Source organism: Callithrix jacchus, chromosome 10 (assembly GCF_049354715.1).
Source record: "Callithrix jacchus isolate 240 chromosome 10, calJac240_pri, whole genome shotgun sequence".
In the NCBI taxonomy this organism is placed as follows: domain Eukaryota; kingdom Metazoa; phylum Chordata; class Mammalia; order Primates; family Cebidae; genus Callithrix; species Callithrix jacchus.
This window is the reverse complement of record NC_133511.1, coordinates 15,399,568-15,461,380: the sequence shown is the minus strand read 5'-3', so window position 1 is coordinate 15,461,380 and position 61,813 is coordinate 15,399,568. Positions and strand designations below refer to the sequence as shown.

At 45.9% G+C, this 61,813-nt stretch overlaps 1 protein-coding gene and 2 long non-coding RNA genes across 3 annotated transcripts; all 3 read left to right on the top strand.

Annotated features, from left to right (window-relative positions):
- The first annotated feature begins 1,275 nt into the window (after nt 1-1,275).
- Nucleotides 1,276-26,491, top strand: LOC108593728 (uncharacterized). Its single transcript, XM_078339340.1, has 9 exons — nt 1,276-1,297; nt 2,079-2,137; nt 6,961-7,041; nt 7,700-7,780; nt 8,774-8,857; nt 23,724-24,151; nt 24,327-24,561; nt 25,279-25,369; nt 25,943-26,491. The coding sequence occupies exons 1-8, from the start codon at nt 1,276-1,278 to the stop codon at nt 25,303-25,305; spliced, it is 1,017 nt and encodes a 338-aa protein (XP_078195466.1). The 3' UTR covers nt 25,306-25,369; nt 25,943-26,491.
- A 22,205-nt stretch (nt 26,492-48,696) lies between these two features.
- On the top strand, nt 48,697-51,432 carry LOC144577934 (uncharacterized). Its single transcript, XR_013522768.1, has 2 exons — nt 48,697-48,875; nt 50,302-51,432. It is a non-coding gene; the product is annotated as an uncharacterized LOC144577934 (long non-coding RNA).
- Nucleotides 51,433-53,603: 2,171 nt separating this feature from the next.
- LOC118145712 (uncharacterized) lies at nt 53,604-58,681 on the top strand. Its single transcript, XR_004731026.3, has 3 exons — nt 53,604-53,894; nt 55,663-55,856; nt 58,513-58,681. It is a non-coding gene; the product is annotated as an uncharacterized LOC118145712 (long non-coding RNA).
- Nucleotides 58,682-61,813: the final 3,132 nt, after the last annotated feature.

Below are 61,813 nucleotides of genomic sequence, written 5' to 3'. Positions count from 1 at the left end.
AGGTTTTATTAGAAGGATCACTGGACATCTCATGGTATAGAGGAAAGAATAGGAAAACCAAAACCTAGGAAGGAAAAGCCAAAGGAATTGATGAAACCTCTGTATGAAATGCGGGCACTAATATGGCTTGTTTCTGATTTCCAATCAACTCTGTTTCTCTCCTTTGCAAAATAAAACTTCAAAAAGAGAAATAATTGAAATGGCTTGAGCTATCATTAGGGCAAGAACAACAGAAATCTACCCCTGTGGCTAATGGGAGGGAGGAGATTTTTCTCCCTTTCCACATTGCTCAGGTTGTAAGAACTGCATCCTTCACAGAAACATTACCTGTATTTACTCCATTTACTCCTGCCCCTTCTCACCTGTCTCCAGAAGGACAGTATTAGTTTTCTATTGTTGCATAACTAAGTATCAGAAACTTAGCTACCTAAAACCACACGCCTCTGTTATCATACAAGTTTCTGTGGTCAGGAGTCCAGAAACATCTTAACTGACTCCTTTGCTCCACGTCTTACAAGGCTGTAGTCAAGGTGTTGTCAGGGCTGGTTCTCATCTGGAGGCTCAACTGAGGAAGAATCCACTTTCAAGTTTATTTCAGTTGTTGGCAAAATTTATTTTCCTGTGGCTATATCCTGAGGACCCTGACTTTTCAATGGTGCCACCTGAAGGTAGCCCACATTTCATAAAGGCTGCAGCAATTCCTTGCCACGTGGGCTTCCTCAACATGGTGGCTTACTCCAGCAAGCCAGTGAGGGGAATCTTTCAGTGGATAACCTAGCCCTTCTTCTAAGATATTTTACTTGATGAAGTCAGGCCCATCAAGGATAATTTCCCTTTGGATTAACTCTAAACCAACTGATTTCTAACCATTAGGTCTGCAAAATCTCTTTTCCTTTGTCTTATTCTGTTGAAAAGAAGCCAGTCACAGGCCTGCTCACACTTACTTACATAGGGTGTGAATCCAGGAATGTGAATCACTTTGACTCTCCCCACTTATTCCCATAGGACAAGGTATTAAACTGATAATTTGTGTCCCCAGAAAAGGCTTGAGAGAGTCAGAATAATGACAAAGACCCAGGTGTGAAAAAGCAGGTAGGCTGGCACGTGGCAGAGCATGTCCATGGCCAAACCTATCCCAGTCTTACCCCTTTGTAAGAAAACTTTGGGGAGTTTCCAGTTGCACACAGAATGCAAAAAAGGGTCTCTTACATCAATGCGCACTCCAGATGTCTGCCATAGAAGCTCTACCCTTTCCAAAATCATGACAAAGGCGAGATGGCCTCTTCCAGCTTCCAAGGTAAGTGATGTGCTATGTCCTTTTCCCTCCCTTATACTAACCTGTATGTATCAGGCCCTAGCAGCCTGCAACTACCAACTAGTTTTCAGTTCTCTTCTACACCCAATTGTTAAGCATGGAGGAAACACCTTAGGGTGGCTGCCCAAATAAGAATTTTTCTCACTCCTTTGGCACTTGGCCTCCAAACACCAAGTGGTTTTTGAGGCTCCACATCATCACAACTCTCTCCTCTGAGGTCTGAAGAAATTAGAAAATAGAGGAATCAGATAGGGATCAAAGTACCAGTTTTGTGAGTAGTAAAGCTGTATAGAAAAACAAGGTTTGGATCTGGCCAACATGCGTTTTCTTCCCTTCTCTCCTGAACTGAAATTCCCTACTTGGACATAGTCAGAGAAGTTAAATGACTGCTGGGCTGCCCTGGAGAATTTGCTTGAAGGAGGAGATAAGAGTATTTGTGGTATGAGTGCAGGCAGATGAGAAAGAGTGAGAAATGGTGAGAGAGAATGAGAGTGCACATGTCCAGATGGAGACCAAAGGCTAACTGGCTCTACATCTCATTGGTTGTGAGTCTTTTTGGTAGGGACGTGACCAGAGGAGAGGCAACTTCACAAGTGCCATGACTTCTGACCAGAAGAGAATCTGAGACAGAGTGGCTGAGTGACCAGCTCAAGAACACACTGGATTCGGGAGCCAAATGGAGAGTTAGACTCCTCTTTGTGGCCCCTGGCTACACTGTCCCCTTAATATAGAGCAGAGGTGAATTAACCCCTCACATCCCTAGGATCTCCCCAGAAACGAGCTGTTGATGTCAATAAGCCAGAAAACCAGGGGCCCGTGGGGGTCAGTTCCTGGGGCACCTCAGTTAAGATGGTTAATAACCACAGCAACATGATTTATTACTTAGCACTCTCAGGGAGTCCGCTGTCACTGCAGGCGCCTCCTTCCCCAGCCCAGTTCCCTTCATTTGCATAGTTAATGATTGTGTTATTAACATCTCATTAGTGTCAGGCCCAGGTGACCAGAAAGAAAAGTGCCTCTTGCCTCTTGTATTTCAGAGAAAACCCCAACCAGACTGTGAACTCCAGGGTCTGGTGAGCCAGAAACAGGTGGTTCCTAAAACAGGAGTCACAACTCTTTTTTAACAACAAAGGACAACCCTAAAATCACATCAATACATATAATAAAATCTCTTAAGTGATGTACCCTGAATACCATGTCATGAACTTGCACTTTACTTAGGTAGTCTTCCTCCCAAAGCCCATAATCCCATCTAATGATGAGAAATACAGACAAAAATACTACTTTTGAGGGTCATTCTCAAGATGCCTAACCAGTAACCCTCAGAACTGAAAAGTCATCAAAAGCAGAGAAGGTTTGAGAAGCAGTCACAGGAGAGGCCTCAGGGGATATATCTCCCCATGCAAAGTGGGTGGGGTTTGGAACAGAAGAAATGTATGAGGCAAAACTAAGGAAATCTAAATAAACCATGGCTATAATAGCAGATTCTGGCAATGGCCTATAAATTGCAGCAAATGCACCATGTTCACGTAAGATATTACTAATAGAACTAACTAGGTACTAGACATATGAGAACTCTGAACTATCTTCACAGGTTTTCTGGAACTCTAAAATAAATAATGTTCCAGACTGGGCAACACAGGGGACTCCATCTCTGGACACAAAACATCATAATAATAAAAATGCGCCAGACTCAGTGGCTCATGCCTATAATCCTAGTGCTTTAGGAGGCTTAAGTGGCAGATCACTTGAGCATAGGAGTTTGACACCAGCCTGGGCAACACAGTGAGACCCTGTCTCTACAGAAATTAATCAGGCATGGTGGTGTGCACTTGTAGTCCCAGCTACTCAGGAGGTGAGAGATGAGAGGATCGCTTGAGCCCAGGAGTTCAACGCTACAGTGAGCCACAATTGTACCATCACTCTCCAGCCTGGGTGATAGAGCAAGACTCTGTCTCAAAAATAATAATAATAAAATAAATAGTTTGATTTTGCTTTTAAAAGAAGTCTCTTTCATGACCGTGGCACATTCCAATATATGTTATGCTATTATTCAAACCATCAGTGGTGATCCTCAGAGGAATGTGGGGTGATAGGAGAAAGTATCATTACATCTGTTTTACAAATAAAATAACCAATACTTCAAGAAATTAAGAGTCTTGCCCAAAAACACATAGCTACCAAGCCCAAGAGATTAGTTTCTAATTCAAGGCTTATGACTCAGAGGCTCGTGTCTTTCATTGAAGCAAATGTTACCATCTCAGGGAAGAAAGAGATAAAGAAGACAGTGTGAGTCTCTGGCTGATGGCCAGAGTGACTGGCAGTGGGGGTGCTGAAGGAAGCAGAGAAGAGGTCAAGGTCAAGATCAGCCAGTGGATCACGGTCATCTTTGTGGGTCCCCTTGCTCTCATGTTACCTCAAGCCTACGCATGAAAAAAACAGTTCCCCTTTCTCTTTTTTTATCCGTTTCCAAATCTCCCCCACATCCTAGATGTGGAAATGCAATCCAGAATTCATTTGAAGTATTTTTGCCCAGCCAAAAAGCACAATGACATAAAGATCTTTCTTTCTCTTTTTGCCTGACCTCAAAACCTCACACCACAGAATGTCAGCACCAGCCCTGGCCTAGAAGATTGTGGTCCAGGCCTACACAGAATGAGTCAATGGTTGACAAGGAAACTAATTCTAGCTCCATTTCTGTCTCTTGTGCTTTCTTCAAGCCCCTGCAGCTTTCAGATCCCACTAGAATTAAATAGGAGCGAGGAGAAAGAACTTTCTGTAATTCAGCTTGGCAAGTATTGGGGAAGGGCTGAGAGTATGTGTGGGAGACATAGGTGATCAAGCCCTGCTGCTGTCCATGGAAGAAAGTGAAACAGAGGAAAACATTTTACCTTTGGGAAAGGGCGCTGAAGTGCTCCTGGTTTTAACCCAAACCAATTGTTGACCAAAATCGGGCAAGTCATTTTTTAATCTTGCTGGGACTCAGTTTCCTCTTCTGGAAAATAAAAGGTTTGGGTGAGGCAATCTCTGCTTCCTCTGAACGTGGGTATTCTGTGATCTAGTTTATGATCAATAATTATGAAAAACAGAGTCTGGGGATTCTTATCAATCAGAATAGAAATGAATAGAAGTGTAGTCATTGAATCAGATACTCACAGTGCACCTGTTTTAATGACTAGAAATATCTCTGGTCACATCTCCATAATGAGAGAGATGCTGAGATGATCATTTAACTCACCAAGAGTTATTGAGCAAATGCCCACTGGTTTCATCATGCCACACTACACAGTGAATTAAAGATAAAGGGGATATTGGGGGCATTAAAACTTATAATCATTTTTTTAAGAGCTTACAAGTTACTAGCTCATCCCATGGAATCTAGTCCCACAATTAACACATCAAGTTACTTGCTGTATCCTAAGTATAAACATTCTGTAATGAAGATATACTATGTGGGCACACTCTTGAATGTATGTATATGTATGTATGTGTGTTACTCATTCCACCTTTCCTAATCCAGCTGGAATCTCCACTTGCCTTATCAGGAAAGAACTCCTATAAGAAGTAGGATCTGAAGGATAAAAGTATGTCCTCAGGCATGTACCAACATCCAGGGGGCTACAAAGCAGTGGGAAATCTAACTCTCTGAAGGAGTCTTCGTCAGACCTCGGCCCCAGGGAGGGGGGGTTTCAATCAGGGTCAGCCTGGGTGGAGAGGTCCTCACCAAGCTCCTCCTGCTTGGCTCGATGCTCTCCCTTGAGTCATGCCTTCCTCCTGTCTCCTGTCCACCTCTCTCCCCCACATTCTGTTCTCTGCATGCATTTCCCTCCCCCTCTAGCCACATACCGTCTTGTCCCAGACTCTCCTAAGGACAGCAAATTACTCCTCTCATTTTTAAAAATGTAATCAACTGCATTTGATGCCGCAGGTGCTTTTGTCAGGATGGGGTTTTTAAAAAAATAGGTTGAAAAAAGTGGATAAAATATAAATTAAAAAAGAAGAATAGGTCTTCTTACAATCAATAACCCCAGAATTATTGACTCCTCTCCCCATTACACTGTGATGCTGCTGTAATCTTGCTGGCAGATTCTATAAAGGACGCATCTGTGCAAGATGAGATGTCCATTGTCAAAAGTTATAATTCTCTCCAACAGAACTCCCAAAACAACAGCCAGGCAGTTTCTGAGAACCACATGACATCACTCTCTAAAACCCATTTTGTGTCTCTGCCCCGGGGCCATTTCTGTCCTTAGCAAGTTGGCAGGAGAAAAGGAAGTAGAACCAGAAGCCGAACTTGGTCCCAGCCTGGTGACCTGTGTTCAGGCATTTCAGGCTTTCCTTTGTCCTTCCAAATTCCCTCCTAGAGAGTTATACCCCAGAGCTAAGGTCCTCCTAGAAACAAAGGGATTACTCATCCCAAGGAAAAGCTAGAGCTAATCTCCGTTTCCTTGCACAAATTCTCCAGCTGAGATTGCTGCTCGTCCGAATGTTTTGGCTGGCGGCAGAGTTCAGAGTTGGTTTCCAGAGATTTCCCCAGGAAAGACCAGGGCAGACCGTAGGCTTACATCAGCAGGAAAAAGCAACCTATCTGGACAAGACCCCTGGAAGCCAGGCCTGTTGGCAGTAGGGCTCCAGACCCACCAGCAGTCAAGGAAAATATCCAACCTGGAGCCGCTGACGCTTGCAGCCAGTAGCCAGCTCACTGTTCAGTCCCCAGAAGATAGCGTGGCCAGACATGAAGGCTTGGGAGCTACATGACCTTGACAAAACCCTTCTTCTCCGAGCCTTGCCTTCCTCATTTGTGGAGTGAGAAGGCTGGAAGGGACAACCTTAAGTGGCCTTTCCAAATGTATGATGAGTGACCAGTGACTGGCTCTCTCTCAGTCCTGGGTTGGATTCGGGCTGTGACTTCTGTCATTTCTCAGCGTTCCCATCCTTGTTGGCTGATACCCTACCCCGATCCCAGAAAGAGCTTCTGCCTGGACAGAGAGTATTTGGGAGTCTCCCACCAAAGCAAGAAAACCAGAAAGTCTGGGTGGGCCCTGCCCTCTGGGGCACTCTGTCCAAACTGAAAGCAAAGCTCTGCTGGTTTTGATTATGAAGATTTACAGCCAGGAGTGAGTTTCCTTGGCAATATTGTCGGCCACCTTTATGAGCAGCAATTACATAGCATTTGGTACCTGGGAAGGCAACAGGCGAGAGCTGAAATGGTGAAATGCTCTATCACTTCAAGAAGCACAACGCCTTTGGTAATAAATATTGACGTTCATTAAGACAAAGCCAGAATTCAATCTGTGCTGGGGAATTCTCTGCTTCCGGCCTCAAGAATGGTGCTTATTTACAAGATGTCCCTAAGGGAATGAGACAGGCAGGCTCACCTTGCTCCCCAAGATACATTTTATTCAACCAACTTGTCCTGGGCAAATGTGTGTCTGACAAGCCAATTTGAAAATGAATTTGGTACAGTTTCTGAGTTGATTATTTATTCTGAAAATGAATGCCTATTCTGGTGAGCTGACAGCTCAAGGGATGAGAGCTCTGTGCTCCTTGCTCACCTCCTCCCCCAACGAAGCACAAAGTGTGTGGAGTTTTTACAGGCACTGGGCTGTGGGGGTGCGGGAGGTGCCTCTATCCACATTCCCCAGTGCTCAGTCCGGCGTATGTTCATCCTGCTGACCAAGCCAGAGTGTGAGGCCTGTGGCGGGGATGGGGAGAAGACGGGTGGGGTGAGAGCCTAGGGGACTTCATCTGCATAGTTCTGCCAGGCCAGCATTTGGCTCTCATAGCCCAGAGTCATCATGAGGTCCTAAGATAGGGAGATGGAACCCTGGGGCAGGTTGTGGGCTAGGAAGAAAGTTTCTTACCTCCATTTGAATTCTCGACTTCTTGTACCTTGCTTTCTTTTTTTTTTTTTTTTTTTTTTGAGACAGGGTCTCACTCTGTCACCCAGGCTGGAGTACAGTGGCACCATCTCATCTCATTGCAACCTCCAATCTTGGCTCGCTTAAACCTCCACCTTCTGAGCTTAAAAAAGTGATTCTCCAGCCTCAGCCTCCTGAGTAGTTGGGACTATAGGCATGATCCACCAATTCCTGGCTAATTTTTGTATTTTTGTACAGACAGAGTTTCACCATGTTGCCCAGGCTGGTCTTGAAGTCCTGAACTCAAAGCCATCCACTCGCCTTGGCCTCCCAAAGCACAGGGATTACAGGCATGAGCAACATGCCCTTGCTTTCCCTATAGCCTCTGATGAGTTTGATCATATTCAGAACCTCTATCCTGTCAAGATGATTCATTTTCCAATTTCATGAAAAGGTAACATGGAGGAATATACTCAGGGAGTGCGCCCTCGCCACCTCCCCTGGAGCTATGCTTCCTCCTCAGCCCTCCTACCAGGGTCCTCGGCAGCCCTCACTTTCTGGTACAGTATTGGAAGGCTTCATGAAAAGGGAAGATCCCATCAGGGTACTGAAGGATAGGGAAGTTTGGAACGTCAGAGAGAGAAAAGAATGTATTCCCCATGGGAGTAACTGCATGAACAGAGATGAGGATGCAGAAAGAATGTTCCAGAGATACTGAGTTGCCTGTGGCTAAAATGACATTGAAAAGAATCAGATCATAGAAGGCCTTGAATGCAAAGCTAAGAAGCCCAGACTGCAAATTTACCAAGGTGACGGATGTGGTTGCTTTCATTTGGCAGTTTTCAAGTTAATTTTAGACCATGAGCTTATTCTAATGTCCTCTTGCCTAGAACCTCAATGTACAAAGCAGATAAAGGTTAAGCTATTCCAATTAAACACAGGTGAAGGGCCCCGAGTCTTATCCCTTACCATACGCAAAGTCACATGAGCTGCTGGTTGAAAATGCAAGCTCATGGAATCCCTCACCAGACCTACTGATGTCTATTCTCTGGAGATGGTGTCCTAGAATATGCATTTGTTCCAACCGTTCTGGGTGATTGGTAAACACACTGAAGTTTGAGAAACATGGCTGTAGGGCTCGAGAGGGCAGAGTGTAAAGACCGACAGCATGTCTTAATTTGCAAGTACATTTTCCACCTGGCTTGACAGTATTCCCACCTATTTTACCTGTCTCTCTGATGTGTAATCTGGTTGTTCTGTGTTGTATAAATACTCCCACAGAGCATCATATGATTGTTCCTAGTACTGAACCTGGAGAGAAGGGCACTTGGCTTGGAGGTTCAGGGGTTATAAAAACTCGCCAACTCCCAAACTCCTGTACCTCATGTAGGGCCTCTGTGGCACTAGAAACCTCAGTTCTGAAAGCAAATATTTGTGAGCACCTTGGAAACCACACACTCTCAACCATTAGTGTGAAAGGGGCCATACACTTCCCAGATCAGTGACAAGAGCAATATGGTTCAGGAAGCTGAAATACAAAAATCTTAAGTTCAAGACCTCTGGAGACCTGCTCTCTGCCAAAAGGGTTGGGGTCCAGGCCCTGGAACTTCAAGGGGTACAGTGCGGACGGGGAGCCATTTTCCACAGCACCAAGTTTCAAATCAACACCTCGCCTCGAAAGGTACAGCTACTGCCAGTTCAGTCATGTCATTATTTCTGTTTTCCAGATGGGAGAGTGAGGGGAAGCAGCTCTGAGCAATTAAGGGTCTAGCCTAAGGTCACAGAGCAAGTCAACGCAGGCCCTCCGAAAGCACCAGGTCCTCCTGCCGGATTCAGGCAGCCAGTGGGCAATCTGCCCTCGGGCTCCTGCCTCAGTGCACCTTCATCTTGCCTGGCTCAGCAGCCTGCGCTGACTCTTCCTCGACTCCCACACACCTCAGCCAACTTGTCACTGCCCTGATCTAAGCCTCCCCTGCCACCCCAGCCTGAGGCCTCTGGAAATCAGGAGGCACCTGCACGGGTAGATGATAGCTGTGACAAAGTGAACTCAGAGGGGAGGAGGGGAAGCCTTGGCGTTTAGCTTCCACTTCAGCTCTCAGCCCACTAATTTGGGGCAGTAATGGGAATACAAGTGAGAGCTATGTCACCCTCTAGCTATGCTACAGCTATGGGGTGACACAGAAGCTGTTTGCCAAGCAATGGAGTGTAATTGGACATCTATGGCTTTGAACTGACCCCCAGCACTATCACCTGCACCCATACCTCCTTCCTTGGGACAATTGCTGCTCTGCCATGCTGGTCACATGATTCTAATGGGATGACAATCACCCTTAGTAGCAGTTGTCCAGGTCTAGCCAATATTGTTCCTCATCCACTTGGCTATAGCAATTCATCTAAGCATCAACATGGGACCATGTCTGGCCAATCAGAGTCCTTCCCTGGGATTTTTTTCAGTCTGAGTGTGGTAGATGGGGCTACAGATGTAAACCTTCCCTGACACTGGGAGAAGGCTTCCCTTTGGAAGAAACAATGAAACCAAGCAGAGACATATGGAGTATGCACATAGGGAGAAAAAAATCCTAATGGCATCATGTGAATCCCATAATCCAGTAGTAGCTGAATGAAGCTGCTTTCTAGCACATGTGCTAGAAAATTCCCAGGTACCTGTGCTAGATAGCAAATCTGCTTTAAAAAAGATAAAAAAAATCATTCAAATTTCACTTCTGTTCCTTGCAACCAAAAAGTCTTGGTAAATATAATGGAATAACCACAGAGCCTATTCTCACTACTCTCAGACATAGAACAAGTTTTTGTTTTTGTTTTTGTTTTGAGATGGAGTCTCCCTCTGTTGCCCAGGCTGGAGTGCGTGGCGCTATCTCAGCTCACTGCAACCGCCACCTTCCAGGTTCAAGTGATTTTCATGCTTCAGCCAGCCACCTGACTAGTTGGGATTACAGGTGTGCACCAACACACCTGGCTAATTTCTGTATTTTTAGTAAAGACAGGCTTTCACCATGTTAGCCAGGCTGGTTTCAAACTTCTGGTCTCAAGTGATCCACCTGCCTTGGCCTCCCAAAGTGCTGAAATTACAGGTGTGAGTCACCATACCAGCCATAACAAGCTTTTTAAATGCGCATTAAGGGTCTTTTCTTGCCAAATGGAACAGGAAGAGGGAACAGGTAGGTCAAGCCAGGAGCCAGCAGTGGAAGGAACCAGTGGAGTTGGGGCCAAAAACAGTAAAATAAAATCATATGCTTATGAATTGAGGGCTCCAGATCTGATACGGGGCCTGATAAATGGAAGTGAAACAACATCCCTATTGCTCATTTAAACTATTCTCACCAACGTCAGCAGTGAGGACTTAAGCACTGAATCCCACAGCAGTCTCTCGGCTCCCACCTGTGTGCAGCCCATGGCTGGCCCTGATCCTAGAGCCTTCCTTTAGTTCAATGCTCCTCTTCTTTGAATGTCCTAAAAGAGTGTGACCACTCTTGCGTCTCCTCAGACGCCTCCTGTTTATTCTCCCAACACTGAAGTGTGGGCACTGCTTGAGGCCATGTGCCAGGTATCCCACAACACCTTCCAGCTTGGAGTTTAAGTTTTACAGAAGCCCCCTCCTCCCAGACCAGAATTGTGAGCCCGAGTGTCTCTTGTGAGCTCCAATTCACGTTCGTCATTCAAAGACTGATCAGCTTTCACCACATCCAGGGCCTCCTCTGATCTTCTGGGTATAGCCAGGGACCCACAACTCCCCTGCTAGCTCAGGCTCCAAAGTAAACAACTCCTCTTTTCTTTCCTTCATCCTGCACAGCAGGTTATCTTCTTCTTCTGTAATTTCTTCTTCATTAGCATCACTAGCATTCTTCCCTTGCTCTTTATTTTTAATTCTTATTTCCTTAAGGCCTTTATCACCTTGTAGCTAGACTTCAGCAACAGTCTCTTCTTTGCTCCTTTCAAATATTTTATTCAATAAACAGGGACAAGGTGCCTTTTAGGCATCCAACCCTATACAGTCTTCCTACTCTCGAATCCATTCTATACACAACAGCAAATTAATCTTTCACAAGTACTACTTTGATTACATCATTCTGGGTCTCTAAAGTCTTCAATGGCTCCCCATTGCCTACTGAGTAAAAGTCACAGTCACGAGTCTAGTATTCAAAGCCCTCTGTAATTTGTCCCCAACCTACCTGTCTGGCCTGATCTCCTACTATTGCCTCTATACAGACTTTTTACTCCAGACAACCTGATCTATTCACTTTCCCTTGAACAAGCCCTGCACTTTTACACCTCTGAGTTGTTGCCCAGTCTATTTCCTCTTCATGAAGGTGTTCCCAGCTTATTCTGCGTCTACTCTCACTCATGACTCAGAGCTCAGCCCAAACGTGACCACCATCTTCTTCTCTTAACATGCCTACGAGAAGTGATTACTATCACTTTAGACTCTGTCATCCTTTGCTTTTAGTGTTTGTGTGATATCTAGCATGTGATACCTTGCACTGTGGATCGATGACCCATGCTAGGATCCCTATCACGAGAGTTCTTACCTGAAACATTAGCATCAGAATCATGAAGGTGTTAGTTTAAAATGTGGGTTCTTGGGCTCTGCTCGAGGAATCTGCACATTTGGCCTGTAATCTCGGTGATTCTCTTGAGCATTCAGACTTGAGAAAAGCTGTCTTATGAGAGTGTAAGTTCCCTGAGGGCAGGGACCACATCTTACATGGCTTCATAAACATCAATACACTTAGACACGCAAGTTGAAACGAAGTCCAAAGATCGCCGAGTTCAAACCTAAATATCCTTTCAACATCACCTCTAAGTTAAAACTTGCTAAACGTTACACATTAGAAGGATGTGTGTACAGAAAACATTTATCAGGTTCAGACCAAGAATGCTGTAAAAAGTTATATCAGGAGAACCTAGCCCAAGGTTCAGAGCAGAAATTTTTTTTTTTTTTTTTTGAGACGGAGTTTTGCTCTTGTTACCCAGGCTGGAGTGCAATGGCGCCATCTCAGCCCACCACAACCTCCGCCTCCTGGGTTCAGACAATTCTCCTGCCTCAGCCTCCCAAGTAGCTGGGATTACAGGCACACGCCACCATGCCCAGATAATTTTTTGTATTTTTAGTAGAGACAGGGTTTCACCATGTTCACCAGGATGGTCTCGATCTCTTGACCTCGTGATCCACCCGCCTTGGCCTCCCAAAGTGCTGGGATTACAGGCTTGAGCCACCACGCCCAGCAGAAATTTTTCTCTAATCTTGGTACCATAAACAGTTAGAGTTTTTATAAGCCGTTTAGATACATTTTTGTCTCCTGGATACTGAATTTTGTAAATGACCTCATTTCTCTCTTGTGTTGACCATGAGACCATCTATAACAAACTCCATGGCCACCACCAGCAGGTAACTAGGACTCCATGATGTCCACAGAGCATTCTAACCTCCCCTGTGACTCCACCACCTCCTCCTAGCCTTGTTTTCCTTTTGCCTCTTTTTTTGTTTTTTTAAAGAAAACTTACTTTTAGTTTAATTTCTCTTGCCATATTGTTTGCATCTTTGCAAAAGGTCTTCTGAAAGGAGGCCATTTATAAGTCAATAAAATAAATCCATGAACCTGTGGGTGTACAAATGTTCTCTGATTTTGTTTCTTTTACTCTGAAGGGAGAAATTCGTGTGGAAAATGAGTCTTCAGATCAGCAATTCTGAAGGAAAGCTGGGCCAGAAAGAACAGATGGAGTAAGTGGTGCTCTGAGGTCAGAGTTGTAAAAAAATTAGGACTTGTAGAGAAAACATGTATTCGGAAAGGATGATGGAGTTTTAGAACAGGAAGAGATGAGAGTGGTTTTCGAGTGTGATCATAAAAGGCAAAAAGCAAGAAAAAGCTTTTAGAGCAGGAAAAAGTAGTTAAAACGGGGCTGGTTTCAGGGAACTAACCTTGGAGTTTTTATGCCCAGACAAGGTAGGGTCTAACTACAGTTCTGAGGCCTCGGTGCAGAGGGACCCCACTTGGGTTTAGATGGCTGTGGGGAGTAATGAATTTATGGCCTAAGGAGGAAGAATCTTACCTTCCCAATGGTCAAGGAAGGTCAAGAAAAAACTCTGGTCCAGAACTGGAAGTTGAAAGCAAGAGTCCATGAGAAGAGACACATCTGACAAAGGACTGATATGTAGAATCTACAAGGAACTCAAACAAATCAGAAAGAAAAAACAAATAATCTCAGTAACTAAGAGTGGAAAGAGGACATGAATAGACATTTCTCAAAAGAAGATATACAAGTGGCCAAGAAACATATGAAAAAATGCTCAACATCACTATCATCAGAGAAATGCAAATTAAAACCACAGTGAGATACCACCTTAATCCATTATTAAAAAATTAAAAAATTATAGATATTGGCATGGTTTTTGTAAAATGGATCACTTAAATACTGCTGGTGGGAATGTAAGTTAGTACAACCTTTGTGGAAAACAGTATGGAGATTTTTTAAAGAACTAAAAATAGATCTACCTTTTGATCCAGCAATCCCACTCCTGGGTCTCTACACAGAGGAAAAGAAGTCACTGTATCAAAGAGATACACCTTGACACACATGTTTATCACAGCAAAAACAGATACACCTTCACACACGTTTATCACAGCACAGATACACCTTCACACACGTTTATCACAGCACAAACAGATATACTTTCACACACGTTTATCACAGCACAGATACACCTTCACACACGTTTATCACAGCACAGATACACCTTCACACACATGTTTATCACAGCACAGATACACCTTCACACACACGTTTATCACAGCAAAGATACACCTTCACACACATGTTTATCACAGCACAGATACACCTTCACTCACACGTTTATCACAGCACAGATACACCTTCACACACACGTTTATCACAGCACAGATACACCTTCACACACACGTTTATCACAGCACAGATACACCTTCACACACACGTTTATCACAGCACAGATACACCTTCACACACACGTTTATCACAGCACAGATACACCTTCACACACACGTTTATCACAGCACAGATACACCTTCACACACACGTTTATCACAGCACAGATACACCTTCACACACACGTTTATCACAGCACAGATACACCTTCACACACACGTTTATCACAGCACAGATACACCTTCACACACATGTTTATCACAGCACAGATACACCTTCACACACATGTTTATCACAGCACAGATACACCTTCACACATGTTTATCACAGCACAAACAGATATACCTGCACACACATGTTTATCACAGCACAGATACACCTTCACACACACGTTTATCACAGCACAGATACACCTTCACACACATGTTTATCACAGCACAGATACACTTTCACACACGTTTATCACAGCACAGATACACCTTCACACACATGCTTATCACAGCAAAGATACACCTTCACACACATTTATCACAGCACACAGATACACCTTCACACACACGTTTATCACAGCACAGATACACCTTCACACACACGTTTATCACAGCACAGATACACCTTCACACAGATGTTTCTCACAGCACAAACAGATACACCTTCACACACGTTTATCATTGCAAAGATTCGACCAGAGTGTCTATGAACTGATGAGTGGATAAAGAAATGTGGTGTATAATATACCATGGAATACTACTCAGCCATAAAAAAGAACAAAATAATGTTTTTTGTAGCAAATTTTGTGGAACTGGAGGCCATTATTCTAAATGAAGTAACTCAGCAATCAAAAACCAAATGCCACATGTTCTCATTTTTAAGTGAGAGCTAAGCTATGGGTACACAAAGGCACACAGAGTGACATAATGGGCACTGGAGACTCAGAAGGGGGAGGATAGGGAGAGAGTGAGGGATGAAAAACTACCTATTTGGTATAATGTATACTACTCAGGTGACAGGTGCACTAAAATCCTAGACCTCACCAGTACTCAATTCATCCTGTAACCAAGAACTTCTTGTACCCCTAAAGCCATTGAAATAAAAAAAATTTTAAACAAAAACAAACAAATATAAAAAATAGTAGATGAAGAGAGGAGGAGAAACAACAGATGTTTGCCCTATATATGATGTCATGTCTGCATATTACCTAAAGTGCATGTCTTTGGTACATCAAGACCCTTCTCAGGGTAGTAATAAATTGTGTGAAATTTAAATACGTTAGAAGAGATGGAGATACAGGGGGCAAAACAGTTTTAGAATAAACTCTTGACTTCAGGGAGCAGGCAGTGGCAGACTATCATCTAAGTAGCATGGTAAATGGCTAGGCTAATGGGCTACCTTCCTCTTCACATTAGTAAATGCTGAACACCTTTGGGCTGACACAGCCCAATAGCACAACGTTTCAAATGGGAAGGAGCTGGCCTTTAGAACAGTCCCTGATACCGGCTTAGGATCCAGGGGCCCAAAATACCAACAAACATAGAATATTGGGTGGTGGTTTATTTATTCATTCCACACTTATTGAATATTTAATGACTACTGAGCACCGCGCCAGGGATCGGAAATATGAAGGATACTGACACATACTTCTTGCCCTTAATAAGCTCAAAGCCCGGGGAGAAAATCAATATGTAAATAAAGCATGACTGTGAATGGTATGAGTCATGCTATAGTCAAGGCTTGTGCAAAGTGGTGGGATCACAGAGGATGGAACAATTAATCTGCCCTGGGGAGGTTGAGAAAGGGGGATTATTTGACCAGGATCTTGAAGGATGACTAGGAGTTCTGCAGACAAGAATAGAGAGAAGAGAATATGCAAAAGTGCAGTGGTCTTAAATAACAGGGTATGTTTTTGGAACATTAATTAGTTTGGGGTGATTAGAATAGAGTGTGGAATAGGAGTAGCAAGAGATGTGGCCAAATATTTGGGACTAGACTGTGAAGGTTCCTAATATGGCATCCTAAAGAGCTTAAACTTTGTCTTCTAAGCAGAGCAATAATCTCAGACACGTTAAGGAAAAGCAGCTCTTGCAGTAGTCGGCACCAACTTCTGGGAAATTTCTAGGATCCTGATGTCTCTTGGGAGTCCACCCTTCAGTGATCATCAGAGTGGCAGGTTTCTGACACTTTAGGTCCCAGGGGAGGTGCAAAGGCTCAGAGAGGGCAGGCTGGCTGAAAGGTCAATGCTGTGGGTGTAGACAAAGCACCAAGGTGGGCCCCAGAAGCCCGGTTTTGCCTGGCTGGGGACCAGCTTGAGCTGAAATACTCTCCATTTCTGAAGGCCCAGTGTGGGCCTTCAATCTTAGGGCCCAGTCACTTCGTATAACAGCAATAGTGAATTTGCATGCCAGGAAAAAATGAAAGGCTGTACTTCTTCCTTCGAATCAAGTTGTTATTGTTCAAATGCATTATTAATGATCAGGGCTGCAATCATTTATAACACGGTCATCACAAAAGCAGCTGTTACCATTTACACATAGCTCTCTGTGAGTATGTTATTAAGGTAATATTTTACCATGCATGCGACTTGCTTAGGGGCTGCATGCCTAATGCTTGCCTTGAACAGATCCCCCACTCCCTTCTTAGAAGTAATCACTCCTTTCCTTTCTTTACAGAAATGCCAGCGAAGGGAAGCAGGAAGGGAGATGAAGATAGGGAACCCTGAAAAATTAAAGCAGAAACATAGACTGTATTTTCCCCTATCCTTCTTTTCTTCGTTCTCTTTTTTTCTTTTGAATGAAAAGTAAAAATGCAGAAAACCTCAGGAGCCTTGTAACTTTCCCATTTTTATTTAAAAGTAAACCTACTGGTGTAGCTGTCACTACTCCTGTGCATCCAATGCAAGCTCCAATCCCACTGCCCAATATTTATATATGAGAAGGTAAATGCTCTAAAGAGAAAAAATAAATCAGGTAAAATGGTACAAAAGGAATAGGGAATTTGCCAAAAGAGAGAACTGGGAAGCCAGCATAGTCCTTTGAGGACCCCCTGAGCCAGCAGATGGAGGGTGGGAGTACAGAGGAATACCAGGAGTGTATGTGGCCTATTCTGTGACTTCTGCGCTTCACATCTGCCTGATGGGGAGTCTGGTGGGCTAGGGGTACAAGGGGAAGAGACACAGAGATTTCCCCTGCATCTGGGACTCTTTATGCCTACTCTGGGCATAAAGGTAAGAAAAAAATGATGGCCCAGCAGCAGATGTCAGATCTGCCTCTTACTTTTCCAGGCTGGACCAGCCTCCTGAGCTTTCATTCACCAATAGGATGGTCCTGGAAATCTGCATTGAGGATGTCAGAAGCACCTGCAGGGACCAGGTGTGGATAGATTGCAAGACTAAAGAAGGGACGCAAGGCTTCAGGGAACATCCTAGAGGGATCCATGACTCTTGGGGCAAAATAGCAGACAGAAATCCTGAATTCCCCTGGCACTTTCACAGGAGAGGGGATCCTCTTCCTTTCCTCTACCCAGGAAAATAGAGGCATTGCAGGAGGATCTGAGGACTGACCCTTTAGGTTGGTGATTGGGTGTACAATGAAGGAGGAGTTCATTGGACAAACGGTTGTACAGTGGCATTTAGGGGCCAGCCCATTGTGGCAGGAAGCCTATCGAGTGGCATAGAAACCTCATCTGATCTGAAAGATCATGGAAAGCTCATACAAGAAGCTATGCAAGTTACAAGTTACGAGCTGAAGGGTGAGTCAAAGATTAACTTGGCAAAGGAGAAAGAAAGAATAAAGCATCAGGAGTAGAAGCATGCACAAAAATCTGAGGCATACAGGAGTGTTGATTAAGGAACCAAGGGAAGGCCATGCAATGGAGCTCAGATAGTGAGGGAGAAGAATGTAAGAGGAGGCCAGGGAAATAGCAGGGATAGGTCACATGGGGCCTTGCTAAGGATTTTGGTCTACACCCCAGGAGCAATGGGAAACCAATGCAGAGTTCAGGATTTAAGCTGAAAAGAGCCCTCTGTGGTGTGGAGAATAACCAGAGGGGTTGGCCTGTGTAGGGTGAGTGAGGAAGCTGGAACCAGCAGAAGACTATGACACTTTAGCCTGTGGTTGTAGCATAAAGTGGAGGCTAAGAAAGCAAGTCAAGTAATCATTAGGAAGTAAAATCAGCAGAGACCTTGTGATCAATTGGATAAGGAGACGGAGAGAGGGGACCCCAGGTTCCTAGTTTGTGCAAATGAAGACACAGCATTTCTATACACGGAAAGAAGGAACAATGGAAGAGGGCCAGGACTGAGAATGAAGGCAGTGAATTCAGTTTCAAAAATACTGAGTTGGAGGCAGCTTCAAGAGAGTTAAGAGGAGATTTCAGATTTGCTGTTGGAAATACAGCTCTGGAGTGTACAGGAGAGGTCTGATTTGGCAGCAAATGAGGGAGCTGTTGGCATATGGATGATGATTGAGGCCAATTCCATGGAGAAGATCACCTTTGAGGGAGAATATAGAGTAAGAGGAACTGAGGGCCAAGACTTGAAGAATCCCATTGTGCAGATGTCAGATAGCAGAGGAGGACAAGCCTGCAGCAGAGACTGGGGAAAAGCCCCAGACAGAGGAAAGGAATCTGGGAGCACAGGACTGTGCACTGGGAGAAAGCAGCATCGTCTCCCAGCAAACGGGCAGAGGGGTGCGTTCAGGAAAGTGGACTATCACTGCGAGGTCAAGGGAAATGAGAGTGAAAAATGTCCATTGAATAGAGACATCAACCCAAGGTCCATGGGGACCCAAGTCATAACTGTGTCTATGTTCATATTAAAGGAAACAACATGTGGGTACAAGGCACCCCCTACAGCAGCTGGCACATACTCAGCCCTCAGCAAATGTCAGCTTTTGTTAGATTAACTCTTTAACATCTATACATCTAATATTCTCCTATTCTCTTGAAGGGAGAAGAAAATGAGGTTAATATCTTAACAGGAGAGCTTGAGATTAAACCCAGAGAACTTCCAGACAGGAAGGGCTGTAAAATGCCCATAAAGGCTATTAAAGAAGATGACAGGACTCTGGATAAACTTAGGCTCAGGACAGATTTCTTGTGGTGTCTGAGACAGAGCTGATGCAGCCCTTCCTGGAGGCAGGGGACCCATGCCAGTCATCAGGGTGGGTAATTTCTGCGTTGGGTGGCCTAAGTCCTCCCTCCCCTGCCCCCATGGAGATGAGAGCTGCGCTGTGAAGGAAAAGGCTCCTCATTTCAATGGTTGGGAAGCCCAGGTTAACATTAACGGAGTGCTCCAGGAGAAAGCACCCAGAGGACAAGCACTGAAAAATATGCTTGAAGGGCCAGCCGAGTGGCCGGGATTACAACGTGACGCCCGGCCTTGGGTCTGTAATGGGGGGGTATTAGTCATCTCTTCAGACCTCAGCTCCATTATTTTTTGTCGGAAATGTGAGAACAGCTCTCATTAATAACGTGTGGAATCACTTCCAACTATTTGCCTTTCAAGTCAGCCTCCTCAGGTCGGGTGACATATCTCGTTTAACAGGGGGTGCCATTAGAGAGAAGATTTAACGTGTGGCTAAAAGCATTTGTAGCGAGAGCTGTGGGTGGGTTCCTTTTTAAGCTTCTGTGGCTGGTAACTTGTGTCTCTTCCCTCCTTGCTGTTGGGTTTTGTTATTGAAGCCTTTTTCTTTGCTGAAGGAGGTTGGTCATTAACTCTCCCCTTCCCGGAGGATCCCCTGACATGAGCAGGGCAGGTCGAGAGCTGAATTAGAAATCTTTCCTGTGCCAATCAGAGACTGCATGAAGCTTAGCAGGCTGGCATAATTATTCAAAGCTTCTTGCTATCCTCCTACCAATGCCCCCTTGCTCAGATGACCTGGTGTCTTTTGATATCGATGTCTTACAGCAATAAGCTTAGCCTTGAAAACAGAACCACAGATTTACCAGCCCACGGAATCTATCTACCAACAATAGGAGTCCTGCCTTTCTCATGCCTTGAGAGGGCCCACAGCCATACTAGGACCAGTAGAAAGAAGAGGGCTGGCCGGGCACGGTGGCTCATGCGTATAATCCCAGCACTTTGGGAGGCCGAGTCGGGTGGATCAGAGGTCAAGAGATCGAGACCATCCTCCTGGTCAACAAGGTGAAACCCCGTCTCTACTAACAATACAAAAACTAGCTGGGCATGGTGATGCGCACCTGTAGACCCAGCTACTTGGAAAGCTGAGGCAAGAGAATTGCTTGAACCCAGAAGGCGGAGGTTGCGGTGAGCCGAGATCGTGCCATTGCACTCCAGTCTGGGTAACAACAGCGAAACTCCGTCTCAAAAAAAAAAAAAAAAGAAAGAAGAGGGCCGAGAATCTGGAAGAAGAACTTGTTATTTTACTAAAACCTCCTTTCTTGACATTTATCCCTGAAGGCTGGGACCATTTAAGGCCCTGATGAGCTTCTGAAATCTCTGTCCTAGAGCAATCTTCCCAGCTCCCAAAGTCTCAACCTCTCTGAGCCTTGGATTCTTTATCTGAACACAGAGAGAATAATAGCTACCTAGCAAATGAAAGGCTGTAGTTAGAAGCACTGAGCACAGGGCTTTGCACATGGGAGGGGCTCAATAAACACATATCACTTATGTCTTTTTTGGTTACAAGTTATAAGCCACAGGAAATCTAACCAAAGTGCCTAAGTAGAGGGGGTTTACTGGATTGTATAATTAACAAACCCAGAGGTAGGCCTGGCTTTAGGAATCTAGCTTAAGAAATTCTCTCCAGAGTCAAGTTCACCTCTGGCCAACCCCTGACTGGGCTTCCTACATCCTGAATCTAGGTCATTCAAGGCTTGGTGGCAGCAAGATGGCAACAGCTATTTCAGTCCCAAGTCAACAGAAAAAAAGCTGCTCTTCCCCTACTTCACCTACCAACAATTCACCTAAGTCCTAAGCCAGACACTCACTGGGCAAGTCTGGTTATGGACTTATCCCGGAGCCAACTGCCAAACCTTAGGCCTTGCAATGTGATGACTGGGTTTATGCCTGAATCTCAAACTCCACCTGAAGGAGAAGAATGAGGGAGGGAGCCTCACCAAACTCAAGGTGCTGAGAGTTGCATGGAAGATATAGCTCTAAAAAAAAACAAAGGTATAGTGTCACTACCAAAAAAATGGCCAGGGAGGATGTTAGGATACCCAAACATAGAAATATCCCCTGCAAATAATAATTTCCCATCCTACCCCATGTGTAAGATATGGGTTATTTGAGAGTATCATTTAATAAAGACATATCATCAAGGAAAATTCCACGAAGTTGCCCCCAAAACTTTTCAGCAAAGTGCCCTCTTCCTCATATATTAGTAATATATTGATTACACCCATTATAGCCCTTTTCTCAATCTGACTTCTATTAGAGTTACTTACCATAAGGCTCTGTCACCTCCATTGCAATTAAGCTCCTGGTAGTCAAATACAGGGTTGTTTTTCTCTTCACCCCATAGAGCACAAAGCACACAGTCAGAAACCTGGGTGCTTCCCGACCCTCACTGGCTCCCTCTATCCAGTTCAGCTCTGTTCTTCCCTTTTCTTCCCCTGACCACCTGGTCTACTTGGGATTAGACTGGGAGGGACTAGTGGATTCCATGAAGTCTAAGGTCAGAGGTTTCCCAAATCACTCTCTCTCTTGCCGGCATCTGCCTCTGTTATAGCTTCTCACATGTTGTATCTTGGGTTGTTTTTCTGGTTTCCCACCAAGAAGAAGTCTCTGGGAGTGAGTAGGGCCTTTCCTTTTCACCTTCGTTTCCTTGGTGCCTAGAACAGTGTCTGCCTCCAAGAAAGCACCCAATTAAGTGGTATAACCACTATGAGTGATTCTCACTCATAATCGCCCCTCATATTCTCAAAGAAGAGCCTCATCTATCAAGGCTACTGAAAGGGAAGGTACTCAGCTCAGGTGAGGGATTCAAAATCTACTAAAGGGCTAGATGCAGAATACATAAATAGAGAATGGACTGTAAAGCTCACTGTTTGTTCCTTGCTTTCTATCAAGCCAGAGAAGATGCAGAGACAGTATAGGGAGCCTGACAGGCTATAGTGGGCAGACTGAGTTACTAGAGCAGGGGGCCTTCAGCTTGACTCAGTGTGCAGTTGGTACCCATGGGGAAGGGGGAGATGAACAATTAGTGGCGGGCTAACAGCAGAGACCCTCAAAGGCAGAAAAGCAATATGGATGTGGCTCTGAATAAGTAGCCTGGCAAAGCATGATCTCAGTAGTGTCCTGAAGCCAAGAGGAACAGGCTCCACCCCCTGGGATGTGGGTGGCCTCCTCCGAGAGGAGGCCAGTACCTTGGTCAGATGGAACTGGAGCTCAGGGGGCTGGAGTGCTAATTAGGAAACCAAGGCAGAGTCCCAGCACTAGGAATGGAACCTCTTTAGTGGTGATCCAGGGGAAGGTGTTTGCCACAAACATACTGGATCTTGAATCTGTGGGCAGACATCTGAGTCCAGCACTTCCCCTACCAGTAAGAGGGAGGTGCTAGTGCCCTCCTAGCCCCATTAGGGCAGGTTCCCTAGCTAGGTGGGGCTGAGCTTGTAGGAAAAAGCCCTGCAGGGCTGGGCAAGCCAGGACTGATGGCTAGGCCAGGTGAGAAAGATTTCCTGCTGGATTTGCAGACTGAATATGTGTCTGGGGCCAGGGGCTGAGCTGCCGCCAGCACCATCTGACCTCAAGGATCCCCCTAGTCAACAAGCAGCAAGAATAGGAGACTCCAGAGGCTCCCTCAGCTTTAGAGAAAGCTCTGCAAACAAAACTCAATTTTTAGGGGTTAATCTTCAGCCCTGGGAGAAGGCAGTGAGCCTCCTCTGAAGGGCCTAGCCAGGGAATGGGCTGAGACTAAAGGAAAGGCCCAAGGCTGCAGGCCTGAGATTAGTTTGGCAGCAGCTCCAAAGAGCAGCCCTTCAATCGCAGGGATTGAGCCCTTAAAAGTCCTGGCTGCCTCCCACCAGCCCTGCTAATGGGGCTGAGCTGTTGGAGCCCTGACCTCTGTCTACCCGCCTGATGATCTGCTGCTCTGAATCTCACTTCCGCAGCACCCAGGAGGACCAGAGACTCGGTCTAGCTTATGTGCTCCATGGCCTTGCATGTTTTCAGCACCTACTGTGCGCAGCATCGCCGCGCCTCCCCATCCCCCTGCCTGCTGTTACTCTCACCAGCGCGCCCAGTCACGGGCTAATTAGTGGTTAATTAGTCATAGGCTAATCAGTGGTTAGGGCTACAGTATGTATGCATGGTGGGGTGCAGACAGTGGGGTGGCCGGCAGGTGACGGTGCGGGTGGAAGAGAACAGGAGAGACGAGGCCGTGGTCTGACCTTCCTCCAAAAAGCCCGGAATCCCTGAGTCTGTCTGTGGCAGCTGTGGAACAGAGGGAGCATGGGATCTGAACCGTGCCGCCATCTGGGAGAGCACACACACAGCCAAACCCCGGAAGGAAACTCGAGCTGAAATATACCGTTTGCTAAGAAGCCGGTCCGGGCACTGGTTTCTCTGCGTTCTGAATTTCTAGAAAGGGAAAACTCTCCCTTGCCAGGCGACGTCTACCACCCCTTCCCACTGCGGCCCCTCCAGTCCGCACCCCTTCGCCTCCTAGACCCCCTGTGAGGACCCTCAGCAAACTTCCGCAAGGCCTGACGAGCCCTGGGTGCGGGGTGGTGTGGACGCAGATCTTTCGGGCCGAGGGGAAGGCTGCGGGGGTGTGGGCGTGGAGGTGCCAGGAGCGCGCAGCCTCCGCCTGCCCGGCTGTCTCCGCGGACCCCACCGAGGGTGGGAGAGAAGCGCTGGGAAAAGGAAGGGGAGAAGGAGCCCGAGCGGGAGGCGAGCGAGCGGTTCTTTCGCTCCTCCCAAAGAGCGGGGCGGCTCCGCTGTGCTCCTGACAACCCGGCCGCCGCCGCCCTGCTACCGCTCCCCGGGACCCGTCGGCGCTGACACTGGTGACCCGCTGCGGGGGCGCGGGGCGCGCTGGACACTGGCCGCCGGCTCTCGGGCCCGCTCCTGTCGCAGGCTTCCGCTGCTTCCACGGTAATGACACTCGGCTGAGCGGCCGCCATCTCTTCTGGTACCTTCACTGGAGGAGGGAGGGGTGGGGAGAGCCCTATGTCCACTCACACCCTGCCCTGGCGCTGGTCTGGCGCCGCCAGCTGCTCTCGCTCTGGCCCGAGCTCAGCCGAGCAGCTGCCTTCATCTGGCTTTCTAGACCCTCCCTCAGCCGCGAGAAGAGGTGCTCTGGCGACCTCGGGCCTTCCCTGGGGGTCTGCGCCGGCCCCTACCCCAACCCGCCCAGGGAAGAGGCGCGAAGGGGTGGGCCGCGATGCGGAGGCGGGAAACTCAGGCGAGATGCGAGGCTGGAGAACGCGACGCATGGAGGCGCGGGGTGGACCCCCAGTGTACTCCAGGAGCCGGCAGGAGCTAAACCCCAGCCTGCAACCCAGGTATCCCTGCGGACCATGAGGTGCCACCCGTCCCTGGTCGCAGAAAAGACCAAGAACCTCAAAAGGGAAGGCCCAGCTCCCATACCTGCACCTCCCATGCCAGGCACCCAGCGTGCTCAACCGAGCCCCAAGACGCAGGTTAACCCTGCCCCAGCTTCTCCCCTTGGCTTTGGACAAGCCTCTCTTCTCTTCCCCAATGAGAACCACAGCTCACATTCGGAGGGCTTGCCTCCTTGGTGCTCAGAGCTCTCAACATGGGTGATCCTCTGCCAGGGGTCCTTAGCTACCCCCTTTGGACAAGGATGGACAGCTGTTTTCTCAAGCTTGCCTGGAGCACAGCTTCTAAACAGACGAGCTCTCCCCACGTTCCCGGCAGATTGTCTGGCCTAAGCTCCTTTGAGGAAATAAAGATGACCATAGCCAAGCTGCCCTGCTCTGCAGCAAGGACCCTGGGCGTCCCATCCTCAACTCCCCTGCCTTGTGCTAGAGATCAGCATTTCCATCCAGCAACTCCTCTGCCCCAGACTTACCAGACACTCCAGTCCACACTGACTCTCCTACCTGCCAGAACTGTGCATTTAAAATCCCATACTTGCTTGAGTCTGGCTTTGTTCTCCAGTAGTTTCAAATGCCTATGTTTGACTCCCCCGACCAGCCACACAGAGATAAGGTCATCACAAGCAGCAACTACTGCTTTGCTTGTTTTGATTCCCACAGAGCCAAGCACAGACTCATGTAGCATAAGTGCTCAGTAAGTGCCCACGGACTTGGCTAATGGATGGACTTGGAGGGGACATTGCCGGATCAGGTAAGAAAGGTGGCCTTACTCGCATCTGCCCTACCAAGAGGAACCTAAGGTCCTACTGCCTGCCTAGGGGTGTCTCAAAAAGCGGCCGAATCCAGTTCTCCCCCCACCATCCATCTTTCCTCGCCTCCAGTCCCCTTGGCCATCTGGATCCTCCTGGGTTTGGAGAGGCCAATGCTTGTGGCTCGTACCAACATCAATTTGCAGTCTCCAGGATGCAACTTCACCCTATGCTGCGTTCATAAATTAATCTCCTGGGATTAGATTCTGTGTTTTAGTAACACTCCTGAGGCATTGTATTTACACATTAATAATAAAAGAAAAAAAGTGAGACAAGTTCTGACAACTTTCAATAACATTCAGAAATAAAGTGTGAGGCGCAGAAGTGTCCAAAGTTAATTAAAACCATTTGGTGCTGACGGGGGCTGGGGGTGTTGCCTGCCAAGCTCCGACAGGTGCTATTTCTGAAATGCAGTTTCCCTGTCTGTAATGTACCTGAGGCCTGCAGAAAAGGAGAAGCTGAAATCAACTGAACTGGCAGCGTGAGCTCGAACTTTCTCTTGTTTTGTTTTACAGAGCCGTGGACACTGCCAGAATTTGTCAAAGGTCCTAGGAAGAAAAAGCCCTTGCACCCCTCTCCTCAGTGAGCACACAGTGTGTTTGGGCTGTTCACATTCGCTCCTCATAGGTGGGGTCCTGAAGAAAGTTAAGGGGCACTCTGTGCCCTGGGGATGGGACAGCAGCTCACCCTTTTACTAACAGCCATAAGGGAGCGTCAGACATTTACCTGACTAGATCTTCATCTCTAAGCTCAGAAGGGGAACAACAGCTCCAGAACTAAAAGAGGGAGCCTCTGGGAGACCCCAAAAGACAGCATATGGAGTGAAGCTGGGCTTCCCTGTCCAATCACTAGTATCACTTATTGTACAAATACCTTTATTTTAAGCCTGCAGATGCTTGTGAATTTGTGCATTTTCTTCATTTTCATTTTAGCTTGTCTCAATTTTAGAATAGCCTTTCTCTAGATAACTCAAGGAAGCAGGAGAAGGAATTCCCTTTGTTTCTGTCTTGAGCCCAGATGGACCATTGAGTGTGAGGAATAACAGGGATAAAGGGATAAACTCAGAAGGAATGCTTCGGTTTCATTTTATTGTGTTTTGTTTTGAAATGGAGCCTCTTCTCTTGTTGCCCAGGCTGTAGTGCAGTGGCGCGATCTCAGCTCACTGCAACCTCCACCTCCCGGGTTTAAGCAATTCTCCTGTCTCTCAAGTAGATGGGATTACAGGTACATGCCACCACACCTGGCTAATTTTGCATTTTTAGTAGAGATGGGGTTTCACCATTTTGGTCAGGCTGGTCTTGAACTCCTGACCTCTGATCCACCTGCTTTGGCCTCCCAAAGGGCTGGGATTACAGGCATAAGCCACTGCGCCTGGCCAGAAGGAATGTTTTGGGTGCTACACGTGCAGCCCCTCACAACTGTATCTTCTCAGAGCTCTTCACATTCCTCCGTGCTTTGTGTTTTGTTTATTTAAGGGACAAATGAATCTCTTCCTACTCCATGGGATTTCCCTTGATTTTTATATTGGGAGTAAAGAGATGAAGCATGAGCCTTCTCAGCTGCATCCCAAACTGCATCTAATCCCAGCACATCTCTCTCAATCTTTGATTAAGTCTGTTCATCTAAAAGAGAGACACAGGGGAAAAATGGAAATGGGACTTTGGAAGGAGAATGACCATCCTCATTCCCATCACAGCCTAAGATTTCCTGTCTGACTAAGATTTTCAGTAGATGGCCCTAGGTCTAGTTTCCCACTTCAGACCTGTTGCCCTTGGCTTCAATAGAGGACTTCCAAGTTACTAGGAAGATTTCACCTCTCTTTTGAAACATAATGGACAAATGTGTTTCATTAGGATGAGAGGTGTACCTGGCTAGATTCAATATTTATTTTTCTAAAATAAAGATTAGGAAAATAGAAAAGATTAGGGAAAATAAAGATTGGGAAAAGATTTAGGAAAATAAAGGTTGAATCTAGCCAGGTGCACCTCTCATCTCAATCCACTAACCAGGAGGAAAACTCAAAAAGAAATACCACATGGACAAAAGCTCTCTCAGTACAACTAATATGGACACTCAACATGGCCTTATAGAAACTTATCCCTCTCCCAAGTCATATGTTTGTCAGAATTGCATGCCTATTTCAATCAAAGAAAAGTGATCTGATCTCTTCAGATGAAGATAGGACTTGGAGATGCTGCCGCCTAGGGTTAACTTGCCAGAGAAAGGGTAAGCATTTGGGAAGTGGGGGGGATGGGGTACAAGGAAAGACCTATCAGCTGAGCAATGGCAGGAGCCCTTCTGCCAATGGGCTGGCTCAGGGAGTAAACCTTCCCAGAACTTAGCTTCTCTCTAGAATCAAAGTGGGCAAAATGATTATTTGCCCGGAGTAAACCAGGTTGACATGGTAAACCGAGAAGGCAGACATGGGTGTTAAGCCAGATGCAGTCATACACTATAAGTAAACTATGTACCTGTAACCTGCCTGGAGTTTAGATTGCACCAAGTAATTTATTCATTCTCTCTAAACAGGTCATAATAAGTGTTAGTCCGTGATCCACTATGGAGAGAAATTTCTGGAAAGAATAGAGGCAGTGCTACAGGGTCCAAGGTTGTTATTTAAAGAGATGAATGTGGGCTGGGTGCTGTGACTCATACCTGTAATCCCAGCATTTTGGGAGGCAGAGGCAGGAGGATTACTTGAGGCCAGGAGTTCAAGACCAGCCTGGCCAATATAGTGAGACCCCCATCTCTACAACAGATAGGAAAACTTAGCCGGGCATGGTGGCAGGTAGTGTAGACCCTGCCACCATGGGACCACAGCCCCTGTAGTCCCAGCTTCTCAGGAGCTGAGGCGGAAGAACTGTTTGAGCCCAGAAGTTCAAGGTTGCAGTGAGCCATGATCATGCCACTCATTCCAGCCTGGGCAACACAGCAAGACCTGAATCAATAATAATAATAATAATGCAACACACACTATCTTTTACCTCTTGAGCAATGAATGCAGATGCCATGACCACATCTGTTTGTTGGGGACCAGGGAGGCTGGCAGTGAGGATTCAGGGTGGAAGCAGCCATGTACCCAATACCTATTGTGAGATGTGGCCTGGAGAGCCCTGAGATTTCCTGGCCAGGCTCACTCACTACCCAGACACCCTCCTCCTATGTGGCCAGTCCCTCAGCCCCTCCAAGGCTCACTTCTCAGACATCGGAATAATCCACATCCTCCACCTTGAGTTATTCCTCACAAGGCTTGCGAGTTTTCCTAGGAGGAAAGGAAGGCACGGTTGAACCCACACAATTCTGAATCTAGAATTTGGAGGATTTCTAAACCACTGCTGTAAGTCAGCCCTTGAGAACTTGTAGATTTTCTCATCATTTTCAGCATGAGAGTCTGGAGTAGACTGGATTTGACTCTTGGTTCCTTGGGCAAGTTACTTAACCTCTCAGTTGTGCGTCAGTTTCCTTATCTAAAAAGTGTGGTTAATAATAACTGACCTCTCAAAGGTATTGCGAGTTTATTGTGATGATTAAATTAGTTGATTCATATAAAATATTTAAAAGAGTGCCTGGCATTATTATTAATAGTAATAAGTTTAGCACAAGTCTTGCCTGCTGATAAGGAGCTGGATTGAATGACTACTTAGATTCTATTTCTTGGCCTTCTCTTCTCTAGACTAGGTGACCTCAACTTTCTCTTTGCCCCTGAAGAATGTATCCCAGTCTGCTAAGGAAAAGAAAGCCCATATGTGCACGTACACACATGCACCTGCACAAACATTTACACACAGTTTTGCTCCTCTATACAGAATTAATAGAGCTACTAGATTGTCTAGGAACTGACCTGAAAGAGAAAGGAAACACTGTTGATATAACCGATAGGTTTATATTCAAAAAGTTGCTAATCATATTGCTGTGAACCCCTGCCATCTCTAGTCCTGCCCACCTATGGGTACTGCAGACCAAATGCCCCGTTCCTGTTCCTGTCTTGACCAAGCCTAGTATGTTATTTGAGGCCCAGGCCCACCTGCAGTGGAGGGTCTATAATTGGCCTTGCTTCCTTAAGCTGGATACCCAGTGGGCCCAGGACTAAACCTCATGAAGCTTTTAAAGGCCCACTGAGATTAAGCTTTTCCACCAGTGGCTCACCTTGTCTTCCTAGTGACCATGGCTAGATTCTGTCTAGTTCTAGAATTGCACTCTAATTCTCTTCTGGGACTGTCACACTGACCTAAATCTCTATCTGTGTTAGAACTTTCCAACTTATCTGTCCAATCCCAATCCTTTTTCCAAATAAATTGAACTTTATCTTGATGAATATTTAATGTTCAACCCACCCCTGGTCCCTGGCTAGAATCATCTCTGAAATGTCTAAAGCTCTGCCACTACCTGTGCCAGGAGAATCAATGTATCACCACCAACCTAATAGTGACCATCAGCTTTGCTGGAGATTTCTGTTCACTGAACTGAATCTGTCAGCTTTTCCTGGTTCACTGGGACACAGATTTGGATTGGACGCCATCACCTGAGAGACAGTGTTAGCAGCAGTGTGAACACCACCAGTCCCTGACCTGCCTGTAGTTAACTTCCTCCTGTTTTCCTGTCGACCCACAAATTAAGTTGCTGCACACCCTGGGGCAACACCTGGGGGTATGACAACTAAAAACTAAGAAACTGCATACTACACATGCGATTTGTCTGTGTTCACTGCCCACCTGACATTTCTACTAGGATGCTTGCAAGACACATCAAACTCAGTAGTCCAAGACCAAACTCGTGATCTTTCGCCTAAAACCATAACCCCTTCCACTCTGATACTCCTCTAATCAGTTTTCCACACTGCAACCCAAGTGATCTTTTCAAAATGCAAATCTGTTCTTCACACACATACACACTTAAAACCCTTCATTAGCTCCTCGTCATCCTCAGCATCAAGGCTCATATCCTTAACACAGGCTCCTCGTCCTGTGTGTTTGGCCCTGGATGCCTTTCCAGCCTTCCCTGGCCTCACTCTCCCTCTTCCCTGATATACTGCAGCCACTAGGGTTATGTTACTTAGCGCTTAGGTCACTCTGCAGGGAATTAGATAAAGGCACCCCTTCTGGATAGCCCAGTTGGAAAAAGATGCCCTTTCCTCTAAGCTGATGCAGCGTCTCATGGGGGCTTTCAATTGGCAAGAAAAGCAGAGCTGGATTTCAGCTCCTACTCTGCTTCCTCAGCCCAGCTGCGCCCTGCTGGTCCACAGCACAGCCTGTGCTGGCCACACCAGTTGCCTGCCTTCTTTTAGGTACCCCAAAATACACCGTGTTCCCTCCTCCCACTGGCTTTTGCTCTTACTACTTGATCAACCTGGGATACTCCTCCTCTCTTTTTGTCCAGCAATCTCCCAACCCAATTCTCACATCTTCAGGGAAGCCTTCCTGATCTCCTTGTTCTAGTCAGTTTAAGTTCCTTTGTGGTACTCTCTCATCAGACAGGGCTCCCATTTCTCCTAATACTGATCTCATTTTGGAAGTCAACACGCATTTGTAGAACTAATGTCTGACACCCTCATCGTATTACAAGCTCCATTAGAGCAGAGACCATGTCCTTTTTATCTCTCTATCGTAGCCCCAGAACTTAACACAGGGTCAGGCACATAATAGTTGATCATTAAATATTCATTAAGCACCTACTGAGTGCAGGCTGCTCTTTAGTAGATGGTAGTGTCTGGACTTCATAATCAGAACAACTTAAGCTTCCCAGAGGCATGATTAAGCACGTCAAAGAGGAAAATATTCTGTTCCACTTAATTATGCATTTTTATTTAAAAATAGAAGTCTTTATTAAACAACAAAGCATAAATATTAAAGAATGTATTTAAATAACTTGTGTAATTTAGTGCAAGCTTTAAAGGTGCATAAACACTGAAATGCAATTCAATGCCTTTTTAAATCGTTTTCTATCATTATCTCTACTTTATCTAATCTTGTCTCTTAACCCAGCTTGGAGGAGAAGTAATTCATTCTGACTCTCCTTATTTTGCCTCAAAACCTGCTAAGGCTTGTCCACAACTCCAGCATGTTTCTGGCCTCCCAGGCTTTAGATCAGATTGTAGGAAAAGCCTCTGCAGGTAGTTTGCGTCTTCACTCCACTGTGGGAGAGTTCCCACAGTTTTAATGGAGAAAGGTCCTTCTCAAGAGAGTAAATATTTTTTTATGTCTATCACTCTTTCTCTTTGGTTCTTATCCTGGTACAGCAGAAAGAAGTCAGATCATTCAGTAACACAAGAGCATGGTTTCCATGCCACAACTCAGTGATAGTCATTCATTACCATTTCTCAGGAGCTGGCTTCTGAACCTGCCTTTTCAAGAAGCTGTTCGTGTGAAAACCTGCTTCTCCCTTGTCAGGGTTGCTGATCAATAGCTTGGTCTAGTTACCAGTTAGACACCTATATAATCGCAGTTACTCCGAACTTACTGTTGCAAACAATTAAGCTGACTGTAGTGGGGTCTGTGAAAGACCCAACAGTGTGGTCTTACACTAGGTGTGGCCACCTGCCCATTGGGGATAAATGGCTCCTGCCACCAAGGTGGGTCTGCTTCTGAGCTTAAACTTCCCTTCAATCTTTTTCCCATGGCTGTGTGTTTCCAGGTGCACAGAGAGAGAAGCCTGTATGGTGGTGAAAGCTAGAAAATAAGAAGTTCATTCATTCACAGAGTTGCAAAGAGGCCATTAATGCTAAGCTTCAGCAGTGGAACACAGAAAACGGCATTAAAGGATTTACTTTTCATGACCATAATTCACAGTTAATGTACATTTGATGTTTAATGTATGAACCAGAGGTGACTTCAAACTTGTGGGCCTTTTCTAAATAGCGTTTTAATCTAAGTTTCAAAAAAAAAAAAAAAAAGAGGTTCATACACTCAGTCTGTCAGACAAGAGGGAGGGGAAAAAGGCAAAGCTAGGTGTGAGAATCCAAAGTGGGGGCAGGCTTTTGTTCAGTCCTTTATTGAGGTTTTACCTCTAATCTCTCCCTTTTTGATGCAATTTAAGATTAAGGAAATGAAAGACAGGGCTGACTGTGAACGGTTTTACAAACAGGACAGCCAAGGGGCCCTTAGAAGACAGTTTTGTAAGAGGCTTTGGGCTTCAGTCCCTAGGAAGGATGAGGTGGGAGGTTCTGCAGGGCCCGTGTGCACCGGAGAGTGGCCACTGAGAGGGCTGGTCTATCTGCGGAGAAACTGACCTTCTGTGTCCAAATAGGAGACCGCAGTGGTGGTCACCACACAGCTCAGTGGGAATCAGAATCAGGTGAGGGAATCCAAAAAGCATGATCATCAGAGCAAGGGATGCCATGCTCGGCTGGGAGGAGCCCCCAGATTAAACCTGCTGGGTCCAGGATCTATAGCGTGACATCACCTCTCGAATAGCAGTTCCCTCATCTAGATAACAAGGTTCGTAGGCTAAATCAGTGATTTCCAATGAGCTCTGCCAAGACCCTAAGACACAAACACACCCTCAGGTGCTATGGCAGATACAGTAGGGGACCCGCACGGAGAGACCTTGGCCCTTGGCCCTCAGCATTTCTTCAACAAGAGCATCTCCACTGTTTTATAATGAAGAGTGCCATGCAAGATTTATTATACAGGGAAGTTTCCCATTAAAGATAAAAACATTGAAAGGTAGGAGACAAGCTCATCGCTAAGATCATTTCCAGCTCAAGTCTAGAAGGGTAAATAGTTAGAAAAGTCACCTAAATGGGCCATCTCAAGGAAACGCCCTCCAAAATGGGCAACAGAGATAAGAGTAGCACCCGACAGGCTGTAAAGGTTGCATTGCTGGAGACCAATGCCGTGTAGGGGTCGAGAGTGTCTCCTTGGAGCCCAGCTTACCAATTTCAAGGAGAACATGATTTTCTCCAGCAATGCTAAGCTGCTTCAGGCCAGGAACGAGGTAAGCAAATAGTTGGGTTTTGTTTTGTTTTTTTTTTTCCGGGTAAGTTCAATGGAAAGAAATAGGAAAAAGGGAGTTGAGGGTATCTGCAAGGGAACTGCTTTGTAGAGCTGGGATGTGAAAAGAAAGAAAGGAACAGAGAGAATTTAGTGGAGTGCAGATGAAAGAAGAAAGGCTTTTTATCAATCAATAAACTGTGCATATCTTCTAAAGTTCTCTTCAGCCCTAATCCCTTCATATTTTCATGATTCTATTCTCTTTCTCTTTTTTTTTTTTTTTTTTTTGAGACAGAGTATCATTCTGTCGCCAGGCAGTGGTGCAATCTCAGCTCCCTGCAACCTCTGCCTCACAGATTCAAGTGCTTCTCCTGCCTCAGCCTCCCAAGTAGCTGGGACTACAGGTGCGTGCCCAGCTAACTTTTGTATTTTTAGTAGAAACAAGGTTTCACCATGTTGGCCAGGACGGTCTCCATCTCTTGACCTCATTATCTGCTCGCCTCAGCTTCCCAAAGTGCTGGGGTTGCAGGCGTGAGCCACCACGTCTGGTCTCTTCTATCTCTTAACATGACTGGACAGTGGAGAATTCACTGCAGGAGGAGACAGCCAATTGCAACTAGACAAGTTAATAGGAGCTTCCAAATAGATGATGGATAGAGCCCATCAACAGAAACCTTGGAGCAAGCACTCCTGGAGATTCGTTGGTTTATTCTTTGTTCATTTATCCAACACATTTTTGTTGAGTGCTACATTGTATTTGACTCTGAGGATTAAGGATCATTAAACGGAGAAACAGGGATGTGCTCTCACAGCCTGGTGAGAAAGTTAGAAGCCGAACATTTGTTGCACATGTGATGCATATTATCAAAGTGGAGGGGCAGACCATTTAGGGGGTGTCTTCCAGGGGCACTCACTCATTCTGGGAGCAAAGGGCCTTCTCCCCTGACTTCTGGTTCAGAGGTCAGTGCAACACGTGGAGAGAGGGGCTCTCAAATCAGTGTTGCCCCATGTCTTCTAACTCCAAGATGCTCTCTGCTCTTCTTTTCCTGCCCAATCCCAGCTCTGGTTTCTCTGTTCATCCAAGAAGAAGAAAGGGCTCCAAAAGGCTTTAGGGATGGGGAGTGGGAAGGACCACCTGCAGCCTGCTCCCTCCCTGTGGACGTCTCACCAGCCTTGTGGACGGTTGTCTTCTGTGGGGCTTCTTCCGCCTAACTCTTCAGAAGGGATTTGAAGGTCTTCTCCCAACTGCACTCCCCCTTCCCCTTTCAGAAAATCCCGTTACTTAGATTGCATTAATAAAAAACCGTATCATCTGGAATAAAGGAGAAGATGAACCTGTTCTAGTATGTGGGGGACAACCCAGACTCCAGTATTGTATGCAGTTTCATATTCAGAGAGCCACAAAACAAGACTGATTTTAAGGAGGGTGACCGGGGGGGCGGGGGTGAAGAAACTTGGAAGCATGGCTCATGACAAACATAGAGAACTGGAATAGTTCACCAGAAGACACAAGGTGGCATGACAACTCTGCTCCAAAGCCTGAAGGACTGTCCCAAGGAAGAAGACAAATGCCAAGTCATGCCCCAACATAAGAGCAAAGGTCAGTGGGCTAAAGTTAAAATAACAGATTTTTAAAATCTCGGTATTTCAGAAAAAGGAATTGTATGAGAATTACTGCATATGAAGTGGAGACCACAGGAGATTGAGAAGTGGTAAGTTCTCCACAGGAGAAATGCAAGCAGTGCCTCAGCGGCCATTTAGCAGGGGTGTTCTCAAAAATGAGGTAAAGCACTAGACTCATGCTCCTTAAGACACCACTCACATTTGGCAGCACGTGATTCTCTGTGCAAGTCAAATTAGTCTGACTTCCATTCTAAGCCTTCAGTCCTTGTCATCCTTTTTCCCAGATTGTCTCTACCAAGCCCTCCAGAAGCCCTTTGAGACCTGGTCTGGGAGGAACGTGTGTTTTGGGGCTCTCAGAGAGCCTCTCTGAGCTCTGGCTCTGTTCCGTCCACCACAGTGTCTGCCCAATTATGATATCCTCGTTCTCCCCACCTGAGAGCCGCTGAGCACACTGGGCCATCTATCCATCTCACTGTAAGTGCAGAAAAGAGAAAAGGCCTAATCTCTTCCTATCTCCTCTCCATAGTTTGCATGAGTATCTGCTGCTTATTCCCTCTCAAACTTCAACTCTCGACAGTCTTGCCTCCAGAAACCACTGACAAGCCACTGACCTGCCTCAGCAGCACCCAAGTCTGTCAGCCCTAGAAGTTGATTGTGCACCCCAGACTAAGAAGAACTTGTGTTTCCAGCCTGTCTAAGATGGTTCACTTCATATCACTTGAGCGTATCACTCCCTCATATGCTACAGCATGTGGTACCTTTAAATGGCAAACTTTTCTAAAAAGGCAGAAAGCAAAATGGAATCAATCCAGGAGAACTAATCCCGGAAAATCAGAATCTTCCACATGGGGGTGATGATAAACAGATGCCTCTCATCTCGACAAATGAAAGGTCACCGACAGCCAGTGCAGAGTAATTATTAAACAACTTCTCCCATTTGTTCAGGATCAGTAGCGACCTCATTACCTGGATCCAAAGACAATATCTCTAAATCCTGGGCATGGATCCAGAAAGGTCATTAATAACAGAAGAGTCCCCAAATTTGTGGGAAAAGGAAACCAGTTCTAATTACAGAAGCCAACAATTCCACCCCAGCCCTTTACATCAACATTTTGCAAGTTATTAACAACAATAGGGATCCCTCAGGCACCACTTACAGCCACTTGACCAACAGCAGCCAGGTTAACCAAGCCTTTCTCTGCAAACTGGATGGGCCTTTGTATGTCACCGGCAGGGAATCAAGCCGACTTGAGGGTGGTTTTCTTATTGTCGCTTCTCACAGCTTCAGGCCAGAGGCCAAGGACTGGAGCAGAAGCTCAGATTCCTGGCCCTGTGCCCAGATAACTGGACTTTAAGAGGAGTGAGGAAGGTGAGGGATGAAAGACTACACCTTGGGGGCAGTGTACACTTCCTGGGTGATGGTGCACCAACATCTCACAAATGCCACTAGAGAACTTATCCAGATAATCAGACACCACCTGTTTCACAAAAACCTATTGAAATGAAGCAGAAGAGAAGTAGGAGGAAGAAGAGGGAGGTGAAGATTTAGGTCACCTTGTGGCAAAGGGCTGCCTTTAGTCCCAGCCTTGGCTCTCCAGGTCCCTGGAATGAGAACAAGCCTACCCTGGGGGTTGGATTAGGAGGGCAGCTGCTCTTTTTACACCACCTTGTTAACATGTCAGTCAACAGGCACCTTTTGCTTCCTCAAACTGGCTGCCCCTGACTTCTGAACCAGGAGCCCCCTAGTCCCTAAAGAGAGGTTAGATTTTGCCACCTATCAGAGGAAAGACAAAAACCACAGCAATCTCCTCTCCCTGTCTCCCCCGTTCTCCACTGCTAAAGCAGTATAGCATGGTAGTAAAACATTTAAAGAGTTCAGGCTCCGGAGCCAGAGCCAGTGTAAAGCCTGTCGCTTACCACTAGAGGGCTTAGGCAAATTTCCATCAGTTTATCACCCACAAAATGGGCATAACAATTTATGGTCTAAACAGTGACTCTGAGAGTGAGAGGGAGGTGCCCTCAGTAATTACTCTAAGGCAACAGACACAAATCAGAAGGAACAAACCATGATGCATAGTTACTCTCTTGAGAAGTGTCCTGTGAAGATCAAATAAAAGAATATATGTAAATTGTGTATCACAATGCCTGGTGCGTGGCACAGAGAAATTGTGCCGCATCAGCCAGGCACGGTGGTTCATGCCTGTAATCACAGCACTTTGGGAGGCCACAGTGGGTGGATCACCTGAGGTCAGGAGTTCAAGACCAGCCTGGCCAACATGGTGAAACCCCGTCTCTACTAAAAATATAAAAATTAGCTGAGTGTGGTAGTGGGCACCTGTAGTCCCAGCTACTTTGAAGGCTGAGGCAGGAGAATCACTTGAACCCTGGAGGTGGAGGTTGCAGTGAGCTGAGATTATACCGCTGCACTCCAGGCTGGATGACAGAGCCAGACTCCATCTCAAAAAAAAAAAAAAAGAAAAAAGAAAATCGTGCCGCATTGACATTATTATCCTGTCTTTCCAAACCCCTGGACTGTCAAAAGTGAAATACCAGCCTAGATGGATTATCCAGGGTGGCTTCGATTTCCCAGACCCCATCTCACTTCCTTTAAGGCCCTTCGCCATCCTCACTTCACACTGGGTAGTGCTGGCAGGATGTGAGTCACAGGGGGCACATGGGATGGCTACCACCGTGTAGTGTTGTAAAAGCAGAACCGTTTTGGGTCGGTCATGGGGTGTCCGTGGGAAACAGGCTGACGTTCCCCATGGTGAGTTTGAAGGATCATCTCACAATCTGTTTCAGGGTTAGTTCAGTGAGGGATCTGATGAATCCGATTAAACGCTAAACATTCCATTTCCACGTCACTCAGCTCCGTGCTTGAGGGGCACCAGGCTCTGTGCAGGGCGGCCCCAAATGTGCCTGATAATTAAAACAATCTCTGCCCTGGCTGATTGCTCTCCCCATTACTCTCTCCCATTACTGGAGAAGCAAACAATAAATAATTTAATAACCCAGGTTGAGTAGACTCTGGTTCCAAAACAAAGTGTTTTAATTCTCCAGTGTGCCTGCTTTCAGCATTACTGTAATTCCATTTCCCTTCACTTGACTGGGCCTTTTGCTGCTTTTTAGGCTTCTCGTATTTCTCCCCAAGTTTTCCCCATGGGGTCCTGACAGCTGCATTATAGCAGGGCTGGGCAGCAAGCATGACATCACTCACTACTCAAGTCAGCAGCAGCAGCAGCACAGTGCCATGTACTCATTAACTGAGCAATCTGCCCTGCGTCTCGATGGCGATGGAAATCTGTCCATGTGGCTGATGGCAGGGCTGCTGCCCTGGGCACCTGGTCCCTGCCCTTTTCCCTCCATCTTTCTCTTTCTCCTGTCTGCTTTTCCTGCAATCTTCCCAGCCCTGGTTATGGGGAAAGGCCTGGAAAGGGAGAAAGGCACTGGAGAGAGTGGTGGGAAATGGCCCCTATCCCTCGCCCTGCATAGTTGGGTCTGCCTCCTCATCGTACTCTCTTCCTGGCACTGAAGGCAAGATCACCCTGACTCCCAGCTTTGGCTGAGGCCTAGGAGAACCCAAACCCCATAGAGAGATCAGATTCTGCTACCTTTCAAAAGAGAGCCAGAACAGCAAATTCTCGCTCTGGCCAAGAGAAATCTCCCTGCATGGCCCTTCCACTGCCTGCCCCCATCTTCAGTCCTTCCACCTTTCTAAGCAGTAGCAGAATATGCTGATGGGAGAGTCTGGTGCCCTTGCCTGAAGCTGAGGGGAGCCAGGGAGCAGCAGCTGCAGGGGAGGAGCAGGGGTAAAAGGAAACGCACCAATGGAGCTTTCGTTTAAATAAAGAGCAGGGAAGCATTGTGCTCCATTGATTACAATTTTTTTTTCTGAATGTTGTGACATTTGCAGGAAGGCTAATTTATTCAAGCATGGAAATCTTTAAAAACTTAATTAAGTTATTTCTGTGATTTTCCATGCCTTATTGTTTCGAGTTCACATTTACTTTCATCCTTGTTAATAAAAAATAAAAAAGTGGGGAGGGGCTGGAGAGGGAAGAAAGAGAGAGAAATGATCTCACAGAACCTCCCAAGACTAGATGCTTTCTAGATGCTCCATTTTCCTGCACGAGGCTTCAGGGGGTTAGGGTAAAAGGGAGGCAGGAGTGTGTCCTCCCATGTCACAATCTAAGTCAAGCTCCGTCTCCACGAAGATTGGTGGGGGATTAATACACACCCTTTGCCTAATCCTCCAGGCATTGTGGCACCTATAGGAAGCTCAGGTGACTGTAAATCCTGGCGTAATTTCGTATAAAATAGTGCTGATGGCATAACTGTGATGAGTCTCCTCCAAGGCAAGCTTGGCTCTGCACTTTATAGGGTGTCATGGGGCAAGAGGATGGGGGAGTTCTGTAGTAAGCTTGGAATGCAATTGCGGACCCAGTTCCTACATGAGCTCCCAGAGCCAATGTCTTCCCGGGCAGCTGTGGTGCTTCGAAATCAAACCTTGGACCTCATCGAAGATAGGATTTTCTCCAGCCTGGGCCCCAAATTCCTAGAAGTTGTGCTCACTCCCTTCTCCTAAAGCGAGTTCTGAGAATGGCTGATATACCCTCACTCAATTACAGATTGGGTAATGACCCTGCCTGAGCCACTAGAGATCGGGGATAACTAAGATGCTGGGCATGGGTGGAACAGGGCCACGAACAGACCAAATCGAGAAACACAGATGCGAGAATTTCCACTAGAAGATAAAGTCTGTGTTGGCAGGAAGAATACGCAGAAGCTATTCTGCAGTAAACATCGATTCATACAAACACACAAATAATAGGTTTCTGTGGTTAAGTTCGTTCCCACCCTGGAATAAGTGCGTTTCGGGTTGACTGGAGAGTGAGTGGGAAGGAGGTAGCACTGGGATTTCGTGTGAGGACAGGGTATGGTTGGGGTCAAAGGAAGCAACACCTCTCAATTGCTGACCTGGAACGACTGAGAAGGCGAGATTTAAAGCAAAGAGGAAGGTTTGGACCCATTCGGGGTCCAGGCTGCGCTCACTGCCTTCCTCCCAGGGTGCGTCTGGCTGAAGTCTTTCTCCAGGTGAACCCAACTCAGAGCCCGGAGAACCAGAGCTCTCTCTCTGACGGTCTCCTCGGCTTTCTCAAGTCAGTGCTCTCACCTTCGTCTCAGAACTGCCTTATTGAGGAAATACAGTCCCTACAGCCATCACTGGGAGTACCTCCCTTTGATTGAAAATAAAACATTCCGATTGAACATATGGTGCCATGTAGCCCACCCCAAACACTTAATGGACTCGGCTTCGGCAACACATCAGACTCACATCCCCTGCCGGGGCCAGAACCCAGGTCATCTGTAGTCTGATGACATTTGCACATATTATTTTTAAGTCATTAGTCTCTGCCTGATATTGTGAGTCAAGAACTTTAATAGGAGAAATTTATGACTTGTCTCTTCCAATCAACATAAGAGTTCATGGCAGTGTTCAGTGCGCTATACTAATGGATATTGCTTTCAACTGGGTGTGGGGTTTTTTTTTTAAATCCCTCTCAAATTCATCAGCCAGTTCCTTCTGATCTATTAACAGGAGTGGCGGCCATTTCCCTCCACCCAGGCCTTTGGCTAACACAGTGGGTCTCTAGGTGTGGGCCTTAACAGGCCTACAGGTGGTCTGCCAGCTAATCCAAATGGAAAGTTACACAAAAGTGCCTTTTCTTAAAGTGCAATCTCCAGAGCAGATTTGAATCTACATTAAACAGGCCCAAAATGAACATTTTCAAACTTATAAGCTCAGTAATGGTTATTTACCCAGGCCAAAGTTTCCCTGGGCCATTACAAGGCTTTTGTAGTAATAAGTGAGTACTAGTGAGGTGCCTGGAGCCTGGGACCGTCTGCTGCTGAGGACTGGTGGTTGGGATGTCTGGGGAGCCCTGTCTGTGCAGGCTGTCTGAGCATCAGCCTTAAGCAAGGCAGCTGAAATGTCAAGGTTCAGAGAGAAGCGGCTCCAGCTGTCAGTCCATCCGTTTCTTTCTAATAACAAGAACGCACAAAGAAAGAAAATAACAATAAGAAAAATTAGACTGATGAAGAAAGACATTCATCAACTGGTTATGTAGAAACGGAGAGCTGGAAGGCTGGGGTCATCTGGCCCACCCGCCTGAATTTGGTGCCTAATGGCACATCGCCCTGTGCGTGGGGCAAAGCCTGCACGCTCTGTACGGTGTGACCCAGACCCTGCCTTGTAAGAGCTTGCCACCTAGGAGAGGGAGCTTAGAGCTTCTGTGGGGGAAGAGGGAAAAGGCAACATTCACACAAAAGGTTCTCCGGACATGTTAGCCCTTGGTTGAATTTCTGCCAGGACGACAAGGAACCGGGAGCAGAAGCTACTCCTCCAAGTCCATGGGAACCTCAGTTCTCTGCAGCACCCCTCTTTTAGTGTCTCTTGAACGCACCAGTTCTCTTCTACGGTCGATAGAAACCTGAGCTGCACCGTGTGGGAGGCCCGTTTGAGCTCCTACACCATCACAGTCATTCCTGGGCCCCTCACTAGACTGTGCTGTCCCCAGGTTGACTCCCTGGCCTGTCCTTTCTTCCAGCACCGCCCCACCTTGTCCCAGCAATGATCAAGCGTGGCTCCGCACATTATTTGGCCCTCCTCTGAGGGGGCTCTGCGCTTCCCATGTATTGCCCACTTTTTCTCCCAGAATGAAATGGCTCTTGGCCTTTTTCCCCCAGACACCTACCCTAAATTCTAGACTTCGATGCCTTCTTAATCTCGCCGTCCTCCCTCTCCCCATTCCTCCATACGGGATGCTCTCAAACTTTAGCATACATCAAAATCATCTGAAGGGCTTGTTAAAACGCAGAATGTTGGACCCAGCCCCAGAGTTTCTGATTCACTGGGTGTGGGGCGTGGCCTGAGAATGTGCATTTCTAATGTGTTCCCAGGTTGTGCTGATGCTGCCAGTCTAGAAGCTACACTTTGGGAATCACCGCTCTCTATCTAGCATAAGTCCCACCTACTCCTCTCCTGGAAGCCTTGGGCCTGCTCACGAGCTTCTGTCTGCATTGGGCGCATCTCGCCCAAGGGGCCACACTACCCTTACCTCTGCCATAGAATCTAGTCGGCTTGCTGCTCCCTTCCCTCTGCGCTCACTGAGCCCAGCCCCTGCAGCTTCGCAGGCTCTGGCCACTCCTGAGCTGCCGTCTCCACCCATGCGTGTGGCTTCTTGCCTTTTGCTTTCCTCTCACTCTTCTTGCCCGTGTTTCCTCACATCCATCTCTATCTGCCAGATTCTTACATCCAGGCTTACTCTGGCATCTATCCATCGTCCTCATCCATCTCCTGTGCAGATATTTACATTTCTAAAGCCCAGTGTGTTTTTATGATTCTTCCTACTTCAGCCAAACAAGGATTTTCCTCTGAAACCTACTGATAGTTAGGCTATGGGGTTGGGGAGGGAGGACACTGTACCCATTTGGAGTAACCCCTTTCAAGGCTGTTTATTCATCAAGAACAAAGAGTGCCTATAATCCCAGCACTTTGGGAGGCCGAGGCGGGTGGATCACGAGGTCAAGAGATCGAGACCATCCTGGTCAACAAGGTGAAACCCTGTCTCTACTAAAAAAATACAAAAATTAGCTGGGCATGGTGGTGCATGCCTGTAGTCCCAGCTACTCGGGAAGCTGAGGCAGGAGAATTGCTTGAACCCCGAGGCGGAGGTTGCGGTGAGCTGAGATCGTGCCATTGCACTCCAGCCTGGGTAACAAGAGCGAAACTCCATTGCAAAAAAAAAAAAAAGAAGAACAAAGAGTGGTTTTGGCAGGGACGGAGAGCAGACACAGCAGTGCCATGCCTTTGTTGGGTTTCTAGTCCACCCCACTCAGGGATGGACTAGAAACCCAACAGACAGGTTGGGTCCTATTGATCCTTTTTAATCGTATTGAGCTGACTTGGAAACTTCTCTCAGAGGCCTTATCATGGGTATTTATTTGCAATACTCAAGGACCAAGGGAAAAAAAATTAGGTACTTTTTCCTAGAGCACGAATCCTTGGTCCCTGGGGAGCAGAATCATAGGGGATGGTGTTGTGAGCGTGGACTGTGGTCGTGGGTTGCCAGGTTTGAATCCCAGCTCTGCCCAACCACACAGGTGATCGTGAACAAATACCACACCTCTCTAAACATCAACGTCCCCTCCTGCAAAATGGGCATGATGCCCCAGGGCAATGCCCAGAGAATTAAATGCAGTGACACACCCAGCACTTAACACCTGTGGCTCACACGCAGGACTCAGTAAATGCTACTAACATTAGTATCCTCCAGGTGTGCTACATCCTGGAGCCTCAAAGTCTGGATTTGAGCAAAACCATGGATGGGTCACCTTCTACCCATGAACTGATCCAACCCCAGATTAGAGGACCCTAAGTTTTCTCAGTTAGACAACAGCCATTCCCCACTTTGCTCTGAGACTTCAAACCCCAGCACTTAATTTAAAAGCTTTGTGCTTTGGTTTTTGTCTTGTTTTGTTTTGTTTTTAAATAGAAAAAAAATCCTATTCTTGTCTGTCCAGTGCTTTTCCAGCAAAACAGCAAGTCAGCACTAAGATTCTCCCTGGTCAGCACAGTGTGTCGCAGTGGGAGAACTGGGGGAGTTGGAGGAGCCCCAATGAAAAGGGAAGTTAGGGGTTGTCTGGGGACTAGCCAGTTTCCTAGGTCTCCTGGAGATTCCTTAGGAGTGGTACTTCCTCTTTCCTTCTACATCCCTTCTGCTTCCTGACACCCATGAAATTCTCCTGCAAGACAAGACAGAGGTCTCAAGAGAAGTCAGAGATAGGAAAAGCATTTCTTCCAGCCACAGCCTGGAATCTGATGACCAAAAAGTTGCAACCCTCCAATGGACACTGGAGCCATTTTTTTTGAGAGTCTATCTTCTAGGAATTCTGTGCCTGCAGCTTCCACAGCAGGGAAAACAGAGGTTAGATCACCACTCTCCTCACCATCACCAGGGTACTCTCGGAATGTCTTGCCCACAAGGACTTGGCTCAGCAGCCACAGGGAAGTACATGCCAAGACCTGTTGGCCACTTGCACCCTAAGGATGCCTCACTCTTGTCTCTGCCATGTCGCCACTAGCTCAGCAGTGTGTGATGGACAGAATAAGAAGCCTGTTGCCTTGTATCAGCCAGCACAGCCAGACTCAGAAGGGCTGGGGAGCACTCGTAATGCAGGAGCCCAAAATCAGGCTCTACAAAAGCATGGTGGTAGAAAGAACACAGAGAGGGAGGCCAGACAGGTCTGATTTAAGATCCAGTTTCTACCATTTTGATGAATTGGGCAAGTTACTTAATCTCACTGCATCAATTTTCTCATCTAGGAAATGGGGATAATGACTCCTACTTCACGGAATTGTTCTGGGGAGTATATATGTTGCATAAAAGTACTAGCATGGGTGCTGGGTGCAGAGTAGGCACCCAAAACTCAACAGGGCTTGTCCAATAAATTGGGGTTCTTGTGATTATTTAAAATGGGCTGCAATACTAGTAAGTTTGTCTGATGCCAGAGTCAGAAAAAAAGGTCAAATTCAGCACCCCAAGTACCTTTGGCTACAACTGGCCTAAGCATGTTAGAAAGCAATTCCCAAGTTATCCAGGCTGCTCTTGCTCCTGCTGGCTAATCCCTCACCGCATTTGTATTCCTTTGCAGCTGGCCAGCCTGTGCATATGGAATACATTTTCTTTGGGTGTCTCACCATTAGCGTTTTCATTTCTGCTTAGCGTCAGGGGCTTTGCACTTCGCTGGCCTTCCAGAGCACTAAGCCCGTCTTTGTGTAGGCTTGCTTTGTTCTCTCATTTCCTGATCAGCCAGGAAGCATTTCTGGGCAAGAGCTTTGGGAGGAGGGGTTTTGCCTGGCAGCTCTATACACTTTGAGTTTTGGAGAAGGACGAATCAAGTACCACCTCATACACAGGTCCCCTCCCTCCCTCCCTTATACCCATGGCTGCCTGTGGATTAGATATAGCCTTCTTTCCTCCCCAAGTTTTCTCATGCTCCCACAGGTAGATCTGCTAAGCTCTGCCAATAAACACAAAGAAATTAGCTGCCACAAACGAAGCTTATGCCATCAGTCAGCTGAGCATGACTCTGAAAAGGCAACCTTCCACTTAAAAGAATATAATAATTCATAGTGCTGGCAAAGGTGCAGTGAGATGGGCACAGTCATAGGCACTGATTAATGAGAGTGTAAATTGCTATAACACTTCAGGTGTGAGGATATGGGGGTGAATTAACCAGCATATAACAAGAGCCTTTGAAACACTGATTCCACCTCTAAGAAAGTGTCTCCTAAGGAAACAATCAGAAATGTGGTCAAAGATTATTATAATACAAAGATGTTCATTGCAGTAATGTTTACAGTGGTGCAAATTGGCAGGCAATCTAAATATCCAGTTACAGAGATTGATTAACCAAATGTATATAAATCCACAAAATTGAATACTATCAAACTATTAAAAAAGACATTGTAGAATAATATGAAAGGGATGGGAATAGGCTCATCATGTAATCTTAAGGGAAAAAAGCAACCATAAAAATGCAAATATAATATGACTCCAATTTTATTTTAAGATATGTATGCATAGAAAAGAAACAGATTGGAAGGAAATTCCCTAAAATATTAACAGTGATTATCTTTGGTGATATGACCGTGAATAATATCTTTCTTTCTCCTATAGGTTTTCTATATTTTCTTTAACAAATATGTTCTACAAATCAGAAAAGAATGACAACCATGTAAACAAAAGTACTGCTTTCCTCTCCAGGGTCTGTGACTGCAAGAGAAAAGCTGGCTCATCCAGGGAGCTATCTTCAACCCTGACCTCTTAAGGCATTGCAGGGAGATGCTATCGGGTTCCAGCTGGCTTGGTCTGCTCCCTGACAAGCCTATGATGAAACCTGACCAAACCTGACCAAACCTCGTTGTCCAAGGGGCCAGAGCTGGCCTGGCCATGGTCTCCTGCAGCCTGGCACATCCGGGAGCCTTTTCTAAGCCTCCCGTTAGCAGGCTTTCTTCCTGTCTCTTAGGTCACTGCAGATTGATTCTTCTCACTTCACTGTGGTTTACAATTTGCAGTTCTTGACCCTTACATTCTCCCCTGGTGCTGGAGCCATGTTTCTGCAATACCAACAAACCAATGGCAGCAAGCAGAGAATCGGCTGCAAGCCGTGTATCCTCATGGCCTCCCCAGCAGGCTTCTTGACCTCTTACTTCCTTTCTGTCCCTATCCAGCATCTACACACATGAGTCTGCTCCTTTAAGGAGCCCTATGGGGCCCTACTCAAGATATGTGGAGAAAAGGAAGGCAGGCCTGAGACCTGGCCAATGGGACTTCAGTTCTGTGCAGCAAAGGTTCTTATCGCTGGTCAGACTAAGAAACAAGAAGCCTGATTGGAAAAGTCTACAAGGTCTGAGGCTTTAGACATTATCTTTCAGTGTAGAGCAAAGAGGTCAAAATGTCTGGCCCAGATTACCATCCTGGTGAACTCAACGAACTGAAAATCTGGGCATCTGATTTTAAATGGGCTGTTTGCAGAATAACCATTTTTATTATACAAACAAAGTCAGCAGAAGATGCCCCTGGGAATTGGCATGGCTGTCTGTCTATCCCTCTGTCCCTTATTACCAATAAGGAACAACACAAAAATTGTATCCACTCAACCTTCAAGGCCTCTGGCCACCTGGTTCCCACACTCTTATTTACCCAGTTCTTACCTCTCCTCCACACAGACTCCTGCCTGTTTTAAAACCCACTCTCTCCACTTCCTTCCTCTGACATCTTTTCCAATTGGTTATTTCCCCATCCCCATCCAGTATAATTATGAGCAACTAAACACAGAGAGAGGAAACCTGAATTCTCATCCTGATTCTCCCATTCACTAGCTTCAAACCTTGGGTTTTCAGGCCTGGGTATCATGGCTCACACCTGTAATCCCAGCAGTTTGGGAGGCCAAGGTGGGCAGGTTGCTTGAGCCCGGGAGTTTGAAACCAGCCTAAGCAACATTAAAAGCCCTTGTGTCTACAAAACAAAAAAAGTTAACCAGGCTTCATAGTGCATGCCTGTGGCCCCAGCTATTTAGAGGGCTGAGGTAAGAGAATCACTTGAGCCCAGGAAGTGGAGATTGCAGTCAGCCAAGACCAAACCACTGCACTGTAGCCTGGGTGACAGAGTGAAACCCTGTCTCTAAAGAAAAAGAAAAAACCATAGGCCAGTCACTAACCTCCCTGAGCCTCAGTTTCTGATCTGAAAGAAAATATAGGGGTTTAACTAAAAACCTAAACACCTTTCCAGTTCTCACATTCTATAGCACTTTCCATGGCCAAGTCAGAAGCCTTTTCTGAGTGAGCCCCCGACAACTAACGATGCCCACAGGTGCCCTCGACAGTCCTCTTCACAGGGTGGAAGAATATACTTTAGCTTGTTCTACATTTCCTGCGTGTGTTTGTTTCCTTGATTGCTTTATCTTGTCCAGGTACAAAATACCTTTGGAACAATGACTGTGTTTCTTCACAACCCCCATATACCGTGTTCAGAACACAGGAAACAGTCAGGGAAGGTTGTTAGCTCTCTGACTAATGTCTACCCCTCAGGCAGACATGAAAAGGGACTCATTTAAATTTGGTTTCCCTGCCAGAATTGTCAGGCCTCGGTGGCCTTGGGAAATCACCAAGGAGGAAAATCACCATTTATCCTAAAAACGCCGCAATCTGCACAGGCTGCCATCATCTCCAAACCTCTGCCCAGCCCTCACAGGGCAGCAGCATGAATAGCCCTGTCCTAACCTTTCCCAAGGTCATGGCCATTCCTAGAGAAGAATGGGCTGTTTGCATTGGGCTGTTTGCACTGAATGGGCTGCCTCCTGCCAGACAGACTAGCTGGGATTGCTGGACACAATAAAACTCAGGAGCTGTATTCCCTACCACAGCCAAGCTGAAGAGAGACTGACCTGGAGGTCAGATACAGATGTGAGATGCACTCCCTTCTAAGAGCGGCAACTGCCTCTGCTGTGTGAGCCTCAAGTGCCTCTTGACATCTCTGAGTCTCATACTCCCATTTCTCTGGAGTAAAGATCATAAGACTTATTCTTGCAGGGTTACCATGAGATCTAATGTGATCAACTATATGGTCCTGCTTTTTAAAATGTGAATATTTTACACTCTTTACATATTGTCTTACTAGTGTCCAGAAGTATCTGGCCCAATATCATCCTTCTTTCCCTCCCAGAAATACCCTCTTTCCAAGAAGCTACTGTCAGGTGAGCTACACTGACAAGTGAGAAGCACTGGTCCTGATACACAGAGTTGGAACTCACAATATACTTTCACAATGGAACAATGACATGTGACATTTGGGTGTTGGGGGCAGAAATGGTCTTATTTCATATTTTAATTATGTGTGAGTTAAATAGATTTGTGAGGAGTCTCCTGAAAACCTCCCCCTACATTCAACACTTTTTCTATGAGAGGAAAACACTCCCGATTCATAATAACTAAGCTACAAGCAAATCCTTGGAAGCCTGCCCGTCTGTAAGTAGGGTTCTACCTGTGTTAAATCACCTTCAGATGTAGCCATTCTGTGCCAACCTGGTGGGCTAATGACACATTTGTGGATCTCAGCGTGTCTCTGATATCACAAACACAGGTGTGGTCTCCTGCCTTTCCCTGCAGAGGAAGGAAGGGGTGAATGGAAAAAAACATAGCAACTTCCTTGGCTCTCTCATTCTGCAGTAGGTGAGCTCTCTGCACGAGATCTTTGGAGGCTGAGAGCTCCTTTCTGTTAAAGGAACATCTGCAAAAGACAAGACAAATACATTTGAACAGTCCTGGGGAAAGGTAATTTTAGACTAGACACCTATTCCTCCACCAAAAACAAAGCAGATACCAGATCCTAAGAGCAGGCTTGAGGAGGCAAGAGGAAGCATCCAGGAACCCCAAAGCAGGCAGTGGATTACCCATTGGCTCAGGGCAAAGCTAAGAGGGTTTAGAGAGGGGTTTGCACTGTTTTGAGATGTTTGCGGCTTCCTGATTCAACTCCTCTCTAAGGAAACAGGCTCAGTAGGCCAACCAACCCACTTTTCCTCTCTTGAGGGACGAAAACCAAAGATGTAACTTGCCCAGCTGTCTGTTATGAACTAAACTGCATCCCTGTGAAATTCATATGTTGAAGTCCTAATACCTCGTAGCTCAGAATATGACTGTATTTGGAGACAGGATCTTTACAGACCTCCAGCCTTTACAGAGGTAATTAAGGTGACACGGGGTCATTAGAGTGGGCCCAAATCCATTATGACCAGCATTTTAAAAGGAGGAGGTTAGACACAGACAGGAATGCATGAAAAAAGACCATGTGAAGATTCGGGGAGGGCGTGGCCATTTACAAGCCAAGGAGCGAGGCCTCAGAAGAAACAATCCTGGCAACGCCTTGATCTTGGACTTCTAGCCTCCAGAGCAGTGAGAAAACAAACTGCCTTCCAGGCTGTGGTCTTTGTTATGGCAGCCCTTGAAAACCAACTCACAGCAGAATAACACAGGAGGCAAATGGGAAAGAAAATGAGACGCAGGCTCCAGCAGCCTGGTCTCCCAGTCAAGACACAAGCCAGACCTGGGGAGAAGTGCTCACAGCACTCACAGCTCCAAAACAACCACTGGGCGGAGACTCCTTGTTCCTCCTCCCTCCGACCCCCTGCTCGGTCCCCTCTTCTCCAGCTAACTGGGTGCAGTGTCTGCCTGCATCCCTCTATCAGGGGCCCTCTTTTGCCCATAGAGAGAGTTAAATGCGAGCCCGAGGAATGAGGAAGAGAAGACAAAAGTTAGATGGAGCCTCGCTGCCTGACTTCCCCAGACGTGCCTAGGAGATCCTGGTTATGCAGGGCAGTCTAGATTTTTGGTGCATGCACCATTAAATGTCTCTTTCATATTCTGCTTAGCACACCAGGCATTTAGGTTCTGGTTCTTAAGGGCCATGTAGAGTCCAATTAAAAAGGGCAGGTGTTTGTTTTCTAACCCAATTTCCTTCTAGCAGCAGAAACACTAGCAGTCCTTTCCCTTCCCTTCCTTGCCCACTGATCTCCACTCTCTCCCCTGTTGTAGAGAGTGGTGTGTATTCTATGAAATGCATTTCTCCACCAGTCATAGCACCCATTCTGAGATAATCACAAGCTCAGAAAACCTAATAATAGTAGGTGCTGTTTTTTGAATGTCTACCATGTGGCCAGCACTGTACTTGTCACTTTAATCATCATATTTCCAATCCTCACAGCCACCCTTGCAGGTGGGAATGACCAGTCCCTTCCTAAAGATGAGAACACCTGAGGCTGGAGTGGTGGCTCGCACTTATAATCCCAGCAACTCAGGACGCTGAAGCAGGAGGATCACCTGGACCCAAGAGTTTGAGTCTGCAGTGAGCTATGATCCCACCACTGCACTTTAGCCTGGGTGACAAAGTGAGACCCTTTCTCTAAAACAAAATAAAAATAAAATAAAATATGAGAAAACCAAGGCTCAGGAGAAGTAACTTGTCCAAGGTCACGCAGCTGGCTCTAGGCAAAGCTAGGACAGAAAGTGAGCTTTGGCCAACATATTTGCTTTGAACTTTTCACTCTGCAACACTGATGAGAAAAAGTACATCTACATTGTGAAAGGCTATACAATAAAAAGAGGGTTTTTTTTCCTAATTCTTATTGTTAATAACTAGGAGACATTAAAGAGAAAGAGAGAGAGGCCAGACACAGTGACTCATGCCTGTAATTCCAGCACTTTGGGAGACTGAGGTGGGCACGTCACTTGAGTCCAGAAGTTTGAGACCAGCCTGGGCAACATGAGACATCCCATCTCTATAAACAAACAAAAAAGGCAAAAATTAGCTGGATGTGGTGGCAGGAGCCTGTAGTCCCAGCTACTCGGGAGGTTTAGATGGGAGGATTATTTGAGCCTGGGAGGTGGTAGTTGCAGTGAGCCAAGATCACACCACTGCACACCAGCCTGGGCAACAGAGAGAGACTATAAAAAATAATAATAAATAAAAAGATGAGCCAAGATCACACCACGCACACCAGCCTGGGCAAGAGAGAGACTGTAAAAAATAAAAATAAATAAAAAGATGAGCCAAGATCACACCACTGCACACCAGCCTGGGCAACAGAGAGCGACTGTAAAAAATAATAGTAAATAAAAAGAAAAGAGAGAGAGAGAGAGAGAGAGAGAGAGATCTTCAACAAGCACAGAAATGCCACAACTTCTAAAACTGAGATCTGATCTGTCTCTGTTTCGCCTTCAGAGACGTCTAAATTCCTTTGGAGAATGAAGCTTCTTTCCAGTGCTTTCTGCCATGGCCCTCTGCATCTTTCTTTTATAATATCTAGCACAATTTGAAGTTACATATTGGATGATTGTTTGATCAATGTTTGTCTATATGCTGTGGATTGAAATTTTTGAGGCAGCATGACCATATAACTTATAGTGTAAGCAGGAACACTTTTGAAAGTGAAAGGAGTTGTTTTTAATAATTATTCCAGGACAAGAAGGAAACTGGAACATGTGGTCATCCTATAGATGAAGCAGAGACTGACTCTGCTTTTCTTTTCATTGTAGTTCCAGTACCAGCTTCCATACTTGGCACATAGCAGATGCTCAATAAATACACATGATGATTGATTTAACAATGTCGTTGAAATATTTTTCACTATGTTATCCCACTATATCTTTCAGGTCCTACCTACTGCAGCTTCTCACATATCCCAACCCTAGACATGCAAGGGTCCCCGTTTAGCCATTTTGAACATACATTCTCACAGCATCAAGCTTTTATGAAACTGTCGCCTCTGCTCACAATGCGCTACCTGCACTCTCCACCCTCACTCCCAGATCCTGAAAAGTATTCTCCACTTAGATATCACCTCTTCTCTGAACCCTTCCTCCCATTTCCCAACACACCTGTACACCTATAATAGCAAACATCTCTATTAACAAACATCTCACTCCATTGTAGGTATGGATGTTCCTTATCCACCACTAGACTGTGAGTTCCTCCAGGTTGAGAACAAGTTTCATCCATCTCCCCAGGGCACATCCTAGTGGCATGCAGAGGGTAGACATGAGACAAATGCTTGTTGAAAGAATCAGATGAAGCCGGGCACGGTGGCTCATGCCTGTAATCCCAGCACTTTGGGAGGCTGAGGCAGGCGGATCACTGAGGTCGGGAGTTTGAGACCAGTTTGACCAACATGAAGAAACCTCATCTCTACTAAAAGAAATACAAAAATAGCTGGGCATGGTAGTGCATGCCTGTAATCCCAGCTACTCGGGAGGCTGAGGCAGGAGAATCGCTTGAACCCAGGAGGCGGAGGTTGCGTTGAGCCGAGGTTGTGCCATCACACTCCAGCCCAGGCAAAAAGAGCGAAACTCAGTCTCAAAAAAGAAAATCAGATGAGGTTGGGAGTCCCCTTAAGTATCAACAGTCAAGAAAGATTAAAAAGGAGTGACCTTGGTTTCTGAAATACTCATGTCTATCGTGTTATGACTACCCAGCTACTCACCTCCTTACATTTCACGGTGTTGGGCACATAGCAATCACATTATCAATCAGTATTATTATTATTATTAGCATTATCAATCATTTATTTTGATGTATCCCTTCACTCTTCTCTTTCTGGACTTCTAGAACTCTAATGCCAGGTCTCTGCTATCTCCTCAATCTCAGTTCCTCACCAGCATTTTTTTTTTCTATTGGAACCGACCTTCTTTTTTTCTATTGAAACTGACCTCTGCTTTTTGTCAGCCGAGATGTATTAGAGAGTCTTTCGTTGACAGGCAAATCTTCCTGGCACATCATCACGCCATATTCTTCCAAGTGCCTCTGATGCTACGCTGCTGCTGGACTCCTTGGGTCCTCTGTCTTCCCCTTGGCAAGGCTGTTTATATTCTTTAAAGACCTTTCATGTAATACCTGTGCTAATATTTACATCCCTGCTTAACTAGGCTGGCCTCTGCTGCCCTGGGCGTTTCTTGACTCAAGCACGATGGAGTTGCAATCTTTCCAAGCTACTCAGTAGCTACTTCCCACTCATAGAACCAAAGCATGCTAAGAGCTGAAAGTTTCTTAGTGTGCAGCCTGGCTGGGGTTAGGATATAGCCAATGAAAGGTGTGCTGGGTTTAGCCTAGTTGTACATGACACATAGTCTTTGGAAACTGATAGTCCTGTGTTTGGAGCAAAGCTCATCCACTCATCAGCTATGTGACCAGTAAATGATTAATTTCTCCAGGGTCTTAATTCCCACATCTATAAAAAAGAAATTCTTTTTTTTTTTTTGCATGAATAATTGCTTCAGTACATAATTGCATGATAGAATCGTTATGAGGATTAAATGTAATAATGTATATAAAAAGGAAGGCAATAATACTTGCTCAGTAAATGTATCTATTATTACAAAAAATAAAAAACGTGTTGCACGCTTACTATATATAAGGTGTACAGAGTGCTAAACTCCGGAATTGGGTAAGGAAGATGCAATGAGGAAGATATCATCCCTGTCGTCCTCAAGCTCAAAACCGGAACTCAAAGCAAACAGTGATTAAGAGTTGTAAGAGATACAGACAACTGGGAGCACAAGGAGAAGACTGGAAGGGACAGAGCTGAGATCTGGGCTAGGCCTTGGACATTGACAAGAGCCTTGGTTCACAGCTATGATGAGAGAAAACTTTGCAGAAGCAAGAATTCATGCGAAATCTCAGAGAAAGGCTGCAGAATAACAGAAGCAATAGCTAACACTTATATGGAGCACTTCTTATAAGGCAGGCGCTGAGCAAAATGTTTCGTATCGTCTCATCTAATCCTCTGAACTGCGTGAGATGAGGTAGGTAATATTATTCCTATTCTGCAAACGGCTCTGAGGCTGGGAAAGGTGAAGGTTTGCTCAGGACTGCAGGGCTAGTAAGTGGCAGAGCAGGACTTGAACTCAGGTCTGTCTGACCCCGAAGCCAAAGGTCTAATTCCACCACTGTGTGTGACAGATGGGCATGTGTGAGAATTGAGGAAAGATCAGTCAGTGTGGGGGGAGTGTAGGTAGGGTATGTACACATGTGTGTCCGCGTGTGTGTGTGTGTGTGTGTGTGTGTGCATACATGCACACATGCACAAGCTGGGAGTTTGGTACAGAGGAAATTTGAAAAAGAGGGCTTCTAGAAGAGAAGTAGAGAAACTACTGAAGAAGATTCTGGAGTCTAGGCTGAGGGCCTTACGCTCTTCTGGAGGCTGACTTCAGTTCTCCTCACTGCACACTCAACCCCATTAGGTCCCAGGGGTTATTAATAATGGCAATGATCATGCTAATAATGAAAGTGGTAACAGCCCCTGGAGGAGGGTGGTGAGCCCCAGCCTGCAATGAACTTCTGCCGGGAGGAAAAGGCCTCCAACTCCATTCTGCGGGACTCAGGGCCAGGCCTAGGCCTCCAAACTGACTTTGACTTCACAGGAGAACTCGGGCAAATTCTGCAAAAGCAAAATACCTGCAGGAATATCTCTCCTTCTCTAGAGTTTTGGCAAACTTATTATCCCAATCAATATCTGAGTAATTACAATCCCTTGTGATCAAAGGGGGCTGTTTTTCCCTTTCTTTGGCCTCTTTACAGGGCTCTCTTATCTGGAAAAAGATTTCTTAATCTACTTTCCATAAATGCCCTGAAGGGCTGCGTGCCACTGCAGCCCGAGAATTCCGATTGCTTTTATTCTTCTTAACTGCTACCTGGGCTAGCTCTCTGACAGCCCTGGCAGGAAACACCTTTTATCTAGGGCCTCACACTGAGCCCTTAAGGGAAAAGCAAGGAGGTGGGAGTTGGGACTCCTGGGAACACAGGAGAACCCAGGAGGGCCCCACTTCCCTCTAAGGGAAGCAGGGAAGGCTGAAGGCTGGGAGTAAGGTCAGCCCATTCTTGCCCCTCTTATGATTTACACTCTCTCCCCTGCCAATCTTTCAGCCTCTCACAAGGCCCATAACCGGTGGAGGGTGGGCAAAGGGGCAGTTTGAGAATTGGAAGGAAGTAGGTTGGAAGTTTTCCTTTAGGTCCTTGACAAGGACCCACAAGGTGAAAGAAATTTTTGTTCAGTTATCCCAGCCATCCTTCTACTCCGTGAACCCCTCTCCCTCCAGACAAAAGACCATCTCTTGGGCTTGCGGAGCCTGGCCCCGAAGGCATGAAGATCAGCTCCCTAGCTCAGCCTCCCTGTGCCTCCTAAGTAACAACTGTGTTCTTACGTGGGTCAGGTTGGGTCTCCACGGAAGGGGAGCTGTGATGCAGGAATGTGAAGAGGGGCTGCCACATGGCCAACTGCCTGTTTACTGTGGGGAGCGAAGTGGGTGGTTCAGGGAAGCCTCGGGACTCAGCCTGGCCTGATGTATGATTTCAGGACAGGGTCCTTTCTGACTCTCAATGACTTAAGAGGTTTCTGCACTCCAGAAACCTAATTACCCCAAAGATTTTGGTTCTGTCTTCTCTGCTTTGCTTCTGAAGAAGCCCCTCCATGAACACCACTGGGTTAGAGTCATGACTTTCTAACTGCTTGCAGGAACGTTCATTGTGTTTCTGTGAGGGGAGTCCTGTGCTGCCTAATATCTTTCCCAGCAGACTCTGGAGAGGGGCTCTCGGTGCCACGGCTGCCACTGGGGAGGAGTAGAATAACCATGGACTCGTGTACACACACGTTTTCACGTGAAGAGGGAGATGTGGACCCAAGTGAACACAGACAGCTGTGGCCAGGCCATGCACTCTTAGACACAGACAGATGTACCAGCTACATACCCACCACCGAGCGCACCACGGTAAGCATTCCAGAGGCAATCGGCCAGCCCCCTGGCTCCAGGCAGATTCATTCCCATTTCCCCCAGACAGCATGGGTCTCTACAACTCTGAGACAGACAATTTTACCGTTCCAATGGCAGATTTTCTAGTGTTTAGCAGCCCTCCTCCCATGGAGTAGTTTCCTTCTAGAATGAGCAATGTTCATGCTGGCGGGGAGCTTGGAGATCCTATAGACAAAACCTCTCATTTTAGAAATGGCAATATCCAAGTGCCTCCACTCCCAGAGCAATCACCCCATCCTGTAGGACAGACACTCATGGCTTGGGGGCTTGGCAGGCAGATCAAATACCCTGCAAACTCCTTCAGCTCAGCCCAGAGCCAAGGGGGTGGCCCTCATCAGGCATAGGTCCTAGTTAGGCTCATCAATTTTCATAAGAGAATGATAACCCTACTCCAACGTTGATGGATTTCAACTGTTTGTGTGTTTGTAAGGCATATGGGTCCGCCTTTAACTGGCAACCCAATAGCTGCACTTCAGGTATTTGGCAGGGAATATAGTCTTGAACTCACTGCCATGCAGTGTCCATCAAAAACCCAGCTGAGAGAAACAAACTGTATGAAAGATTGCCTGAAGAGGATGCAGTACATTCATCCCTCTAGAAGTATCAACAACGGCCCCGGGGTTTAGCCAGGTCAGCAGAGAGCTGTCTATTGGACCATATCCCTCTGGTCCCCTGTGGAGCTGTTTTTCTGAGCTAAAGTTTGGCCTGTGTTGAAGGATGATGCTACAGGGAGCAGCCTCAAGGAATGAGGAGCTAGTCTACTGTGAGGGTGGTGAGGATGCTGTTTACATAACACAGAGCTCTTAGGAAGGACTCCAGGAAAACCTCTTTCTGGTTCAGCATCAGGAAAAGTTGGGCTTCTTCTGAACATTCTTCCCTCTGTCCCTCCCGCCCTCCCTCCCTTCCTCTCCTCGTCCTCCTCTTCCTTATTCTTTTCTCTCTCTTTCTCTTTCCTCTTCTTTCTTTCCTTCTTTTTTTCTCCCGTATTACAGGCGCTGTAAATTGTGTTCAGATTGGCTGCCGGAAACTTTAGATTCTGAATCAGAGCCCGCCAGTAGTAGGTTTCTAGGGGCTTCAAGTTCTGCATCCCTGGATTAGCCTCATTCCTGATCCCCTGTGACATTCCTTCCTTTGTTCTTCTATTTTCCTTTCCCATTTCCTTCTAATACATGTTATCACACTGTGTTTCACATATCTGTGTAAGCCACCATAACGCCACTTTGGCAAAAGGCAGGTATAAATAAGTACGTTAATGAATTAATTAATGCAGCTCAGACTGTGCTGCACACAGAGATTATATTTACAAAGGAGTCCCTCTGCCAGGCTGGCACTGGAAAGCCTCCCAGATGATGTGGACCTTGAGCGCAGAGTCTTGAAAGATGTATGAGATACAGAAAAGCAGAAAGAAGCGGGAACGCCATTCTGATCTGAATCCTGCCCCTTTCTACGTAAACTAAGCCTGCATCTTCTCACTCTTCTCTCAACACCAGTGGAGCCCATCTCGGGTAACTTCAATCCAAGTGAACATCTCTTTGTGACTCTGAAGTTACAGACAAAGAAAATGAGAGTCATAAAATTACAGAAGACGAGTGCCTGAAAGAGTCTGAGAAATCCTCTCCGTGGACCCTGTATTTTCACGAGGGAGAAATGAAGTCCTAGGCAAGACAAATTCAAGTTTCTGGATGATTTAGAGCAAGGTCTAGGTTGACAACCCAGTATCTCTAACTCCCTGAAAGTCAATGGTCTTTGCTATAAGCTAAATCATTGCATTTCCTGTTAGGAAGCCTGAGCTTTATGCTTTTGTTAGTATATAGTGATCATCTATAAAATGGAGCAGTGATGGGTAGGACTTCCAGTTATATAATTTCATCCTTTCAGGGGGACGTTAGGGGATGTATGAATTTGGGCATATTTCTTGACCTCACTGAGCCTTTATTTCCTCATCTGTAAAACGGACTTGATAAGAACACTTCCCTCAGGTTACTGTTAGTACTGAATGAGAAAATGCGCAGGAAGAACCTGACAGGTAGAAAACACTGATAAAGGTTAGTTGCAGTGGTGGCGTAGTTGGTGGCAGTGATGGCGGTTCCTAGTTCCCCCATTCCACAGAGGAGGAACAGCAGCCTGAGGGCATGTGGTAATTTGGCCAAGGAAGCATAGCAGGATCCTGCTGTGTCTGCTCCAGAGCAGCGCCGTCACGTTTAGAATGCCTGGAATGTGAGAGAACTTAGGCGCTTGGATTTCCAATTTCCCATTCTCTCCATCCTCTCTCCACCCTACCTCTGGTCTCTTTCTGATCCCACAGCCTGCCTCTGCCCCCCGACTAACTACTTCTTTATAGATACCATATGCCTAAATACCGATACCAAAATACCTAAATCCAGATTGACGCTTGAGATAATAACTAAGGAACGCTGCACCATCTTTGGGGACTCTTCTATCTGGGATGATTTGTGTAAGATCCCGACCAGTAGCAAAGGAATAGGGACAAAGAAATTTTCCAAGGACCTTTTCAGGCTAAAGACTCTAATAACTCTATTTTCTCCCAGCCCAAGCTTAGGCATCTAAGTCTTGTTTGGGTACTGTTTTATTCCACTTTGTATTGTTCTAACAGAATATCTGAGCCTGGGAAGTTTATAAAGAAAAGAGACTTATTGGCTCACAATTCTGGTGGCTTAAGAAGTTCAAGATTGGGCATCTGCATCTGGTAAGGGCATCTGGTTACTTCAAGTCACTGCAGAAAGTGGAAGCAAAGCCAGCATGTGCAAAGAGATCATCACATGGTAAGAAAACTCACTCAACCCCCACCCACAGCATTACGCATGACAGATCCGCTTCCATGACCCAAACACCTACCACGAGTTCCCACCTCCAACACTGGAGACCAAATTTCAACATGAGGTATGGAAGAGACAAATATCCAAACCATAGCAGGTATCTTAGGTAGAAATGTTAACATCTGGAGCCCTTGCTGAATCTATACTTCAAAGTCTGCACATGAAGCAACTTTCAGCTCTTGGCATACTTTGATGCTATGAGTAGGAAATAGCTAATGAGTAGCCTGAGAAGATTGAAACTCCATCCTGCTTGAGTCAAAAAAATGCCCAGGGCAGCAGAAGCCAGCCTAGTTAGGCAGGGATGTAAATATTAGCATAGGCATTACATAAAACGTCTTTAAAAAATATGAATAGCATGGCCAAGAGGAAGATGAAGGATCCAAGAAGCCCAGCAGCAGCTTTGGTATCAGAGGTATCCATCCTTACCTCACACCATATACACAATGTAACCCAAAATAAAACATAGTCTTGAACATAAAACTATAAAACTTTTTTTTTTTTTGAGACCGAATTTCACTCTTTTCACCCAGGCTGGAGTGCAATGGCATGATCTTGGCTCACCGCAACCTCCACCTCCTGGGTTCAGGCAATTCTCCTGCCTCAGCCTCCTGAGTAGCTGGGATTGCAGGCACGTGCCACCGTGCCCAGCTAATTTTTTGTATTTTTAGTAGAGACGGGGTTTCACCATGTTGACCAGAATGGTCTCGATCTCTTGACCTCGTGATCCACCCACCTCGGCCTCCCAAAGTGCTGGGATTACAGGCTTGAGCCACCGTGCCCAGCAAAACTTTTAAAAGAAAACATAAGAGAAAACTTTTGGGAGCTTAGGTTAGGTAGAATCTCTTAGATATGACGCTAAAACCATGATCCGTGGCATAGTGAATTTTATCAACTCTTAAAACTTCTCTTTAAAAGACACTCTTAAAATAACAAATAAGTCACAGGCTGAGAGAAAATATTTCCAAAACACATATCTGACAAAAGACTCAAATCTAGAATACGCCAACAACTTTCAAACTCAACAGTAAGAAAAATCACAACACATTTTAAAAAAAATAATCAATGGACATTTCACCAAAGATACACAAAGAGCAAACAATAACATGAAAAGATGTTCAACCTTACTTATTTATTAAAAAAACACAAATTAAGGTTGGGCATGGTGGCTCATGCCTGTAATTCCAATACTTTGGGAGGCTGTAGTGGGAGGAGCACTTGAGCCCAGGAGTTCAAGACCAGCCTGAGCAACATAGTGAGACCCTGTCTCTATTTCTTTTTAATTTTTATAAAGAAAAAAATACAAATTAAAACTATAATGAGATACAGTGCCTATGTATTTATATGGCTAAAATTAAAAATAAATAAATAAATGACAATACCAAGTGCTGGGAGAATATGGGGCAACTGGAACTGTCTGTCATTACTGGTGAGAATGCAAAATGATATTGGCCATTTTGGAAAACAGTCTGGCAGTTTCCTATAAAGCTAAATACATACTTGTCATGTGACATAGCAATTGCAGTGTTTACATGTAAAACAAACTTAGATTCACATGAAACTTGTATGTCAATGCTTATAGAAACTTTATTCATAATCACCAAAAACTGGAAACAAGCCCAACAAGCCGTTCGTCTAGTGAACGAGGACACAAACTGTAGTTCATCATCAGTGGAATCCTACTCAGCAATAAAAAGAAATGAACTACTGACATATACAACAGCACGGTTACATCTCAGATTTATTAATCGAAGTGAAAGAAGCCAGACTCAAAAGGCTATGTATATATTACATTTATAAGATATTCTGGGAAAGGCAAGCTATAGAAACAGAAAACAGATTTGTGGTTTCCAGGGACTGAGGGTGGGAGAGTGGCTGAAAGCGAAGGGACCCAAGGGGATTTGAGAGGTCGATGAAATTTTTCTATATCCTCACTGTGGTAGTGGTTACATGACTTTATGCATTTGTCAAAACTCATCAACTGTACAATAGAAAGAGTTAATTTTAATGTATGTAAATTATACCTCAATTTTTTAAACCGAAGGAGTTCTTTATTCTTGACAGAAATAGCCTATATGATACATACGAAAAGTTATTATCTACATTTTATAAATGAAGACATGGAGGAATAAAGAGATCAGTTAACTTGTTCACATTATACACATTATAACATTAGAAAGAGGTAAACCTGTGACTGGAATCCACACTCTGGAGCTCCAAAGTCCATTATCTTAGCCACTAGATTATACTATCTCTCACACTGGGGACTTCTCTTTATTCCTGAGTAACTTTGGCTCACCCACTCACCCACTGTATTTTAACCAACTTGAAGGTACAGTCTGAGTCTAAGCATCTTATGTGTGTTTTAAATACACGAAAATTAGTTGAATATATTGTATTCTTAAAAACATTCAAACAATAAAAGAGAATAGAGAGTAAAGCGTGAAAATTCCCTTCCATCCCTCCCGGCCCACTTTCTCCCCCACTCATGGAATAATTGTGTTGACAGGTGTTGGCTAGCCTTCAACTTTTTGCTGTACAAGTCTATAGTTACATATGCACACCATATGCATTTCCAATCCCCTATTCCGCCTCCAATGTAGCAACTGTGCTGGTCATGGAAGCATGCTTGACTGGAAACAAAAGCCACAAGTTCAAAAGCCACCACTTTTTCTTGCTTTGTCATAGACTAGCTGTATGACTCAAGGGAAACTAGGTTGCCTCTATCTACCTGCCTTTTAATTTCCAAAATAGAAATCATACTCATTTTTGGTAAGAATAGGTTCCTTACCACTTAGAAATAGTTCAGTAAATGCTGTTTAATCCAATCCAGATAATGAATTGTAATTGATGACAGCTAAGACCAGGACCACCAAGTCTCCATTCAGTCAACCCCCCTGAATGAGGGTGATTCGATCCCAGGTCTATCTGAATTCAGCATCTGTTATTTCAAAAATCTACTATATAATCCTAATAAGTAATCTGGATCCTACTGTCACTCAAAGTATGTAGGAATTGATGGGACAGGAAATACTTAGCCCGGAGAAGCGAAGACTCTTCAAGGATGTGAACACTGGTTTA

What these genes read in the sequence shown, in the direction of transcription:
- LOC108593728 (XM_078339340.1), top strand. Translation starts at nt 1,276, where the DNA reads ATGGCCTCTTCCAGCTTCCAAG. An exon ending in ATGGGGAGAAGACGGGTGGG is followed by an intron (nt 7,042 to 7,699) that starts GTGAGAGCCTAG and finishes CTTCCTCCTCAG; the next exon opens with CCCTCCTACCAGGGTCCTCG. An exon ending in AGGCTTCCGCTGCTTCCACG is followed by an intron (nt 24,152 to 24,326) that starts GTAATGACACTC and finishes CTGGCTTTCTAG; the next exon opens with ACCCTCCCTCAGCCGCGAGA.